Below are 72,089 nucleotides of genomic sequence, written 5' to 3'. Positions count from 1 at the left end.
ACACATTGTCTATCAAACACAAGATCTGGTTGGGTTGACCATTTCTTCCTCCATTTGCTCGATAAAACACATGTTCTCCCTGCTTCCTTGATTGTCAAGTATGAGAGAATATGATCTTGTAGATGATCGGGTAAGCAACTAATCCTATCCGACTCCACATCCGTCATTTTTAGCCTAAATAAAAAAAAACAGCACATTACTTACTCTTACAAATTCAAAATCATTAATGTTGTGATTACTATACAAGAATGGTTTAACATGTCACGACCCAAGAACCAGAATCGTGACCGGCGCACAGACTTATACATTTTAGTCCGGCAAGCCTAACGACCAAACTCGACAAATGACATAAATAATTTACAGATAACTATTTTCATCAAAATAATATTTACAGAAATTTGGACAGAGTAACCCCTGTATTTTTAACATTTCCAAGATATGAATCATGTCCATAAACCTGTTCCATCATCCAGAAGCTCGAAAAAAGACAATTTTTACATAAGTGTACAACTAAAAGCACTAGACATATCAGAGCAGTAGTAACATTCACTACTAGAAATCTTGCGTTTTGCTGGGGAATAATGCCAGGAGCATCAACTCCTGGCAAATTTGCCAGGAGTACTGCCAGGGATGCCCCTGGCAAAATGACTTTAGAAAAAGTGGGACCCGATTCTCATAAAAACAGGGGTTTTAATTCTCATAAAACGTGTTATTGCTCTCCCCTCTCACCGTCAATGCTCTCCCTCTTTCATGAAACCCTAAATACCCAAAATCCCCAAATTTCTTCTCCATTCATCGATCTCTCCCTCTCACAACAAATTATCGAAGTGTGGGCTTTAGAACTTCTCTTTCTTTCTTGTTTGTTCATTCACAATCTCACAACAAGCAAGAACTCTCCAAACTCACTCTTTCATGGCCTCCCAAGCAAGCCTCCTCCTTCAAAAACAACTCAAAGGTAATCAATCTATCTAATCCCTTTTTTTCATTTCATCGCTTATTTCAATTTGTTTCGCGTCAATTTTCCGCTATTTTTTATTAACCTTACTTTTTCTCACAGATCTTTGTAAACACCCCGGCGATGGCTTTTCCGCTGGTTTAGTCGACGAAACCAACATTTTTGAATGGAGTGTAACCATAATTGGGCCACCAGATACACTTTAGTAAGCTCTTTTTTAATTAATACCCTTTTTTTAATTTTTCATTAATTTATATGATTTCAATTTTTATTTTGTTTTTTAGCTTATATAATCATGATTTATTGGATTTTCTGTGATGGGGTTTTAGATTTTTCAATAAAGATCGTTTTTTTAATTATACTTATTGGTGGGTATTTAGAGTTTGGTTCAATTGTTTGGTTTTTGATGATATTGTTTCACGAGGATTGAATTGAATATCAAGTAAAAGAAGTTATAGTGAAGGAGAGTGATATTTGAAGGATTGATAAAATGAATACAGATTATGGCCCTGTTTGGATAAACAACTTATTTTTGCAGCTTATAGCTCAAGTGCGTATCATGGTAAGCGCTTATGTGTAAGCTTACATAAGTTATTTCAATGCTTATAGCACAAAGCACAAGCACATATCATGATAAGCGCTTATGTGTAAGCTTACATAAGTTATTTTGATAGGAAAATATAAAATTAAATTGTTTTTGTATATTTTACGTGCAAAGTTTTGATAAGCTATCCTGGAGAATATAAGCTGAAAAAAGATTATGTGAAATTTCACAAGTTGTTTTTATAAGTTCTCCCGGTTAGTCTCACAAAACTTATATCAGTTTATGAGGTCAGATAAAACAGTTATGTTTATACTTTCCTGGTCCGCCATTGCTCTCAACTCAGTTTCTATCATTGATAGGTGTTAGTTTAATAATGGATATTTTTGTGGTGATTTTTTGGACTTCTGAGTTGAAATGAATCATAATGCTTCTAAGCAAGTATTTCTCAAAATTTGTTGATTTAGTTGGATTGAATAGTTTCATAATTCATTCCATTTGGCGTTTATACCAATGTTCTCTACAGAACATTTTGATTCAGTGTTATGTTACTTATCATTTGATATTGTCATGTTATCAATCTATTGGATTGGATTTGTCTGAGACAACTGAACTTGTTTATGTTGCTCATAAGTTCTGGTTTGATTTTCATCAGTTTTTTCTTCTTTTCTTTCTGTTAAGGTTTGATGAAATATGTAAACTCTAATAACATGCTAAGAAAATGCTCTTGAGAAAAGACATGGTCATCCGAATATGAATTATGTAAAACTTAATCTTTGTTGATGATCAATAATTTATGCCCATAATGACATTTATGTATATATGAATGGAAGGAAGAAAAAGCATATAAATGTGTGATTTCTTACCTAATTAAATTATATTTCTTATTAGATCTACAAAACCAGTTTATATTTTTGTAATAGCTACAAATCAGGAGCATTAAAACCTCAGGATCCCTTTGATATGATTTAGTCTTTTGTTTCTTTAAATCTGGAAATTGCATCATACCAACTTGATTCTGTATTGATTACTGCTGGTTAGATCTTCTGTCTTAATTGGTCTTGTTTGGTTGGTTGAAGTTGCTTCAGAAATTCTCTCATTGACATTTCACTCTCCTTGTCCATAGTAGAGTTGTAGGTTATTGTGCAGAGATGCTAAGGAGGTTCAGTTTCTTATCAAACATGTTCAATTTGAATTTGATGTCGCTTAGAGGAATGAGAATTTGATGTCATATTTGAGTCTTGATGCTGTGTTTTGAAGTTATTAAGTTTCTTATCAATTTTTATCAATGTATAGTATTAATAAAAATGCATACTATCTATCTAATAATCATCCCCTAAAAGAAATATCTATCTAATTAAAAAATAATTTTAAAACTTTTTTTAAAATTATTTTAATTATTAAATTTTAGTATTTTGATTTTTTAAACAATAAAAAAATGTTTTTCTTTTTTTTAAAAAAAAATTTCGTACGCATTTTGCCAGGGGTTAACCCCTGGCAATTTCCCTAGCATGGATTGAAAATGACTGATGTGAACACCTGCAAAAGCCTGCATACAGCTGAAAAGTCTGCATTGAGACTGACACATTTTGCCAGGAGCTAAAGCCCTGGCAGGTTCATTTGCGATGAGCAGATTTGCTGGTGATTCTGCTCCTGGCAAAACTCCTGGCAAATGTCCATTTGCCAAGGCTTTCTGCATTTTGCCAGGGCTTCTGCCCCTGGCAAATTACCAGATTTCTTGTAGTGATTATTGCAAAATCAAAGAAAAGGATGAAATAAAAAGATTGAAGTGAAAATCGAAGAACTAACCAAAGTAAAAAAATGAATTCGGCACTTGAAAGCATGAAGGACAGGGATTGTAAAGATTGTAGAGTCGGATTGAACACTGTCGAAGGGATTGAACACATTATAAAGGGAACATCATTCATTTGGTGGCATTTATTTATGGAAGGCAAGGGGTTTCCCTTGAATACGAGGCACTCGGCACCTTTGGTAATTGTTGTCTACTACTCTTCCACTACTCTCGAAAATTGATTACCACCATAATTTCTTGATTCACCTCACTATATTATTACTACCACTAAATGAATATTTCTGTACCCACACGAGACTAATTAAACTAATTAATACATATTTATGTGTCTTATTTTGACCATACTTTTTAACTAATATATAAATTCAAATTTTTTTTTGAATGAACTAATATATAAATACAAATACTAGCATACAAGTGTGTATTCCCGTACGGGAAAATTGTTTTTTAACTAAACTAAAAACAAAAAAATGTATCAAAGAAATCATTTGCTTCTTATATATTAAAAACCAATTTTAATTATTATAAAAAATATTTAATTGTGAATTTGTTAAGTGCAAAATTGTCAATAGAACTATAGAAGTTGAAAATACAGAATACGTTAAAAAAGGTAGTAACACCAAACCATTTAAATTTTAAATTTAAGGATAATTAAGGCTTGGAAAAAGTTCCGAAGACTAAAAAGATACATCAATTCCCATAGCACAAATAACTTGAATACATCAACAGACCATCTACTTCCCTCAAAAAAAAAAATCAATAGACCATTAGCACACTATTTGGGTGTTTATAATTAATGTTTAATAAGCACCCAATCTCTCCAACCAAGACATCAAAAAATTATTAATTAAGTCTCAATAATAATTCTATATCATTAAATTTTAACAATAATTTATATACTTATTCTTATATAATTTTAAAATATTAAAGTAATTTAATTATAAATCATAAACTACTCCCTCCAATCAACTGTAATATAAACTACTTCCTCCGTCTCTAAATAATTGTAACTTTAGCATATTTTTTTCCTCAAAATAATTGTCACTTTAGAATATCAATGAAGCATTTATTATTTTTTTCCATTATTATACCCTTATATTAAATTTTAGGGGAAATTAGAATGACCTCCCTCGAGGTTTAACTAAACAACACAAACACCCCATCTATTTTTAAAAATAACATCCACCTCCCTTCAAATTAACACCGTTAAAGCACAGTTAATGAGAAAACATATTTACACTCTTAAATGCTTTAATTTACCTTTGAATTTCCCAGTTCACTTTCTTTGTTAAGTTTTGTTTCCTGTTAATCGGTATTTTTTGCTTTTGTATACTGTGTTAACAAGTTTTTTTCTTGTTAATTGGAATTTCTTTGATTACTTTGTGTGAACCTTCTAATTTTTGTCACTTTAATGTCCCTTTTTATTCCTAAAAATTTATTTTCCTCTTTTTTAAACTTTCTAGCTTTAAAAATTGTTTTCAATTGTTTATTTTCACTACTTTCTTTTGATATTTGTTTGTTTGTTATTAATTGTGGTTTGCTTCATATTCAATTTATTTTGTGTCTATTTATGGTTTAATTTTGTTTAGAATTATTGCATGCATATTTAATTCTCAATTGTTATTGGTTTAGTGTGTATAATTAGGGAATTCATGTAATTTATTTTGTGCATTTCATTTTTTGCTATTATATTTTCTTGTGAGACCATAGAATGTATCTAGGAGGGTATCTAATAATGTAGTAATGCACACACCGACACATGCACCGACACTATCACACTTTATTTATCGATTTACGCTTATTTTATTTTTTACGCCGTTACGCTAGTTTACCGTTAGCTTAGAAAAATATTTTTATCACAAAAATCAAGTATGCCAAACTTCAAAGTATTTTCCTAATAAACCTTGGTCCATAACCCAAGTGTTTTCCTTTTTTTTTCTTAACCAAATGTTTAATCAATTTAACATCCACATTAGACATGGATTTTATGCAATTAAAATTAACCAACTTCATCATATTTTTTTCTCATGCCGTGAGGCCTCTTATCTCTTCATAAAATCTTTTTTTTTTTTCAAAAAATGTTAAAATTAATCCAACTCATCAAAATAATTTTTGAAAGTGAACTACAATGATTTTGGTTCCATTTGTGGATATGTAGGCAAAGGATTTTATTCCTTCCAAATCAAATAAAAATAACCAAAAACATACTTCTTCTCCCTCCATTCTCTCACCTAGATTCTTAGACAATAATTTTCAAATAAAAAAAATAATTTAGCACAAGATTAAAGTAGGCAAGAGGTTCCCACGGAATACCGTGGTGGTTAGGGGTGCTTAACACCTTCCTCTACCGAAACCAACCCCCGGATCCAAAGTCTCAATAAGGGTTTCTGACTCATTTTTTCCCTTCCCACGAATAAAAATCGAGAGTCCAAAGATCGAAGGTTCAAAAACCAATTAATGTTTTGACACCCGAAAATCATCGACTACAAGACTGCAACAAACTTGGAAGACCCCCCAGACTCACAAGATTCCGAGGGACCCAAAACTCCACGTCAGATTTATCGTCTTCTGAAGCTGTCTCTATCAAGGATATGAGTATAGTTTTGTCTTCTATCCACTAGTGGAAACAAACAAAGAACTTCAAAGGCAATAAGAATGAATAGATACTTGCAATTTCAGCAAAGGATTTTCGAATGACTATCCAATGGAATTATCCATATCAAGCAATGGTTTAACGACATTGATTTGAATCTTCTCAACGACTCTTAATGTGTTGGCACTCATCTCCAACGTCTCTCAAATCCCTGCTTATATAAGGAGCTGAAGACCTGAAGAAGATTAACAAGACTATGCTATTTTAACTGTGTCATTACTCTGCCAAATCAAATAGCGCAAAAACACTTAAGATTTTTGTTTCAACTTTTGTATCTTAGAAATCCTTAAAGTCTTAAGAGTTTGCTCATAGATTGTTCAGTTTACGCCAACATTTGTATATCTTGTGTAAGAACAAATTTGTTTATATTTGTTGTATACAAATAGAAGTCTCTTGCCTGTGAAGCTTGAGCATTATAACTCTCTTGGTGAAACCTTGAGCACCAGAAGTCTCTTTCAGTTCTGATTGAGCATTTGAAATATCTTGCCTGTGTGCTTGAGCATTACAAGTCTCTTGGAGTTGTCCTTGAGCAATAGAATTCGATTGGTAGTGACCTTGAGCATAGAAGTCTCTTGCAAGAGTGCTTGAGCATTGGGAAGTCTCATGGAAGAGTCTTTGAGCAATTGTAATCTAGTGAGATTATAGTGAAATCCCTTGGAAGTGCAAGGGGTTTGGACTACTCCTGTGTTGTGGGAGGAACCAGTATAAATTGCTTGTGTTTGCTCTTTCTCTCTATCTCTCTTTTATCTTTGTGTTTCAATTTTGTCCACTGCACTCAGACTCTGAATTTCCTGAACTTAAAGGGATTGAGACCATCTTGATCATTCCCCTTTGTATCCAAGGGTCATTCATAAATCGGATGTTTGAACCATCTCCTACTCTACATCTACAACCATGTCAAAGAATGTGGCGAGAAGACCAAATGTTACGCCAAGAATAGCTGAGATTATGATCGAGTTTCGAGTCTAGAAAAGAGGAATTTGGAAAATACATTGCTTTCAAAACTCTAGCCATTAAACTATTCGGAATACATGTGTAAACAATATAAAAAATTTAACAAATTTTTTTAACAGCTGAGTTCGCGGGTACATGTTTGAAATCCTAAACTCGTTATCCAAACTAAAACACTTGGGATTATCCAAATTAAAACATCTTCTATTTTTTTGTCTTATTTATAAAACTTAAATATTTTGTACATTTACCATTTACTCTTCGAATTTTCGGATTCTAAGTTTCAAACGAGGTTTTCCCTCAATTTTTAAAGTGAAAAAAATAGCCATGGATTATTTAGCCATGGTACCGTGTCTAACTTCTTTATTCACCACTTCAGATTCTAAAATTTGAAGGTAAAAAAGTGCAAAACAATAGGCACAATCATTATAGACACAGTTTAACCGTAGCTAACTGTTTGTTTCCACATATTTTAAAATGCAAATAAAAAGAGAGAGAGAGAGAGAGAGAGAGAGAGAGAGAGAGAGACATAAAAAACAAGTACTTTGTATTTTAGAATCCGAATGCACCCTTTTAATTTCTACATTATTTAAGTTTCAATTTTAACTTTTCTAAACTTTCAAAATGTGTTCTCTAATGTTTAAAAAAATGTGTATCTCCAATGGTTTAGATAGTTATATTATTATATCTATTTATTAATTTATTATATCTTTTTGCCAGCAAATAATGACAAGAGTGATATTTGTACAACCATTTGTGACAATTTTGATCATTTTCTCTCTTTTTATTGGTCCAAAACAATAGAGAGAGAAAAAGAAAGAAAGAGAATAAGAATATAATGTGAATATGAGAGGAAAAATAAATTGTCAAAAAATTATCATAAAGTGGTTGTCAAAAAACGTTAGGGTGTGGTACACATGTCATTTTAGCATTGGCTCTAGAAATTTTATTGTCTTTTTTCTCATCTTCTTCATCAGAGTGATAAACATTCATCATCTTCATCAAATAAGCAAAATTGAACAACAACAATCACCTTCATCTCCTTTATCACATAAATCCAAAAATTAAAAATTAAAATTCTAAATCTAAAAATCACCTTCCTTTCCAATTCCAGATCTCATTGTTGTTCCTATTCTTCATAGTGATACTCAAATCCACTTAAATTGAAACCCAGTTGTTAGTAGTGATACTCTATAGGAACAAATACGATGGAAGCATTGAATTGAAACCCACTTGGCAAAACTCACCACTTTGAAGATTTTGGCGCTATTAATATTAACCCTTTGTTCTTGATGAAGATGAAGGAGAGAATGGGTAAGGGGGGAAGACGAGAATTTGGGAGAAGGGTTACAATTAGGGGTTTGTTCTCTTAAATCCCTAAATCCCCTTTGCAAAAATCAAAACTTTCATCTTCTTCTTCATTGAAATATGAATTGGGTTTCATCAATTTTTTCTCCTTTTGATTCTTGTTCTGTTTAGTTTTGAGTAGTAGTTGTGTTGAGCAGGTTTGGATAAGTTTGTTAAAGAGATATGAAGAATAGAATCTCAGTTGTTCCAGATCTCATGATGCTAAATCTCATGTTGTTCCTATTCATTGTTGTTAGAAATGATTTTTTTTGTTTATGGATTTTGTTATAAAATTTGGATTTCTTTTTGTTTATGAATCTGGATTTCTTTTTGTTTATGAATCTGGGTTTGTGTATAAATTTTATGAGTTTATGGGTTTTTTTTCTTGTTGCTGTTGATGGCGTTGTTGCTGAGTTATAAACCCTAACGTTTTTTAATTAAATTTAACGGAAATGACCAAAATGTGTAACAGAGAGAAAGTTAAGGGACCAAAATAATTCAAAAGAGAAAGTTAAAGGACCAAAATAATTCAAAATTTAGTTAGAGGATCAAACCGATACCAATTAAATAGTTAGAGGATCAAAAAGGTAATTTAGCCTAAGTTATTTCATTCAACTAATATCGATTCCGAAATCATATTCTGACTTTTCCAATTAAGTGTCGATTTCCATAAAAACAGTTCGCAAAAACATCATAGCAAACACGTAAAATCAGAATTCAAGATCCTCATAACACACACCAAATGAATAACCCAAAGAGTAGTTAACAAGATTCAAAGGTGACTAATACATTAATCCAAACAACCACCCTTACAATCAATCACCTTTATCCCTATTGCAAATTGATATCAACTTAGGTTAAAAAAAAAAAAAAAAACTCATTACCTTAAAAACAACCAACTCGTGGCTCAAAATTCACAAGCGAACGATTAGATTCCCAGTGCAAAGGTTCATTTACCCAAAAGATACTCCATAGATAATTGGGATTCAATTATACATTTGCAGTCCAAAACCAAAACACACTATATCGATTCACCTTCAAAGAGATTCTACATTTTTTTGAATTGCATTAAAGAGCTATGTAGCACTGATCTATGGAAACTGGTATGTACTATAATTAAGAGAACACAATAGCAAAGCTATATCAGAAAATCAGTTTATTTTTTTTGAATAATGCAATGATATGTGATCACATGTTGTGTATGAACTAGCTACTACCAACACTGTATAAGCCAAGAGAAGCAACAACCATGAACTAGCATAGAAATAAACATTGATTTGAAGCAAAACATTGATTTCTATACTGATTTGAAGCATAGAAATAAATAACGAATTACCTTTAATAAATGGATAAACCAGTAAACCATTTAAAATAAGCAACCCTACCTACAAATTTGAAAATCAATAACAAATATAACTCTATAAAATGTCTGATAGTTCATAATAAGTTGCACTTCTCTTGGAGCATTGGAAAACAGAAAATTAGAAATGGGAAGAAAACTCATAAGGGAAATTGTTTCAAATATTTTGAAATTTTTCCTTCCCTCATTCATTTGATGTGCTCTAGATTATAATTTATAGCTTTTATTTGGCTTGATGCTTCGTGTTGATTATACTTTGCTGTAAATAAAAAATACATATTCAATTTAAATGTACTATTAACATAAAAATTAAAATGTTTGTCGCTCATAAGTTTCGACACCATTAAGAAAAATTTACTTCGGACATTAAAAAATAAAAATGTTTGTCACTCATAAGATGATGTGCGTATAAAAAATACTATGATGAGTCTCTTCCATGGTAAATAACTTCAGCTTGTCTTGACGCTCTCCTGAACCTGATTAGTTCTGTCATCAAGGGTTTGACGTTTTTAACAGGCTTCACAGTCATCTTTTCTAGCACAGGAGAATATTGAAGTAGAAATCTAATGAAATCTAATTCAGATTTCGTACCAGAGATTTCTTCAATCACCACATATTGCATACTGAGGGGCATGGTTCGCCCTGAAAAGATATCTTCCAGACAATTGGAGACAGGTGTTAAAAGGTCAGTCTGCTCCTCAAGACGTGCCTACATGCGATTGTTACAAATTCATGGATGAGAAGGAGAGGAAAGGTTGTATGCATAAGAAGGTAATAATATATTGATTAATAAAATATAAAAGTGAGGTACACAAATCTAAATTAGGGGACTCTAATTATGTAACTAATTCCATAAAAATTGAAAATATTCATAGCTTCTGTTAGGAATCGTAACTCACATGTCGAAGTTTTAGAAATAAATTTCCAAGACTAGACACTAGACAGATACCTAAAGCAAAAATTGTTCGCAAATTCTATAGCTTAATAACTTCACATGAAAACCAAAACAGGATGCAAAAGTGTAATTGCAACCATAAATCAGAAAGAAAATCATAGTCAAGACAAACTAAATGACTACTCACAGTGATTCTTAATTTTTGAAGATTAGGTGAGCTTTTGAGCAAGCAAAGAACAACCGAAATTTCCCTCAAGTCATTGAAATTTATTTCCAAAAGAAGATAACTAAGATCGATACAAGGTGTAGGAAGCTCTAGTGGCACAATACCTGCAGCCAAATACTAAAGCAAAACAGAAGAATGGCTTTAATCAGAATATAATGTTTTTATACTAGCATTACCTGAGTCGCTACTACACTCAAATTCAACATTCATAGGCTTGAGAATTATACCTTCAAAGAATAGTTAACAATCAGTAATTCCTCTATGTGAGGTAGATGATTGAAAAATTTGAACAAATTACTACGATTGCTTTCGGAGTTCAAATACGAACGTAATTCAAGGTATACCACAGCTAATTGCAAAGTGTTGTCAAAACTGATGCCCTCAAATTTACCACTGATATAAAAAACCTTCAGATTTGGTGCGTGAATATTAAACTGAGTGAAACCATCAACTGATGTCAATATTAATTTTTCAAGTTGAGGGCAGCCGGATATCAAGTTTTCAAAGGCATTTTGAGTCATTAAAACATGATATAGAACGAGACTTTGCAAGTTATTGAAGCCTTTAAACATCGTTGGGGGTTTCAGCCAACAATGACTTAACTTTAAACGATGTAAACTTTGATAAGAAAATAAGCACCAAGGTATCTTATAGAGTTCCCCTAACCAAATGTCCAACACAAGCTCTTTAACAGATCTTGCGGTTAGATGAAGAATCCACCGATCAACATCAGACATAGAGTTCACACCAAGGAGATCACAACCGGAGTCAGTGACCTCAAACTTTTTGATTGGCCCTGAATGAAGTAAAAGTACATGATCAATGATTCTCAAAAACTTGCCCTCGATAACTGAAAAGTCTTCGGAAGGTACAGCAGATACACATTGTCTATCAAACACAAGATCTGGTTGGGTGGACCATTTCTTCCTCCATTTTCTTGATAAAACACTTGTTCTCCCTGCTTCCTTGATTGTCAAGTATGAGAGAATATGATCTTGTAGATGATCAGGTAAGCAACTAATCCTATCCGACTCCACGTCCGTCATTTTTAGCCTAAATAAAAAAAAAAAAAAACAGCACATTACTTTCTCTTATGAATTCAAAACTATTAATGTTGTGATTACCATACAAGAATGGTTTAACATATTGTCATAATTTTGCATGAGCACATCATAACGTTTTGTTATAACTGTTGGGCCATGAGTAGGAGTCTCATTGGGTTGGATCATCACATTGGACTAACACCTACTACACAAGTTAGCCGGACACCATATCTTCACCCAAAACGTGAAGGTATCGAGTTTATGGGTAATCTCACTTTCAAACTCAACTCTTTCATTCCATTTCGGAATTTAACTAGCACTTGCCATACCACGGCAATAACATTTTTGCAAAATCAAAGAAAAGGATAAAATAAAAAATTGAAGTGAAAGTGGAAGAACTAACCAAAGTAAAAAATGAATTAGGCACTTGAAAGCATGATAGGTGAAATGGAAGAGCATAGAGATTGTAAAGTAGGATTGAACATATAAACATATGAATTTGGTGGCATTTATTTATGGTAGGCAAAGGGTTTCCGTTATACCAGGAAGTAGGCACCTTAGTAATTGTTGTACGGGTTCTTATTCAATTTTGAAGACAAACCAACTTTAGTAAATGAGATAGTCACATATGTTCACAAACAAACTATGATAGTGTGGAAAACAATCTCATGAGTTGTGTCATGTGGAGTTCAAATTGAATTTTGATTGGTCAATGGCATGTGGGGTGCAATGCAAGAGTGTATGTGGAAAAGAATCCCATGCATTCTCTCGTGTGGACAAAATTAAAAGTTACCAAATCATCATTAACTCATACTCATGTAGTGCTTTTGTGGTGACAAAAATTGATTTTTTAAAACTTAATCTTATTTTATTTTTTGAAGGAAAAATTTTATTTTATTTTAAAGTTAATTGAATGTATAGTGGTTTGTGCTTAAATACATCTACCTAGAAGTGAATCCAGCAATAAATTTTAATGTAAAAATCACGGTTACCCTCAAAACTATAGATTTTAACTTCAAGATAGAAACAATTCTTGAAGCAAAATCAATTATACTCATCTTAAAATAATCAGTTTTACACATTCAAATTTATTTTGCCTCAACCAATCAAACATAGTCTCTCGTTTTTTATCGAAGAAGCCTAATTAGCCCACCGCAATTGACGCTATGTAATATTAAACGTGAGACATCAAAGGATCAATCATAAACTTAGAATGCTAAAGGACCAATTAAACTACTCATGACAATACTCTCTTCAGAAAACCACTTTACGCAATGTGTGAAGTAAACTTATGACTTTAACAAAACTTGTTTCTCTTCCCTTTAATTATCATGGTTGGTGGCTTAGTTCATTCACAATGTTGGGCATTGGTTAGTTGTTATTTCTTTTCTTGTTTTTAGTTCTTTTTTCAGTTTTCCTTCATGTAAATATTGTTTTGACTCTTCTGCTCTTCCTTAGCACACCTTGTGCTAGGAAGGACATTTTGATTTGGTAACATATTCCATATTAGCCTCGTCAATATATATATATATTCTATATCTCCTATATCTCTTCTCTACCACCATTAGTCCCAGGGGCGGACCCAGTGTTAGGCATAGTGTGGCACTTGCCACACCATATTATTACCCTTTTTTTATATAATAAAAATAAACAATTCATTATGTATGATGCATAGTGTGGCACTCGCCACACCAGATTATTACCCTTTTTTATATAAATAAAAATAAACAATTCATTATGTATGATACATGTTGATAGCATATCATGTTTGTTCACACAGCCTAGCGGTAGATTCTCCGTTGCTGTATATGTATAGCGTGTTAGCTGTTCTTCAACTCAACTCCCAACTCCTAGCTCGCCCCTTTTTTAAGGTTTTTTTTTTTTTTTAAATTTTAAATATTAACATAAAATAGTTAATAAAAAAAAATGGTTTGATGGGGAGATCGAACCTTTAACCATTCAGAGAGAATGAACTTGCCTAACAAATTTGCCAAAGGGCTTAACATGTAAATATTCCATCTTGTTAATATATAAAGTAATATAATTTACTTCATAGTAAATATTTGCCACACTAATATCAAATGTCTGGGTCCGCCCCTGATAGTCCAATCAAAATTCAAATCAAATATCCAACAACCACAACTAATAAATGTTTAGTTTTCTAATATTTTCTTCTTTTGCTTATTAACCTCAATATAAATTCTTGCACTTTTTTTTCTTCAAATTATTTGATTAACCAACCAAGATTATGAAATGACTAGGAGGAGAGAGCAAATTATAATATACAGTCTAACCAATGTGTTGGACGAAGTATTTCTTGCAAGAAAGGCAAAGGTGAGGAAAGCAGTTCTTAAAAATGATCATTCAATGGTGGAAACTGATCTTCATCTTAATTTTTCTAGCTATTGAGAAATGTACTCACAACGTGGTACCAATTTGAAACTCCTTTTTACTTTAAGTTGTAATTGTCTGAATTTGCGTTTTACAATTAAGTTAATTGTTTCAATGAAAATTGCCTCTTTGTGCTGCTTGGTTGCATTAGTGTGCATTAATTTGTCTTTCATTTTTTTTTTTAATTTCATTGGAAATTTTTTTCTCTTTTGTTGAAATTATGCAATAATAAGTGAAATCTTAGAAATTTTTTAAGTTGAGGGCTTTGTTGATGGCTTCATGATTCATTAGCCTTTTGTATTTTAACAGTGACTTGCAGAAAGGCACTAGAAGACTTTGCTTGAAGCACAAACGTTGGACACAACACTCACTAAGTCTAACATTCACACTTGATGGTGTGTCAGATGTTCGATACGACAATGACAACACACAAGCACAATGTGCTTACATTCAACCGCTTCTATTTTATTCATCTATGTGTTAGTGTCATGTCTGGTGTTTGTCTCAGTGCTTCATAGTAAAATTATCTCAGTGCTACATAAATATTTGGGTGATTAAAAGTGGAGAAGAATTGCATGTGTAGTCGAAGACTGTATGAGATAATTTCATAGTTATTATTATTAACTCAAGCCAAGATCAAATTATGGTACATACATTATTTTGAATATGGAGAAGCTTGTCATGTACTCCCTCTGGTCCTAAACATGGTTAAAAAATGTGTATCTCCTCCAATGGTTATACTGATAGTTATATTATTATATCTATTATTAATTTATTCTCTCTTTTTTCCAGCTTATGATGACAATTAGAAGGTTCTCCACATTTTGTATCGTCACGTTGCCGCATTCAATGAACTTTTGAAAATAGACAACGATCTTAACTCTCAAGCAAATACATTTGTCTAAGCTCTTTGAACCTTGAGATCGATCCTGACCCAAATAAACTTTCAAAACTCAACTCATCTAAACTTTTTGTCAAAAAAGAAAGAAGAAGAAAAAAGTTAGGTGATACATTTATTTCATTTGCTTTTTTGTTTTGTTTTGAAAAAGATAGTTTTTATATAAATAGTTCATACAAGCCTTTCAAAGTGGTAATGCAATAGAGCAAACAAGTTGTAGATCAAATCAAGCAAAGAAAGAATATTGCAAAGCTGTGCTCCAAAATCCTAACAAAAGCAATCATCTTATATCCAAACTCCCCTTAGCTTATAAAAACAAATTTCAATCCTAAAATCTAACAACAAAAGCAATTTCAAATTCCATGAAACATTCAAGTGTTCACCTAAAATTTATCAGTACATAAAAGCAACCCTAACACTGAATACTAACAGTTACAAGACCAACAACCATATTTAAGCTATTTCATTCAACTAATATGTGATACGGTCTAAGCTCTAACTAAGAGAATCATCGTATGTTCGAAATCATATTCTGAATTTTCCAATTAGAGTACAATATCCATTTCCATAAAAACAGTTCACAAAAACATCATAGCAAACACGTACAATCAGAATTCAAGATCCTCATTAACATACACCATATGAATAACGCAAGGAGTAGTTAACAAGATTCAAAGATCACCAATACAGTAATCCAGACAACCACCCTTACAGTCAATCACCTTTGTCCCTATTGCAAAAGCTCAAATTACCTAAAAAAAAAACAACTCCTCCTGGCTTGAAATTCACAAGCGTACGATTAGATTCCCAGTGCAAAGGTTCATATACCCAAAAGAAACTCCATAGATACTTAGGATTCAATTATAATTCTGCAGTTGAAAACCAAACAACTATATTGTTTAACCTTCAAACACACTGTAAAAAATACTATGATGAGTCTTTCCCATGGTAAATAACTTCAGCTTATCCTGACACTCTCCTGAACCCGATCAGTTCTGTCATCAACTCGGGTTTGACGTTTTTAGCAAGCTTCACAGTCATCTTTTCTAGAACAGGAGAATATTGAAGTAGAAATCTGATGAAATCTAATTCAGATTTGGTACCAGCGATGTTTTTTATCACCACATATTTCACACTGAGGGACATGGTTGGCCCTGAAAAGATATCTTCCATACAATTGGAGACAGGTGTTACAAGGTCAGTCTGCTCCTCAAGACGTGCCTACATGAAATTGTTACAAATTCATAGATTAGATGAGGAGAGGAATGGTCATATGCATATTAAAAGTCTGAAGGTAAAAGTGCTTTGATTAAAATATGAAAATGAGGTACACAAGTCTAATTTATAGGACTCTAATTATGTAACTAATTCCATATAAATTGAAACTATTCATAACTTCTGTTAGGAATCATAAGGAAAAAACTTCCAAGACTCTAAACATGTGCAAGTGTTAAGTGCAACCATAAATCAGAAAGAAAAGCAAAGTCAAGCCAAAGTAAATGCGTACTCACAATCATTCTTAATTTTTTAAGATTAGGTGAGCTTTTGAGCAAGCAAAGAACAACCGAAATTTCCCTCAAGTCATTGAAATTTATATCCAAAAGAAGATAACTAAGATCAATACAAGGTGCAGGAAGCTCTACTGGCACAATACCTGCAGCCAAATACTAAAGCAAAACAGAAGAATGGCTTTAATCACAATATAATGTTTTAATACTAGCAGTCACTACTACACTCAAATTCAACATTCATAGGCTTGAGAATTATACCTTCAAACAATGGTCAACAATCAGTAGTCTCTCTATGTGAGGTAGATGATCGAAAAATTTGAACAAATTACTATGATTGCTTTCGGAGTTCAAATACGAATTTAATTGAAGGCATACCACAGCTAATTGCAAAGTGTTGTCAAAGCTGATGCCCTCAAATTTACCAATGATTTGAAAAACCTTGAGATTTGGTGCGTGAATATTAAACTGAGTGAAACCTCTAACTGATGTCAATACTATTTTTTCAAGCTGAGGGCAGCTGGATATCAAGTTTTCAAAGGCATCTTGAGTCATTAAAACATCCTGTAGAACAAGACTTTCTAACTTACTGAAGCCTTTAAACATCGTTGGCGGGTTCAGCCAACAATGACTTAACGTTAAATGATGTAAACTTTGATAAGAAAATAAGCACCAAGGTATCTTATAGAATTCCCCAAAACAAATGTCCAACACAAGCTCTTTAACAGATCTTCCAGTTAAATGAAGAATCCACCGATCAACATCAGACATAGAGTTCACACCAAGGAGATCACAACCAGAGTCAGTGACCTCAAACTTTTTGATTGGCCCTGAATGAAGTAAAAGTACATGATCAATGATTCTCAAAAACTTGCCCTCGATAACTGAAGGGTCTTGTGAAGCTGCAGCAGATACACATTGTCTATTAAACACGAGATCAGGTTGGGTGGACCACTTCTTCCTCCATTTGCTCGATAAAACACTTGTTCTCCCTGCTTCCTTGATTGTCAAGTATGAGAGAATAAGGTCTTGAAGATGATCCGGTAAGCAACTAATCCTATCCAACTCCACGTCCGTCATTTTTAGCCTAAATAAAAATAAAATAGAAAACAGCACATTACTTACTCTTATGAATTCAAAATTATTAATGTTGTGATTACCATACAAGAGTGGTTTAACATATTGTCATAATTTTGCATAAGCACAGTATAACGTTTTGGTATAACTGTTGGGCCACGAGCGGAAGCGTCATTGGGTTGGATAATCACATTGGACTAAAAGCAACCACACAAGTGAGTTGGAGACCACATCTTCATCCAAAACCCTCACGCATTAGGTTTATGGAACTCTTTCATCCAATTTGGGAATTTAACTCACACTTGACATATCACAAAAATAACATTTTTGCAAAAAATCAAGAATATGAAATGAAATTTAAACCTTTGAAAGCACATTTCATGCGATGGTAATAAACAATTTATTAATGGAAGAGCTAACCAAAGTAAATAATGAATTAGGCAATTGAAAGCATGATCGGCAATATCAAAGCTGTTCTAATTCAACCAAATACAAATCTAATCCATTACTTCGCCTCTCAAAATTGTTAAAGCCACCGCCACAGACAGAAAAGCTAAAAGCACTCCAAATTACAGATCTAATTCACCTAATGTATTGCTACTAAAAAAACAGAGCATATACCCATTGCAATGGGTTTACTCCAATCCTAAAATAAAACCCTAAATTTCCTAAAATCTAATCTTAATGGATTGAAATTAGTTCAAAAGGTTTGTTTTCTTTCCCTAATCAAGTGTAGGTAATCCGTATTTTAATTTTGATTTTGATTTTGGTTTTGGTTTGTTCTCATAGCCATAACCATTACAAAAGATGAAAAAAAAAAAAAAAAAAAAACAAGAAGAAGAAGAAGAAGAAACAAACAAACCTTAGGATGACAGGTTATGAGGTGACGGCGCAGCAAAGGTGGTCATTGGCAACGGATGCGACGAATACTAGTGGCAAGGGAGGAAGAGCGGGAATTGTACCGTGTGTTTGTGTTGGATGGATTGTCTCTTGCTTAAATAGTTATTTCGTCCCTCGATCATTTGAATTTTCGTCCCCGAAGTTACTGATGTTATTAAGACCATTTTTTAAATGATTAATATTTGCAATGGCAAAATGGAATGATTAGTAAAACGAAAATTCAAATGGTCTATATATTTAAGCCTTGTTTCTTTTTTATTTGAGTAAGGCTTAAATATCCAATTGGTCCCTTAACTTAATTTCAAGTATCAGTTTGATCTCATAAGTAATAAAAAGTTCGTTTAGGTCCTTTAACTTTATTTAAAGTACCGGTTTGGTCCTTTCTGTTAATTTAATTCAAAAAAACATTAAGTTTAGGGACCAAATTAGTACCAATTAAATAAGTTAAGAGACCAAACTAATACTAATTAAATAAGTTAAGGGACCAAAATTTAACATTTTTTTGAATTAAATTAACAGAAGGGACCAAGCTGTTACTTTAAATAAAGTTAATGGACTTCAACGGACCTTTTATTACTTATGAGACCAAACCGATACTCGAAATCAAATTAAGAGACTAATTGAGCATTTAAGCCTTTGAGTAAATTACACTCATGTTTGAATTACACTCACTTTAAAATATACACTTTCTTCACTTCAAAAGTAAAATTTATATTCCCCTCCTTTTTAAAATGCTTGAATTACATTGTTCAAAAAAAAAATGCTTGAATTACAACCCTATCCCGTAATAATTAAATATGCACTACACTTTAATATTATTTAACATAAATAAATATTTTTATGATATATTTTAATTTTGAACCATCATTTAAGAATAATTTATTTAATTCTTTATAATTTAAATGTCAATGATAATTAAATTTAAATATTTTGCTATTGATTTTATAATTTAGATTATAAAATCAACTTTTAAATAACCATGTTTTATTGTCTTTAGTAATTTTTCAAGTATTTTAATTTAATTTTGGGTTGTTTCATATTTTATAATAGGGTTTAAAACTACATGTTAATGAAATTTGTGAATAAAAATAGCAAAAAATATGTATTCAATTTATTATTATATTAAAATAGACTCGCAATACTATGTTTTTACGAAGTGTGTTAGATTATGCTAGATTATTAAAAAAAAACAAAAATATTGAGGGAGTAAAGTGTAGATTTTAACATAAGAGGGGATGAGAATGTAATTCAAGCTTCTCTCACTACAAGAAACCATTGAAATTCCGAGGCACAAAACTCCTTGGAAATTGTCGATTTCTCCTCGGAATGTCACTTTTTTCCGAGGAACTCTCTTCCTGAAAAAATAGTTGGTTGCAATCCATTTTCCGAGGAACTTTCCGAGGAAGTTCTGTTTCCGAGAAACAAATGTCCTCGGAATTTTGATTTGACTACTGCGCCACAGGCTGGGCTTCTGCGATGTCTGACATAGCATTTCCGAGGAACTTTGTCCTCGGAATGTAAGTTATTTAAAAAATAATTAAATTTATTATTATTATTTTCCTGTCTTTTAAATTTATAATTAAATTAATAATTATCAGAAAGAGAAAGAAAACTGTTCCCTCAAAAAAAAAATTCATTATGTAACTGTGTTATGCTCTTCAAATCTGATGATAGCTCTTTGGCTTTCTCGCGTGTTGCATTTGCAAAATTGGCATCAACAGTTGGACTGGCATCAAAGACTAAACCATTTTCAACATAATTGGATGTGCTGTGTAAAACCTCAGAACTTGAAGCCATATGCTCTAGTTCCTCTTTGATTTTTATCTGAAACCGAAGAACAGGAAGCTTCCCTTCAAGCATATCTAGTAACAAACCACAATAAAAAAGACATAAATCCAGAAACAGTTTCATTCTTTCTCAATATAAAAAAAAAACCCAAAAACAGATGAAATAAATCAAAAGGAACAAAGATTTAGTAATTTACCAGTTCAAATCTTCAAGAACCGGAATGAAGGGTTTGGGTATGAGAGGGTTTCAATGGATTTGGGCTTTGAGAGGGATTTCGAATTTAGGTTTGTTTGGAGCAGAACCTTCGATGGATTTGGAAGAACCTTTGATAAAGAGATTTGGGTTTCTTTGCCTTAAGTTTTGAGGCTTGATTTGGGTTAAATGGAAGAAAAGGGTTATGTGGAAGAAAAGAGAGTACTGAGATTTGTTTTTGAGAAGAAAGAGCGTATTGATTGTTTAAAAGCAAGAAAAGCAAGTTAAAAAATTAGAATAAAGAAAAAGAAAAATATATAGAGCAGTGTTGATTGACATCCTGCTCTGTAAAGTTGCTGCTGCAAGTTTTAGCGAGGAACATCTTCCTCGGAATGCAGCTTAAAAACACGTGCTTCTACCACATATCACTGCTATTGCATTGTGAGGAAAAAGTTCCTCGGACTTTCCTCGGAAAATGACATAAAAAACCGTGCCTATACAGAGATTCCTGACACCGGTATAACGAGGAAAATGTTTCTCGGAAAAACATTATTTTTGCGAGGAATAACTTCTTCCTCGGAAAGTTTCGTCGGTATACGATTGATTTCTTGTAGTGTCTTAGGGGAGGGGAGTGAAAAGTTTTATGATACATTTTGAATAAGAGGAGAGGGGAGTGTATATTTTAACATAAGAGTGGATGGAAATGTAATTCAAGCATTTTTGAGAGGAGGGGAGTGTAATTTACTCTTTTTATTTAAACCGTTTTTTTTTGTTTTTTTCATTTTAATAAGCAATGCCACGTGGCACTACATGATTGGGCAAATGGCACGTTCTATTACTTCCCCAATGGCACTAAAGTGCTACTCTTATTATTCCCGTGAGCTTAACTCAGTTGGTAAGAATAATGCATATTATATGTAGGGGCAGGGGTTCGAACCCCGGACACTCCAGTTCTCCACTATTAAATTGTGCGAGCTCTAACCACTAGGTTATTTAACCAAAAAAAAAAAAAAAGTGTTACTAGGCAAAGGGTTTCCCTTGAATACTAGACACTAATATGTTACTCCCTTCCTCTCAAATAAGATATTACTTTCTACCTTCTGGTCATTACTTTCTATCTTCTGGTCACTATTATAAACAAAAATTGATATTTTATATTCATTCAATAAATGACGTATGTGGTCTTTGATATAGACCACATACATTATTTATTGAATGAACTTAAAATGTTAAATTTTTGTTTATAATAGTGACCAGAAGGTGTATTTTTTACATGCTTATTAAAAAATTGTAGAGTGGTGATCATTTTAATGGTAAAATAAGTTTAATTTATTATAACACTCTTATTAATTATAGAAAGTTGAGTAGTTAGATGATTGAAATGCAATAAATAAGGGTATGTTAGTGAAAAAGAATAATAAACGATGCATTTGTATTATAAAAATGACAAATAATTTGATACAAATAAGAATGGGGAATTAGTCACTTTAGTCCCTGAATCGGAAGGGATTCGTCACTTTAATCCCTGAATGCAGATAAATTGCAAAATAGTCCCTGAATGTAGACTTTGTTAGTCAATTTAGTCCCTGAATGCAAACTTCGTTAATCAATTTAGTCCCTGAATGTAGACTCCGTTAGTCACTTTAGTCCCTGAAATTGACCATGCAGGGACTGTTTTGCAATTTCTCTTCATTCATGGACTAAAGTGACGAATCATCTCCCATTCAGGGACTAAAGTGACTAATTCCCCAAATAAGAATACAGTTAAAACTCTATAAATTAATAATGTCAGGATCGAAGAAATTTATTAATTTAGAGAGTTATTAATTTATCGATAAATTAATAATTATTAATTTAAAGAGTTTTTAAGTAAGTATACTGTACATACCAAACAAAAGGGAAAATTAGTCTATGCCTCTTAGAATTACGTTGCAGCGAACCTTGGGACTCAACGTAAATTAGCAACTACTGTGTTCATATGCATTGGAAATCAATAATGACTTTTGAAGTACAGTAAATGTAAACAAGAGGAACAAATGTGTTCAATGTATTTTTAATATATTTTTTTCAGTTTCTATGAATTATTAATTTATGATTTTCTTGGGACCGAAAATTATAAAGGGATCTCCCGAAAAATTATTATCTTATTATTTTATCGAGTTTTTCAATTTTTTACATTGGCCCAAGTCGGGACCGGACAAATTTATTATTTTAGAGAGTTTATTAATTTACCTAGTATTAAATTAAAGAGTTTCTACTGTAGTAAAGAGGACACCTATTATGTGACAGAGAGAATAATTATTGTAAGAGTAAATGATTAATCACCCCAAAAATTGTAACCGTAACATCGTACAATTACTCCCTTAAAATTTCGAAACATAAAAAAACGTTTGAATTTTGTCAAACATCGATCAATTTACCCCCTTGGTTAGTTTTCTACTTCGGTCAAAATGATGTTGCAGTTATTGTCTACGTGGCACTGCCATGCATGTAGAAAGAATATGGCACGTCATAGGGGAGATTCATAAATTCATTGCAAAGATTTCTGATGAAAACCCATAAATTCAAACCTGAATTTGGGAGGAAACCCTAGGTTTTACCGAGAATTTCCCAAGTATCTTCAACCCAATATGCAAAAATTACAATATTGAACCTTATCTCTTATTATAAATGTAACACTCAACTATCAAATGATTATGTTTTTGAGAATTGAGAGGTTTCATAAGAATGGAGGGAGTATATGAAGCTGACAAACTTATATGTTTAGGAGTTCTTTTGAATATGAAAAAGATGCATGAATGAGTTATATAAGTTTTTTTTTTTTTTGAGAGTTATATAAGTGTTCTGTTTATTTTTCAGGATAAACTTATATAACTCTCCTTCAAAAAAAAACTCATTCATGCATCTTTTTCATTTTCAAAAGAAAATTCATGCATAAACTTTTGTCTATTTTTCAGGATTTTCAGTTGGAAAAATACAACGTGTATTGATACAAAGGAGGCTTGTATCCATCCATGTTTTGTTCTGGTGCTTAAAGCTTTCAGAATATTATAGCTTGAAATGATCCATACAGGTTCTTTATTGGTTCAAAAAAGTTGATTTAGTCCCTGTTTTAAGAATGTTTTAAACTTTGGTTTCTTCATACCCAGAAAATCAACAAAACCTTCTTTACCCTATGCATATTTTTATTCAATTTTTAATCTAAAGCTTTGTTTTTTAGCTATAAATCTGCATAATTTGTTGAATTTTGATCTAGTGTTTTTCCTTTTTCACACCTTTACTTAATAACTTTGAAGCTTTGATCTTTTATCTTATAAAAATTTCATCTTTTAAAAAAAAAAAAAAAAAGAATGTTCCGTTTTATTCAAAATTCATTCACTATGTTTCGATCTAAGTATGTTTATGTAAAATCTTTTTAAATCCTAAATTTATGCATCAATCCAAACAAAGTTATGAATCTATCCATAGGTTACAATTTTAATAAAAAGTTGAAATTTCTTTAGCTTTCTATTTCATTTTCGTTTTAATCAATACTAAGGGTGTTAATACTTAAAAGAAATTCAGATTAGGTACAATACAAATCAAATATAACTTAATCTATTTGCCCTAGTTTTGACATCATGCAAAACAATATAAAAGAGGAATCCATTCACACTTTATCTTGTAAGTGTACTCTTGTCAGGAAGCAACCACGACACAACGCCACGTAATATTTTTAAGGGTTAAATATATTTTTGGTCCCTATAAATATGTTAACTTTTCGTTTTAGTCCCTTTAAAAAAAATTCAACTTTTAGTCCTCAAAAAATTATTCACCTTCACTTTTGGTCCCTACTTTAAAGTAAACTCATGCGTAAAATTTATATTTTTGAATAAAAATTTTGCAAAAAAAAAATATAATATTATAAGGATCTATCCTAAAAAAATTAAAAAAATTTACCAAAACATGAATTAAATATGAATTTTTATATTTTTTGCGGTAAAAAATTCATATTTAATTTAAGTTTTGTTAAAAAATTCTAAAAAAATTTGGGAGTGATTTTTACAATATTCTATACATTTCTGCAAAATTTCATTAAAAAATACAAAAATTTACTTAATAATAGGGACTAAAAGTAGTGATTGAAAATTTTATAAGGACTAAAAGTTAAAAGAAAATTTTAGAGATACTAAAATGAAAAGTTGATATATTTATAGGGACCAAAAACATATTTAACCCTATTTTTAATTTTGGATCGACCAGGCAACAACCATGCCATATACCCAAACCAATATCTCGGTTTCCTAAGATGGGAGATGTCCACAAGCTCATCAACATAGAGTCGGTAAGCACTCTTAACTTAATAATTACCATGCTTTTTCGTCTTCCAAATCAATTTGTCTTAAGGCACCTGAGCAAGCAAAGGAGTCTTTAGAACTGTGGAAACTATGTCTGCATTGAATACCTGATGCATGATATCCTGATTCCATGTCTTGCTGGTTTTATCCATCAAGCTATGTACCATAATATTTTCTACATAATGTGCACCACGGATGGTGCTATCAATTCGGCCTCCATTCGCCAGCCATGGTTCATCAAGAATGGGGAAATTAATTCCTAGTCCATTACACCACCGAGAGCCCCCTCTCGCAATAAACATTGCACTAAAAATGCTATTCCACACAAAACTCGAGTTGTGACCCAATGATGTTGTTAAATAGCTTCTACGCGGAAATCACTTGGCTTTGAATAAACGGGAAATCAGAGCATCCGCCATGATCTTTGTGCACCGCGAGCTTTTCCTAAGACATCCAATGAATACAATAGTTACTTGAACCGCCATGATCCCACCAAAACGAGTTCATAATCTTTTCAATATTATTAACAAGAGAGGTAGAAAGGAGTATGCTCATAACATATGATGGAAAAACATGCTAAATAGAGTTGATCATAACCTCTCAACCTTCTTTGGAAAGACACTTGTTGTTCCACAAATTAATTCTCTGCCAAACATGAACCTTGATAAAGTTGAAAGTTTTTGTCCTATCGCTTCCAATCATGGACGGTGGTAGTCATAAGTACTTGACAGTACCTAACAAAACTTGAACTCCTATAATATTTGTAATAGAGTTCTGTAAATTTGAGGGAACATTCATGCTGAAATCAATTTATGAATATTTTAGGAGATTTTTAGCCTGACCCGAAGCTGCCTCATATACAAATAAGTATTTTTCTTCATAACTTGCGTCTGATTCTCCTCGGCTTTGAAAAACAAAAAACAATCATATGTGGAAAAATATGTGTGAAATAGTTAGGAGGGGTTCCTTGCATATAGAAAATGTCATGAATATCCCCCTCCTCTGCACGACGAATTAGGGATGAGAATCCCTCAACACAAATAATGATTAGGTATGGGGGTAGGGGGCCGCCTTGCTGTAATCCTATTTCCAATATCACAAGGCCAACCAACTCACCGTTAACAAGTACTGAGTTATCTACCAAATCAACACACATAACCATCCATTGTATCCTTCGAGACGTAAAACTCGCCTTTTAGATAATCCTAGTCGATTATGTCATATGCTTTGCTTATATTGAAGTGCCACACATCCGTCATTGACTTTGGTTTTGATCTTCATAAATTGTACGACTTTTATGGCGACCATTACATTATGAAGTATTGAGACAAATATTATGAGACAAATATTATGAAGTACTTATCAATCTGGAACAGAGGCAAATTGGTTAAATAACATTCAACCTTAATAAAACTAAAAATTGTGAATATAATATATTATTTTGTTGTCTCTAATATGAACGTCTCAAAAATAGTTTAACGATTAATCTTTATCATTTTTAGTATGCTTTTTTTTATTTATTCTATAATCTATACTATATATAAAGAAAAGGGTTAATTATGTTTTTGGTCCCTACAAAATGGCGACCTTGTAAGTTTAGTCCTTACTTAATTTTAATAGCATTTTTAATCCCTATAAAAAATTTCTGCACTCAATATTAGTCCTTACTCAATCCAAATTTGTTTAATTTATGCTTAAACTCTTAAGTTTTTCAACAATTTTTTACAGGCGTGTTAAAAACGTTATTAAAAGGTCCTCCAAAAAAAATATCGCAAAAATTTGATTTCTACGTCCATATTTTTGTTACTTATATCTTAAAATTTTGTCGTTTTAAAAAATTCATATTTAATTTATTTCATGTTAAAAAATTATAGTTTTTAGTAAATGAACCGTTCATAGTGTTCTAAACTTGTATAAAAAGAATCGTTAAAAAATTTAAGAGTTTAAGGATAATTAAACAAAATTTATTTTAGCAGGGACTAAAATTATAAGTAAATTTTTTTTTGTAGGGATTAAAAATGCTATTAAAATTAAGTAAGGACTAAACTTACAAGGTTGCAATTTTGTAAGGACCAAAAACATAATTAACCCTAAAGAAAATAACCCTTTTCAGCTCTTTTGGGTTAGCTTTTCTCTTTCCAAAAATGGCCTTAATTTTCAATATAAATGACACATGTAATAAATAGATAAGAATGAATTTAAATAGTAAAAAAATGTAACAAACACGATTGGAATATATATATATATATATATATATATGTTTGATTTTTTTTCTTTTATCATTTAAAAAGTGTAACAAATTAGATGAGTATATTTATACTTACTTTTTCATTATCTCAATTATACCCTTAAACAACTTTTTCTATAAGTAAGATTGTTGTTGGTGTCATTAAAAAAATGAATTTAGATTATATTTTTTTTTTTTGTATTGTTGGTGTCGTTGAAATAGATAATCATGGTTAGTTAAGTTTGTTATAACTTGAAAGCAACAAACATTTATATTTTTAGTTTTAATCAAAATTTCATAAAAAAACATCGTTCATAATTTTCAAACGTTAGCGCCATAAAAAGAGCGGAAAGACGAGCACATGAGTGCCCGTCTTTTCGCTAGTAATATATAATGGGAATATGAGACTATTTTGAGCTGAATTTTTCATCATTTTAATTATACCTTTAAAATAATTTTTTCTTTGAAGAATATAAGAAAATTGATTATATTAGTTTTTTTTTAGGGAAATTATATTAGTTATTATTAGTAAAAAAAAATCATTGTTTTCATCACAAATATGTAAGGTTTTGCAATTCGAGAGTTTACCTCAACTTTGTAACACCCTATTTCTAATAAGCGGTAAAATGCGCGAATACATCAGACATATTCTAGAAATAGATGCTACGTCTTCGAATAAACCACAATTATACATGCATAAAGATCATGTTACACAACATAGCAGCGGAACAGACATATAATTCATAAAACATCTCCAAATATCAACATGATACAATTGTATCCTCCAAATCTCGAATAACAAAATATCTCAACAACTCCGAAATACATAGTCAAAATAAAACAACATGCAAGAACTATCCTAGATCAGAGCCCTAATCTAGACACTTGCATGAAAAAGAGGAACTCCACTCCTCGGCATCATCAAGCAAACAACTAAGCATCCTGCACTCCATCTACCCGTCCATACAGAAAGGTAGGTGGTAAACCACTGAGGGTTAGCATTACATCATCATAATCCACGAAAAACATTTATCATGAACATTGGAAATGAAAGAATATATTCAAGAATAACAATCCATACATATATTCACAAGTATCCACATCACATGCATATTATTCTTTACCATCATTCCAAGTTCATCTCAACAAGTGTATCATACACATATCTCAAATTCACCTTGTCAATCAACAATTAACCCTCAATAATTCAATCCACAAATTACAGTTAGCAAATCAATCATAAAACACATTGCAATGCAATTCAATCCACCAACAGTTTAAGCAATGATTCTAGACTCATCTAGATGCATGTGGTACCAATCACCTCCAGGTCGTCACCTTCGATGCAACAAAAACATCGTACTCACCTCAATTGGATATAAAATCTGCCACCATCAGTCTTGGATATAAAATCCACCACCATCAGTCATGAATGCATGAACATATGACTCAACTACAAATGCATATGTTCACACAAACAATAATCACCTCACCATCACCAATACTTGTATATATGCAATCATCAACAATTCACCACCAATTTAACATATATACAATCACCAACAACATCAAAAATCACACAACATGAAGTTGTCACATAAATACACCACCAATCATCTTCACATAACATATAACAATACTCCATAAAGGATTCACAATCAATTGGTTCTCAAAAGTCATCTTTAGTCAAGTTCGTCTCTCAAAATCACAACAATTAAATTAATTGAACATTTAAGTCAAAGCCAAGTAAACAAGATCAATTGCCTCTGCCATGTGTTCTCACAATTTACATATACGTGTAGTAGAGGTTACATAAGCATTTCATCGGCCAAATACGATGAATTCATAGAAATCACAAAGTTCGTCTCAATTATCATTTTTCAAAGAATTTCCCAATTTCTAAGTAAAAACAAGTAGGTTCACTACATCACAGTTTAGCCACCTTAGTTGCACTCTTAAAAATCAAGTTTCAAAGATTAAAAACATTCCACAAGGATTGGGTCGACTTAGAACTCGTTATGCGGGATTTTTGACAAAACGTTTCAAGAGTATTCTCCCCATAACTTGCAAACCAAAAATCGTATTCAAGTCAAACCAACGCCCTTAGAAAGATAAAAATATTATCTACAATTTTCATGTTTGCACCAAAAACCAGTTCACGACTGAAATGAGCGAAAAAGATGCGAGAGTGCAAAACAGGAACCCTGTCCTGTGACAACTCGCCACTGCAAGTAGAGCTACTCGCCACTGCGAGTTAGCAGTTACTCGCTGTTGCGAGTAAGCTTGCTCGCAGCTGCGAGTTATGGCAGTTCAGTCTCGGGAAAAAGAGCCATTTCCACCCCAAAATCCCAATTTTGACTCCCCAATGCCCAAATTTGATCCCAAGGTTCATCCAAACATTTCTAAACATGAAAAGACACACAAATGCATATTAAATTTGTCCGAAAACATTCCCTAAACAAAAATCATCATTTGACCCATTTTCCATCAAACTTCAAAAACAACACAAGTTCATAACAAACTTCATCATTATGATTACCCAATGTTTTAATCATCAACAACAACATCTCTCAACCACAACAGCAACTAATCATCATGAACTTATCAACAATTCATCACAACAACACATCATATCATCATTTTTGGACAAAAATGCAAAGCATACATATAACCACAACTTAAGCATGTAATTTCATCATCAACAACTCAATTAACATTTAATTTACACACCCAAACATTGCATCAAAACATGCACACGAATTTACAATCAATTAAGCTCAATTCAACAATTTCACAAAATGGGTAAAAATAATAAGATGTGAATTATGGTTGAAATCTAACCCTCTTACCTCTAACACCAAGATTTTCTAACTCAAGCTTCATTTTAGCTCCTAGATGATGAATCCCCTCTTTGCCTTCTAACCCTTGTTGTTGTTCTCCTCTCTAGCCTCTATCTCTTCTCTTCTCAAATGAAATGAAATGAATAATGTTGTAAAACCTAATTTCACCAACAACTAGAGTTTATATACATGCTCTACTCAATTGGCTTATCTCTCAAACCTTAATGGGTCTAACCCATTTCTATTCTAACACCCAAAATGTCACTACTCACTTAATGGTAAATTATAACACTAACGGTCACTTAATGGTAATTAAAATAATTACTACACCTTTTTGTAACTTGGTAAAATAATACTCTTACTAAGCACTAAAAATAACCTCTAACAAAATTACAAAATTACCACTGCTCTCAAAATGACCAAAATGCCCCTAAGTCCAAACTGACTAAAATACCCTTCTACACCGAATTCTACAATTCCCAACCAAAAATACACACAGAGGCAAATAATCACATAAGAGCACATATAACACACATAAATAAATAATAAAATAAAACTAGCGAAAATCGGGCTGTTACACGTTTTGCCTAGGTAAACTCGACTCGAGAACTCGTATGAGTTTACCTAAAATTAAAATTATATAAAATTTAGGCTTAATTGCAGTTTTAGTCCCCTAACTTTCCCAAAGTTGCGATTTTGGCCCCCTAAGAAAAAAAACTACAAAACCGCCCCCTAAGTTTAGCAACTGTGGCAGTTTTGGCCCCCAAGGCCAATTTTGACTCGATCTACGCTGATGTGGCACCCTAAGTGAGGTGCCACGTGTCTTTTTTTTATTTTTTTTGCCTTGGGGGCCAAAATTGCTACAGCTGCAAAACTTAGGGGGCGGTTTTGTAGTTTTTTTCTATAGGGGGCCAAAATCGCAACATTGGGAAAGTTAAGGGGCTAAAACTGCAATTAAGCCTAAAATTTATTTTATGCAAGACATATGTAAGATAATATAATATTGTAAATAGGTCAATAGTGCAAAATATGACTTAATTACAAAGGGAAATTATACCAAACTACCATAATAAAACATTATGCTCAACTTAGCATCCAAATACAAAAATTAACGCACAAAATCATAAGTTTCATAAGTCTCTAAGTTTAAGCCATCCATAAACCATCCAAAAAAAGGAAGTTTCACAATTTCCTAAAGTTGTTAATAACTATCTAAAAAATAAACTAGTTAATTTCTTCAAAAGGTCAACAAACACCACCACTACAACCCTAACCGGCGTCGAAATCTGAATTTCTACCATCGAAATTCGCAACCATAACTGGTATGTGCTCCCATGTTTATGGTTTGAGAACTCAGAGAAGAAAGAAAAAGAAACGTTTTATTTCAGGAACAACGTGTTTAAAGGTAACTATTCAGTAAACGTTTCGATCTTTGGGCTTGTAGAAAAGGAATTGGGTTTTGAAAAAAATGGGCACAAAAAAATGGCCAATTTTTTTATTTTTTTTAAATGTATACTCATAAAACTCAGTAGAGTGTTAATTCGGTCAAACTCGTCAAACGTTCCAATTTTACCAGAAATCGAGTTTACCCCAGAGTTAACACAATTTTGGTACCTAAACACGTAAACTCGATAAACTCGGAGAGTTATCACTCAATTTGCGGAACATTGCAAATGAAATATGTATATATACGAGAGAGAAGGACATTCCTACCTACCCGTATAAAGAGAAGGACATTCCTTAAAGCATGCCCCCCACTTTTCTTTTTTGATTCCTCGGAGTCTCCGTTTTTTTTTTTTTTTTTTGGTTACCTCGGAGTCTCCGTTTAGGATTATTGTATTTTTATTTTTTTTTAAATATTCATTTATTTATTTACATCGTCCCGACTAAGTTTCTTTGTCTCTCTGTCTCATTACTTTACTCCATTATCCTAACCTCAACAAGACAAAAAAGGAACACAACAACAACAACAACAAATAAGCACTTTTAATTTATGGTAAGTGTTTCTCTTTAAGTCATTGCATGTTCTAGATTTTTCTGTCAAATGATAAGCTCTTACTTTTTTCCAAAAAAAAAAAAAGTTTGCTATTTTATTTTAATGGTTTTTGGTCCCCACATGAATCTTTTCACTGTTTTGTATAACTCTGCCATTTTTTTTTTCACCTGAGTGATGTTGAAAGCTCTTAATGATGTTGAAGGAACTTCATAATTTTATTTCTGTTTAATGCTTGCAACCCATTTTTTCAAATACCCTTAAACTGTTCTTTTTCTTTGGATTCAGCCTTACCCTTTTAGGAACAAACCATGTTATGTAGAAATGTTCTTTTGTGAATACATGCATGTCAATTTCCTTTGGTTTAATCCAATGTGATCCATCTCAAGAAAGAAAGAGAAAAATAAAATCAGAATTTGTTTATTCACACACTATAATGTACACACAAGGCACATGATAGCAACACTGACACATAGACACTAGTAATTTTTTTTTAAATAAAAGTGATTGAATGTAACTATATGTCACGCTGTCGTGTTTTAGTGTCTCATAGATACACATATCAGACATTGAGCACGCATTCAATTTGAATTGTTGGTGCTACATAACATGCTTACAGTGCGGGTGAGCACAGGTGGCAGGGGAGAGAGTAAAAAGTAAGAAGAGCTCAAGAGCCGTGGAATGATAAGGTTTCAATGTGTTTGAAAAGTGATGTTCCGTGATTTAGCTACGAGTCCATCCTGGTTTAATTTATAGGCTGCTATTGGCACGTTTGAATTTTGTTATTGTAGTTTGCTTTATTAGATTATGATGGAATATTAAAGTAAAAGTCAAGGTTTCCGATGTTCCTTGGGTTCGTGTAGATCCTCGAGTTTGACAATCTTCGGTAAAACTAATATTGACCGTTCATATAAAAACATATATAGTTGCTCGATTATGATTAACTTCTTTTAAAGTTACATTTGTATTTAAATTTACCAAGCCTTTTTGTTTGGTGTAGAAATATAATCACCGAGAGATGTAACAAATATTATATTCATTACTTTGAGTCTCATTATCACTAAAATTGTTGACAGACCATTATGAATAGTGAGCAGCTTAAGAACGGTCAACAAGAAAAGAGGTGTAGGAATTTTCATGAATACTTTGATCTGAATGTAACTGCTCAAGAGCTGGAGGATGAGCCCGATTTGCAATGTGAATTAGCAGAAAACCACAATATCCAATATACCGAGTTATCTGAAACGACAGAGAAGCATGTAGATAGCCGCAGTATGGAATTCAACAAACATGAAGAACAGGTGCCTCAGGCAAATACTTTTGAGGGATGTGTTGATGACTTGTTCATTCTAGCACAATCTGCTAAAATATTAGCAGCACTGACTGAAGATAGTGTGGCTAAGACATATATAAACACCCAAAATCAAGGTTTGCATTGAATTTGACTTATAATTGACTATTCTTATTTTCTTTTTCGTCGGTTCAGACTTATCTAGTAACTTAGTTGATCATACATCTGAAGAATATAGTAGCAGTGCAACCAGTGTTGTCAAATAGTGCCTATAGCGTAGCGGAATTTGAGCAAATCGTTATTGTTCCACGATACGCTATTTAGTATGAAGTGTTGTCAAACCGTTATAGGCTATAGTGACGCTACAGCTTTATAGCATAAGGGAATTTGAACAAATTGCTATTTTCCATGATCTACAATTGAGAATACTGAGCATAACTGGTAATGGTTGATGAGACTACCTTTGTTTAATTTCCAAATGCCATCTACGCACTGCAGAATCTCAATGTGAGAAGAATTTGATAACTGTAACTTCTATTCTTTTGTTTATAGATCAGGAGTGCTCACAAGAACTACTTGATGGATCGGTTTCTCGTGTGAGTACTGAAAGGTGTGGACTTTGTTATGAAGTTACAGGAACGCGCTTAACTCAAATCCGAAAGCAAGCTAGATGTAAATATCGTAAATTGGATCATGATAGGGCAGATGATAACCAATTCAAACATTTACAAAGAAAAACAACCCGCCTGAGCCAGATGAAGCAACAAGCTAGATGTAAAAGTAAGAATGATTTGTCCTCATTGCAAATAATTAATGGACCCGAAAATAAGCAGCGGCAAGGAAGGATACTTCGACTGAGTCAGATGAAACACCAAGCTCGTTCCAAAAATAATGCAACAGTGAAAGAGGGGACAGAGGAACATGTTTGTGTAAACCAACATTGCAACAGATGTAGAGGTGAATAACACTTATTGTGCTAGTCATTATCTCATGTATTTATATGTTTTGAATCCCAGTCCTATTTGGTTGTGCGACTACTCGTACAGCAAGTAAGATTGCATATTATAGGGTATTTTTTTAATACTCAATTTTAAGTGGACTACAATCAATAAAGTAATCATTCATCATTTTTATGCAGTGAAGCGGGATAATGAAAATTATAATAAGGAATGTCAACATGTTGCAAGGCGATTAAGGTCATTAAAGACTAAAAAACATAGGCAACAATTGACGACAGAGTGCGTAAGAAATTCTGCTGATACAAGATTGCAAGCTAGTGGAACTATGCTAAAAGATAAGAATCTAATAACATGTCAACAAGAGCTACCTCAAACCTTTGGATGTACCGAAAATTTAGAAGCAAATTTTGGCACAAATAAACTTCAAGGGAATTATGGATCAAATGAATCGTCAGAGCTCAGATATAAATCTCTTCAGCATATTCCAAGTGGACTTCCGGTGCAAAAGAATGTACTTTTGTTCACTGGGTTACCAAATTACACATTCCATCAATATGATCCAAATATGGGATGGATGTTGTACATGCATCATGTGCAGCTCATGGAATATCACAGGGTGGTTGCACGCCAGCATAGAGCAGAGCGAACCGAAGAGAAAAGGGCATTGAAGTATAAGCAACAAAAATCAAAGAATCCTTTACTAGGTAAAAAGAAAAGTCCAAATTATGCATTCATTTTTCAGTATCTAATACACATGTGTCTGACAACTTAATGTCTATCAGCAGCAAATTCTGAAGCACATAAGGAAAAGTTACCTGTAAAAAGATTACGCTTAACTCAATTGAGACGTGAAGCTCGTATAGGGAATCAATGTTCTGCCATGCAAGAACCTGATGAAAATTAGAGGTATATTTTTCTCCCTTTTCTGTTGTTGTTAGTGTTAACCCTCCGGTTGCCAGGGGAAGGAGCCCCTGGTAATCCGGAGTTCAGCCGTGAGGTAAGTATTGCGTAATGTTAACATCTCTCTCCCGAACGTTCGTCCTTTGATGGAGCTCCGTAACAACTTGAGTCCAAGTGTTTGGTTTATATTTTACTCCCTTTTGATTGAATGATAAATTACTACTTGAATCTCATGATTGGAAAGTTGTAGAAAAATATTATTGACGTTAATTTTTTTTCAAAGAAATAAGGCCAATATTCTCGATTAATTATTCTTGCTTGCACTTTGTCTCTCCGTATGTTTATAAAATAACTAAGACGTGGGAAAATAGCATTCCTAGTTAATGCAGTACATTTGTTTGTGCATCACTTTGTTGGTATCATGAATCAACTCTGATTACAGTAACCTAACACTTTGAATGAACTCCAAAAACTTATGTAATTATGTAAAGGAGTAGGAATGATTTAATATGATTATATCTAGCAATTCAAATTTATTTTGAGGTTTTATAAATTATCTATGGTAGATCTACGAGTATATAAAATGTTATGCTAAGGTATTCATTGCGAGAGATGCTAGAATTGTCTAAGTGATAAATGTGTGATGTTTGAATAAACTATGGTTGGTATCATGATATAGATATAATTTCAATTTTGTTTCTCTTTTGAAGACATTATAAGAAGTCTAGCTAGTAGATAAACAAGTCTCTAACCGAGCATGGCATATATCTCTTTCGTCTTGTTTCTGGTGAATGGTTATGGTGTATGTAATTCAATGTTATCAATAGCAGCTATAGCATAGCGGAACTTGAACTGATTGCTATTGTTTCGCAATTCAGCTACGCTATTAAGTACAAAGTGTTGTCAAATAGTGGCTATAGCAACGCTATGGGCTATCGCACAATAGCATAGTTGAATTTGACCAAATACTATTTCGTGCGATCCACGGTTGACAACATTCGCATGTATATGTGTCCAACAAGATGTTGAATATGTGTTGCATAATACAACTGTATTTCATCTACAGTACACAACCTGTATTTTGACCCTAAATATCCAGGCACTTCAATATTCAAACACAACAATCATTTATTCTAAAGTTTTTCATGTTAGGTGGTTCATTGAAAATAAAATATGCTGTGAACTCTGTACATTGCTATATAACTCTACTTTACAAAAATCTACTTTTTCTTTTGATCGATATTAAATTTAAGACGAGATTGTGTAAAAGTTCAAGGTTCCATCAATGGAGTTTGTTACAGGAAACGGTTAGAGGAGAGAGAAAGGTAAAGGTAACAGAGAGAGATAAAGGAGAAAGAGAGATGAGAGAAAGATGAGTTTATTATTATTGAATGAACTCTGAGAATTACAGATATTTATAGAAGCCTATAGAGTACAATATAATAAGTGACAGGTGTCACAATCTAAAGACACAGGTGTCACAATCTAATAGGCTAAACTAATATGCTTAAACTATTCTCTTAACATTCCCCCCTCAAACTGAGGGTGTTGTCAAACACTCTTGAGTTTGTTTCTGAGATGAGTAAATCTAGATGTGGATAAAGGATTTGTCAGAATGTCTGCCCATTGATCTTGAGCAAGGACATGAGAGACCATAAGAGTTTTGCTAAGAACTCTTTCTCTGACAAAAAAAATGTCTAATTCCATGTGCTTTGTCCTGGAATGAAGAACAGGGTTGTGAGCAAGAGAGACAGCACTCAAATTATCACAATAAATTTGAGGAGTCTTGCTTGGGATCTGAAGCTCTTGAAGAAGAGACTGTATCCAAAGAATCTCTGCAGATGCTTGAGCTAAACTTCTGTACTCTGCCTCGGCACTGGATCTGGCAACAAGAGTTTGCTTCTTTGCCCACCATGAAACAAGATTAGGTCCCAAGTAAATGCAAGCACCTGAAGTGCTTCTTCTATCATCTGGATCAGATGCCCAATCTGCATCACAAAATCCAGTGATAGGTATAGGTTCTGTAGGAACAGCAGCAGTGATAACTAAGCCATGATTGATGGTTCCCTTTAGATAACGTAGGATCCTCTTTACTGCCTTCCAATGCTCCTCTAAAGGATCTGATAGGAACTGACACACCTTATTAACACTGTAGGAAATTTCTGGCCTGGTTATAGTGGCATACTGAAGTGCTCCAACAATAGACCTGAAGTGTGTAGCATCCTGCACTTGACTGGAACCATATTTGGATAGCTTTGTGCTGGAAGCCATTGGGGAAGCCATGCTATTTGCATTTTCCATATTTGCCTTTGCCAGCAGATCTTTGATGTATTTAGTTTGAGAGAGATGAAGAGAGCCATTGGGAGAGTGGTGGACTTCTATCCCAAGAAAGTAATCAAGTGTTCCTAAGTCTTTGAGTGAGAATTCTGCATTAAGTTGAGACACCAGATTCTGAATCACACCTTTAGAATTTCCAGTGATGATGATGTCATCAACGTAGACTAACAAGTAGATGCAGTGATTTTTGGTGTGAAGTGTGAATAATGAAGGATCACATCTGCTAGCTTTAAACCCAAACTTAAGAACTAATATGCTTAAACTATTCTCTTAACAGATTGTTGTTACGGAAATTTCATATCCAGTTTCGCGCTGCAAGTAAACATTTATATCTCAAACACAAACACACATTCATGCAATGATACTATACTACGCATTTACATATTACACAACTATTTTTCCTTATTCAAATAACTATATGCAATCATTATTGTGAGATCATCATTACATTTCTTGTGTTTTTGTGCCGATGTAGCAACCATTTTAGAGGGCAAGCATGCATTAAAAAACATGTTCTTCAATCTGCTATGGAAAATTTGTGCTACCAGAATATTTTTTGATGAACACCCCCCCAACCTCCCATGAATTCTAATTAGTTTTATTTGGTAATTTATCTTGAGATGTATATAAATTATAAATACAAAACTAGATTAGTTCATATGATATGGAAAAACAAAAATGTCATGCTTCTAAGGGTTATCTTACATTATCTTCAATACTCAGTTTTCTAGTTAGCTCCATGAACATGGAATCAAATGAACTGAAATATATGAAACCAAGCATTGGTTATTTGTTTGGTTCATGATAATATTGAGGATATACTTTAAACTCTTTTTGATCTTTATTATAATGGACAAATTATTGATATTGGGGTAGGCCAAAAGAACTTGTTTGTATAATTTTTTTGGTGGTGCGGGGTTCGAACCCCGAATCTTGCATATATTATGCACTGTCCTTACCAACTGAGCTAAGCTCACGGGGACAAACTCGTTTGTATAATTTACATAAACTAAAATAGTTTTCTTTCCAACCAAAATAAACATTAGATAAAGTAACAGCATATTTTAACTTAAAATTAAATACTCTCTCACACTCTATATATATATATATATATATATGGGGTTTGCTAGGATACACCCACTAGTTTTTATTAAGGTGTGTTTTAGCAAAGATATAACTAAAAAGTTGTTAAATACACCTTAAGGTGAATGTTGCTAAAACACACCTTCTACAAAATAAGTGGGTGTATGTTAGCAACTCCTATAGGCATTTGCTAGGATACACCCACTTATTTTTTAGAAGGTGTGTTTTAGCAAGTTATAACTAAAATGTAGTTAAATACACCTTAAGGTGTAGCTTGCTAAAACACTCCCACATATAAACTAGTGGGTGTGTCCTAGCAAATCCTTATATATATATATATATATATATATATATATATATATATATAAGGATTCCAAATAACAGATGTGGAAACTTCAACAACTTTGAGCAACATTCCAAATACATTATTATTTATTTATTAGTAGTGGGTGCCGTCTCTTATTGACTTCAGAATCTAAAGTCGATGCAAAACCATTCCTGAAAGAAAAAAAAAAACTTTGCATTTTCATTCTGAGTTAGGACTTGGAATATGGCTGAGGCTGTGGTTGAATTTGTGCTTAAGAATTTGACTTCACTCATTGCAAGCAAGCTTGGCCTATTTCTTGGTTTCGATAAGGACTTTAAAAGTCTTGCTAGCTTGCTCACTACAATACAGGCTACACTTGAAGACGCTGAGGAGAAACAATTCTCAAACATAGCTATAAAGGATTGGTTGCAAAAGCTGAAAGATGCTGCTCACGTTCTAAATGATATTTTGGACGAGTGTGCCGCTGAAGCATCAAAGTTGAAGTATGAAAGACACAAGGGTGGACCATCCGAGAAGGTACAAAGCTCTTTCTTGTCCTCTTATCACCCTAAGCAGGTTGCTTTCCGTTACAAAATTGCTAAGAAAATGAAAAAGATAAGGGAAAGATTAAATGAAATTAGCGAAGAAAAGAGCAAGTTTCATTTGGCAGAGACCGATAGGAAGAGACAAAATGGAGTCATTGACTGGCGTGAAACCACCTCAATCATCACTCAACCTCAAGTATATGGAAGAAATGAAGATAGGGATAAAATTGTAGACTTTTTTGTTAGTGATGCATGTGAATCGGAGGATTTATCGGTCTATCCATTAATAGGTATAGGTGGACTTGGTAAAACGACACTCGCCCAACTCATCTTCAATCATGAGAGGATAGTTAACCACTTTGAGCTAAGAATTTGGGTGTGTGTTTCAGAAGATTTCAGTCTGAAGAGAATGACAAAAGCTATCATAGGATCAACATCTGGAAATTCCTATGACTGTGAGGATTTAGATCTAGAGCCCCTACAAAGAAGACTGCAAGAGCTACTTCGAAGAAAAAGATATTTGCTTGTTTTGGATGATTTGTGGGATGAGGAACAAGAGAATTGGCAGAAGTTGAAGGCTGTATTGGCTTGTGGAGGAAAAGGTGCTTCCATTTTGGTCACTACACGGCTTCCAAAGGTAGCAGAAATCATGGGAACGGTGCCTGCTCATGAACTTTCAATGTTGTCTGACAAAGACTGCTGGGAATTGTTTAAACAACGAGCATTTGGACCAAATGAGGTAGAACGGACAAAGCTTGTGGAAATTGGGAAAGAGATCCTAAAGAAGTGTAGGGGAGTGCCTCTAGCAGCAATAACATTAGGAAGTCTGTTGCGCTTCAAAAGAGAAGAAAAAGAATGGATCTATGTCAAGGACAGCAAGTTGTGGAGCTTACAAGGTGAGAACTCTGTCATGCAGGCCTTGCGATTAAGTTACTTGTACTTGCCAGTTAAGTTGAGACAATGCTTTGCCTTCTGTGCTATATTTCCAAAAGATGAATTAATAAGTAAGCAACTTCTAATTGAGCTTTGGGTGGCCAATGGATTCATTTCGTCTAATGAAAGTTTGGAAGTGGAAGATATTGGTGATGAGGTGTGGAATGAATTATATTGGAGTTCACTTTTTCAAGATGTTCAAACGGATAAATTAGGCAAGGTTACATATTTCAAAATGCATGATCTTGTTCATGATCTTGCTCAATCTTTTGCAGAGGAAATTTGTTGCAGTGCATATAATAATGGTATAATTAATATGCATGCAAGAATCCGTCACTTCTCAGTTTACGGACAACACAGATCTGAAGATTTCAGTTCAATCCAGTTTCACCATATCAACTCCTTGAAGACCTACATAGAGTGGAATTTCAATCATGCTGGCCAACTTTCGCCTCAAATATTGAAATGTTATTCTTTAAGGGTGCTTCGGAGCAACTCACTAAACATTTTGTCAGCTTCGATTGGTCGTTTAAAATATCTAAGATACTTAGATATTTCTCATGGAAGGTTCAAAACTCTTCCACAATCTCTTTGTTGGCTTTGCAATTTGCAGGTTTTGAAATTAGACCATTGTTATGATCTACAAAGTTTGCCGGCTAGTTTGACACACTTAAAATCTCTACAACAACTATCTTTGAGAGCTTGCTACTCACTATCAAGTTCGCCCCCTAAGATAGGAACGTTGACTTCCCTAAGGACTTTAAGCATATATGTTGTTGGTAAGAAAAGAGGGTACCTTTTGGAAGAATTAGGACAACTAAACCTTAAAGGAGAGCTTCACATCAAGCACCTAGAGAGAGTAAAAAGTGTAACACATGCCAAAGAAGCCAACATGTCCAGTAAACACTTGAACCAATTGAGGTTGTCATGGGGGAGAAATGAAGAGTCCTAATTACAAGGAAATGTTGAGCAAATTCTCGAAGTGCTTCAACCGCATACCCAACAACTTGATTCTTTGGGTTTGGGAGGGTATGCAGGTACATATTTCCCACAGTCTAGTCCTTCTCTAAAAGGTTTAACTTCTTTAGAGCTCACGGATTGCAAAAATTGTTTACACCTTCCGAAGCTGGGGAAACTATCTTCTTTGAAGAATCTAAAAATATCTAACATGAGTCATGTAATATACCTATGGGAGGAGTCCTATAATGGCGGAGTTGGAGGTTTAATGGCTTTGGAAGCTCTTATTCTAGATAAGCTGCCAAACCTGATAAGGCTATCAAGGGAGGATGGAGAAAATATGTTCATGACCCTGAGTGTACTTCAAATAACTGAATGTCCTAATTTGTTTGGTTTGCCTTGTCTTCCATCTCTCAAGAATTTGCATTTGTATATAGAAGGGAAATACAATCAAGATTTACTAAGATCAGTTAAAAAATTTGATAGTCTTGAAACGCTGCATTTTTTGAAGAATGATGAGTTAACTTACTTTCCAGATGAGGTCTTAGTAAACCTTGCATCTGTAAGGACAATAGGCTTTCATCATCACTCCAAACTCGAGGTGCTCCCAAATGAAATCATTAACCTTCATGCTCTCCAAAACCTGTTTATCACCAACTGTGTCAGCATTGAGTCATTGGCGGATGAAGTATTGAAAGGACTATGCTCTCTCAAGATTCTAGAGATAGTGAAGTGCCACGAGTTGAATCTGTCAGAAGGTTTTAAATACCTAACTTGTCTAGAGATATTGGTGATTGCTAGTTGTCCGGAAGTAAAAAGTTTGCACGAGGCTTTGCAACATATGACTTCTCTGGAATGCATAATATTGTCTGAACTTCCAAAACTAGAATATTTGCCTGATTGGTTGGGAAACCTTTCCTTACTTCAGGAATTAATTATTGCTCTGTGTCCTAATTTGATCTGTCTTCCAGCGAGCATCAAATGTCTTAGCAGTTTGAAAAGATTGTGCATTCAAAGCTGCCCTCATATAGAGAAGCGATGCAAAAAGGAAATAGGCGAGGACTGGTCAAAAATAGCTCATGTTCAGCGTATTGAAATAGGAAGTGATAAACAAGGATATGGTGGAAGTGGTGGTCGATATTATGGGGCCAATGCAGGTTTCCTAGGGTACTCCATATAGGGTTCACCATTGTTCGGCGGATGACTACCTTTATCAGGTAGACACTACCCTGCACTGATAAAGATGTGTCTCTAAACTTGTTTCTGATTAGGGTGCATGTGCATGTGTCTCATAGGATGTTGAATATGTGTTGCATAAGACAACTGTTATTCATTTCAGCAACCTGTGTTTTGTATTTTGATCCTGAAAATCCCTGCAGTTCAATATGAAAACACACAACAAGCATTTATTCTAAACTTTCTCATGTTAGGTGGTTCATTAAAATAAAATCTGTTGTGAAATCTGTTTATATATGAATTGATAAATCTTTACTTTGCACAAATATTCATTTTTCGAATGTTAGTCTTGTTGATTTGGTACATGAGCTTTGCCAGTGCTTTTAAATTCCATACCAATACAATAAACTTCACAGCAAGCTCTCTCTGAATTAGTTTGAAGACGTCATTTTCTTTTGATCAATATTCAATATAAGAGGATATTGTTGTAACCGAGGTATTCAATTTCGCGTTGCTAGTGAACATATATATATTTGTTTAACACACAAACAAACACACCTCTATGCAATGTTACTGCACTATGCATTTACATCATTACATGTCTGTTTTTATTTATTCAAAAAACTAAATGCAATCATTAATAGGAGATCAACATTATGTTTCTTGTGCAGATGCAGTTTGGTTGGTAGCCAGCATATTAGAGGGCTAGAATGCATTACAAGAACAACTCCAGCATATTTTTTTAATGAACCGTTTTACGATAATGTTTTGTATAGACACCTCATGACAAAATTCTTATTAGTTTTATTTGGTATAATTATATTTCGAGATATATAATACATAAGGAGTAAAAAATCATTTGAGTCTTTGAATATGTCAAGCAGTGTTACTGTAGTCTCTAAATGTATCAAAATTACAAAACCATCCCCATATGCGTGTTTTGTTAGTCACAATTTGGTCCTCAAATGTGTGTTTTGTTTGTCGGTTTGGTCATGAATGTTTCTTATGTTGGTCATCTTGGTCCATAAAATCAGTAGATTCAATTACTTAATTAGGTCCAAGAACATATATGAGTTGAACATGGAGCCTAACATTGATCTACTTGTTTGGTTCATAATAATCTTGGTTTCGGCTTAGACCAAATCCTTCAATAGCAAGAAAAAAGAGAAACAATCTTATGTAGTATAGATGCCAGAGAAGTTATAAATATTTATAGATTTATGTGGTTGTATACTCTTATTTGCTTGAAGCGTGTACGCAGGGAACAAATTTGGGTTTTTGAATTGTAATTAAATTAATTTAACTATATTTGTTAGATTCTAGCTTGGAATTTATTATGCATATTGTAAAAAATAAAATAGTCTTTTTTTTTAAGAAAGAAATAGATGTAATGTTTTGGATCAAAATCCGGAATGTTACATAGGGACTTGTTCCTATCCTATTTTATTGGAATTTACCTCTTTTATTAAGTAATAAGTAAATAATATTACAAAAAGAATAAAGTAGTAAATAAAATAGTTTAAATGAAGGGTAAAAATGGAAGTAAAAATCAAACCCAAAGTGATGTATCCTTTTTATATATTGGTATGGATATATATCAAAAGAGGAATAACTACCAAATAAAACCAATAAGAATTATGTCTATACAAAACATTATCTCAAAATAGTTCATTATAAAAAATATATATATGGTAGGAGAAATTTTCCATAACAGATTTGCAGGACCTGTTCTTGTATGCATTCTAGCCCTCTAAAACGCTTGTAACCTACCGGATATGTAATATCCCGCCTGGCAGTATCGGTATATTACCAGTTGATCGTGTCAGAGGAATTAAATTCATGGAAAGTAAGTTGTTGGAAATATTTTATGATATGTCAGCTAATTACGGGAAAAGTATCAGAGACGTTTTAAACACGCTAGAGGCAAGGGCATAATAGTAATTTCACGCGGAAAGGATATTTAAATGGTTTTTGGGAGAAATATCTCATTATCTCAATCTCTTTCTCTCTCTAAGTTGGAAGGAATATTTTCTCTCCCTTCTCTCTCTCCTTCTCACGCCACTTTTCCCTTCTTCTTCTCCATCAATTTTCTAAATCTTCTTCCTCTCCATAGCAAGTGAATGATATTACTCCCTCATGATCCCTTGTACAAGTAGAAGCTTGATTAAGGTTGGATTTCTCTTTTTCCACCTCTCATGAAGTTCATTCCATCTTTTCTCCTCTTCACCAAATCTTAATGAAACTTCATCCTCTTTTGGTAAGTTTCCAAACTTGTTCTCTTATGATCATTTAAGATTAAGGAAGTATGGATTATGTTTGATTTTCTTCTATTTCTCCACTTGAAGAAGTGATTGGAAATCTAGGGTTTGGTGTATGGTGAAGGTGAATCCTAATTGGTGCAAAGTATGGTTTTGAGCTTGAAATGGTGTCTTGGTTTGCAAGAAAAGGATGATAGGTTTGAATGGTATGAGTAAGGAATCAAAGGGAGCAAAACTAAGGTTTTGGGCATGTTTGAGCTTGGAGCTTGGAGTTGCTTCAAGATTATGATTAGGTGAGTTCCATAGATAGACTTCCCACCCTTTGGGATTATGAATATGCCATGTATGTCTATTATGAATAATATGAAATTCTAGGGTACAAGTATTAGTCTAGTTGCCCCTTTTTATGCCATGAATGCTATACATGATAATTCTTGCCGTATACATGTTTTACAAGTTTTATATGACCAATTATGTTCCAATATGCTTAGAGACACTTGGTTTGAGGTTTTTGGGTCAAAAATACCAATTTTAAGTGTTCTGGACTGTCCTAACTCGCCACGGCGAGCAATTACTCGCCATGGCGAGCTAGAACTGCGAATGGGGGGTTTTGGTCGCCCCCAACTCGCAGCTGCGAGCTGCTGCTCGCCTCCCCAGCAAATCTACTCGCCTAGGCGAGTAAGACAGGGAGAATTCCCATTGTTTTGCTCGCTTCAGGCAGGCGTGGGGATTCGCGACGCAGTTTTCTCTGTGGTGTCTTTTAACGAATGTAAACCCCTCAAACCAAGGTCCTAAATGATTATCAATGAAAGCATGATTTTTATGATATGAGGCAAGTATTAAGCATGTTAGTAAGGCATGGCATACGAGAGAAATCATGTCATGAAACGGGTAGCAAACTATCCATTAAGCAAGAGGAAGACTAGAGCCTCGACATAGTCGTCGAGAACTAGCTAGTTAGCAAGATTCCTAGAATGCTAAGACGCGAAGTATAAACTCTTCGCATATGTTAAGAGTGTTTAGCAAGCATGATAATATGTGGTTTGATTAGTTAATCACTCAACCACGATTAAGTATGTACATGAACAAGTATAAGTTTACCGCTAATCGGATCGACTTAAGGGTCCGAGGTAATAAGCAAGTAAGTATGTATATGTTTAACTTATGCACGACAAGACTATGATTAATAAGTGTAGGTGACATGTCTCTTGATATCCACATCAGGGGGATACAAGGGGTTCTCATTATGAGAACGATTTAAGCCGTAAGGGACCCGCATGTCACTGAGTAACAAGACGTAGGTGCTCGTGTCTCTCGTTATCCACGCCAGGGGGATACGGGAGGTTCTCGACCTAAGGGGAACGGTTTAAGCCGCAAGGGACCCGCACGACACCGAGGGAGTCCGATGTACGTACATCGGTCATGTATGGGATTGTACTCGGTGTTACTTCACCCGGGACTATCCGTAAAATGAACCAAGATAATTGTTTGTTCAACGCTAACATAATAATTAATGAACTTAGATACGTTTATGTATGATATGATTATGATTATGTTATGCCCATGATTATGCAAGAGTGAATCCATGCAAGTTTATGTTTAAGAATAAGAGCATTAGATGCTACATGATAAGTACAAGGCATGGAATAGAACAAGTAAAGAACATGATACCGATGACGATCTTAGGATTCCCCTAATCGTCCGGTTTAGAATCGTGCCATGATTATGTTATGTTTAGGCCTTGATACATAGAGTGTATTCTTGGCAATGCGGTTTTAGACTGCCCCTTGACCGCCATGACACGTATAGGAAGTGAAGCCTATAACAAGATAAGATAAAACTATGACGGCTCTAGTATGCACTACCGTCTAAGTATGCAAGTCCCCACACACGTATAATCAACCGTCAGGTTGTAATGTAGACACGTGGTAACCGTAGGTTTTCCCTTGAGGTTGCCTATAGCCTAGGATTTAGGGGAACTCACTGAGACATTATGTCTCATCCCAATCCTTATTTGTTTCAGATTATCAGGATGGATGGCAAGCTAGTAGCCGAATGGATTTTCAGCTAGAGCTCGTTCGTACCCGAAGCGTGAAGAATATGGATCTCAAGGATGTATTTATTTTAGATAAGATAATATGTGATGTATTGTTATTGTACGAACGTGTTTTGTTGTATATAAATTCATTCGAAGTTTTTTTTTATGTTGTATATTTTAATGTATCCAATACTAAATTCAACGCGCGTGCTAGACTTTCTAGATACGTCTAGTATGGGTGTTACAGGATATCATCTGCACAAAAAGATAATGTGGAATGAACTAGAAAAGTGGAATGAACTCATATTTATCAATGTGTGTCTTTGGTATTGTCGTTCACTTATCCCTTCGCATTTGTTGACTTCATCTTTTAGATATATGCATGATTAATGTTGTAAATCTATGAAATACCGAAATAAGAGAAACAATACATACCCATACATATACCTTTCTTCTTCAATCTTCTTCTTGCACCGCCGACAAGCTTGTAGGAATCCCCCAAAAAACATTAATGATGTCGTTTTGGTTACAGCATCTAAGGCATACAATTCCAACAAGAATTGTTTCTTACCTTGTGGAGCCTTAACAATGTCTGAGATTGGATTTTGAACGATTCTTTGATCATAAGAAATATGATTACAAGCATTTGCACCTGCAGATATACCCTCTAGGAAAGTCTGTGATTGTGACTGATAAAAGAGCCGTCATCTGGAATTGGTTTTAATTGGAGTTGAATATTGAATAATTCTTCAATTTTTAACTCCAGTAGATACCAATCCCAAACGGCGCTTCTTTTATAAGTCACAGTCATTAATTTTTCTATAGGGCTTCTCTGCTCGTGCAAATGCTTGTAATCGTATTGTTTGTTATCAAAGAATTGGTCAAAATCTAACCTAAGACATCATTTTGGCGCCATAAGGTACACAATTATTCTCGTTGGGTTTTTCCACCTCAGATGCTGCAACCAGAAGGACAACATCAACGTTTCTTTGGGATTCCTACAAGCTTGTCGCTGGTGTAAGAAGATGATTGAAAAAGATAGGTATATGTACGGGTACGTACTGTTTCTCTTCTCTTCTCGTCTCTTCTCTTCTCTTCTCTTCTCTTCTCTCTCTCTCTCTCTCTCTCTCTCTCTCTCTCTCTCCCCCCCTCCCTCTCCCTCCCATATTTCACAGATTTACAACATTAGTCATGCATATATATCTAAAAGACAAAGTGAACGAAGGTGAAGTGAAAAGTGAACACTAATCTCAAAGACATGTTCACTAGCTTACTCCACTTTTCTAGTTCACTCCTCTAATTGTTTGTCTATTTAAATCACAACATGTTAGGATCTAACAATGAAGATCTTAGTCCATGTTTCTCTAACAACAAGTTCACCCAAAACATATATGTAAAAACAATTTGTGTTTACATGTTTTGAGATCATAAAAACAAAATCATCTAACACCACCACGTCAAAGTATCTCTTCACACGCTCCTCTGGATCACTCTCTCTTTTCACCTACTCATCACAATTTCTATCTTGTATATCAAAGGGTATATGCATAGCAAAGAACACCTCACTGCACAAGTTAAATTAAATCATGTAAGTATCATTTAAATTTAATACGGAGATATTTTGACATATTTAGTTTAAGAGTGAAGATTAGTTTTGGTTCTTGAGAAAAATAAAATTTAGAACTAGGCACGATAAAACTTTTCACAATATTGGTATGATATGAAAGGGAATTTAGTATCACTTTCAAAGAAGAGAAAATTTAAGAAAAATAATCTACATTATTAATAGATGAAAGAATTAAATGAACGAATAACAAAACGATTCTTACCTGTAGACTCGAAATGAAAATGATGTGATTGAATGATTAAGATCGTAGGTGCAAATGACGGTGGAGGTGTGTGAAATATTGTAGTAGCTAGGTGTTGTATGATATAGGCGGACATAAAAAACTTGAGAGGGAGGGAGGGAGGGAGGGGGGACATATGTGGAGTTTTTAAGTGAAGTGAGCATGTTCCCAAGTGCACTTAAATAGATGGCCATGTGTGAAAAAAGAGATTAGTGTGACCAATGAGAAATAAGAATGAGTTGTCATAACCAATGAGAAGAGAGGTGAATTGTCATGACCAATAAAAGTGAAAGGTGAGTTGTCATGACCAATAACAATAAGACATGTAGTGTGAAAACAGGAGAAGAGAAGAAACCGTGCGAAAATATTATCATCTTAAAATTGCACAAATAGATAAAATATTTGGGACATTAATAAATTTATTATGTGAAAAAATAAAAGGAAAAAAATATAAGCACGAATTGCGCTTCAATGCAGTTTACGTGTCAAAATTCAATTGTTTGTTTGTCGCAATTAGATTAAAATAAATTAATAAAAAAGAAGACATATAAATAAGAACATTGCAACAATTTTTTGATAATATTACCGACCAAATGACTAACATTAAAAATAAAATGAAGGTGAGAAAAACACAAGGGGGGGGGGGGGGGGGGGGTTGAACTGTGTTGGAATTTTATGGTTACTTTTTCTGAGTGTTAAAACTTGCTTAGAATCTGAGGTATGCAAATTTTGACATAGAGTTTAGATGCAGCGGATTAAATACAGAACACACAGATAAAGCAGACACAAAGCAATTTTATACTGGTTCCTCCCACAACACAGGAGTAGTCCAGTCCCCTTGCACTTCCAAGGGATTTCACTATAATCACTCTGGATTACAAATTGCTCAAGGACTCTTCCAAGAGACGTCTCAATGCCCAAGCACACTTGCAAGAGAATTCCTTGCTCTAGGACACTACCTAAAGACTTCTTGCTCAAGGACAACACCAAGAGACTTCTTTGCTCTAGGACAACTCCTAAAGACTTCCTTACTCAATCACAACTGATTGAGTCGTTCCTTCGCTCAATCACAACTGACTAAGACTTCATAGGTGATCATGGTTTCACCAAGAGACTTATCTGCTAAAGCACGCAAGTGAGACACTTTTTAAATGTTTACAGCTGTAAACAAGTTAATTTATTCTTACACTCGATTTAACAATGGTAGTGTAAACTGAAAAAATGAACAGGCTATTTAGGAATTTTTAAGATATAAACTTGAATGATAAATTCTTAAGTGTTTTGCGCTATTTGATTTAACAGAGTAATGACCCAGTAAAATAGAAGAGTCTTGTTAATTCTTCTTCAAGTCTTCAGCTACTTATATAGGCAATCATTTGACAGACGTTGGATAAGAGTGCCAGCGCAAATTGAGTCGTTGAGAGACTTAAATCAAGAACGTTGGCCCTTTGTTTGATATGGATAATTCCTTTGAATTTCCTTTGCTGAAAGTAGAATTATCCATTGCATTCTCTTTGTTCTTGAGGTCCTTTGTTTGTTTGCACACGTAGACAGAAGAAGACGAAAGATCTGCTCTGTCAGATACTATGATAAGGACAGTTCATAGAATAAGACAAAGCCTACGTGGATTTTGGGTCCCTCATGATTTTTTGAAATCTGATGGTCATCCAAGTATGACAGTCAGCTTCTGAGTCTGATGACCTTCACATAATCTGTTGAGGTAACTCTTCAGCTTCTGTAAGGCATGCTTCTTTTAAGGATGTTGACTTTTGGTTGACCTTCCTTTAGATCTTCTACCATAGTCTTCTAAACTTCTCCTGATCCATCTGATCCTTTTCATATGTTCTTTCTTCCTGATAGACTCATTCTTTGATTATGCATACTTGAACATATGTTAGTATTCCAATTGTCCTTCAATACTTTGGTATCATCAAAATTTAGAGGAGTTGTATGAACCATTTTTGTTCTATCATAAAATTCATGTGAAATTACGAAATTAAAACATTGAATAGAAATACAACTTCGGTAAAGTCAAAATTGGGTTTATGACCAATTTGAAAACCATTATTCGAAACAAAATCCTTTAACTATTTTTTAAACATTGTAGTTGAGTTCTTCCCATTACTTTATATATTGTCACATTTTGCTCATGTTTGTTATTAAATTTATCTATTAGAAATATTTATCCTATCTGTTAGAAAGGATAAATCATCATCCTGATTAGATATCTCAGCATGTGTTTCTGTGTTGATTATTTGAGGAGGGGGAAGAGGGGATATCAAAGGTTTGATTAGAAGGAATATCATTATTGTCTATTACAGTGTCAGGACACATACCTTGCAGAGTCTGAGTGACTTCTGCCGTGTTTCCTGAGACAGCTCCCTAAGTAGCTTCAGATTCTGGCTATGTTGTTTTCTCTAATCTAGCTTCTTCCTCATCCAGCTTTCCTAGTTATTCAGCTTCCTTTTCTACATCTACCAGAAGTTCTTTAGCGATAGTCACAAAAATTTATCCTTCTTTCTGACCATCAGAAGCTTCAGGAATGGTCTTCTTTATGTTCTTGTACTTTACAGCCAGAACTTTGTTGTTACCAGACTCAATCTCAGAGTCTGATGGAGAATTTACCATCTTTCTGACCTTCCTTTCTTCTGCTAGATCTTCTGGAGCCTTCTTTTTTGCCTGAGATACTGAAGGAGCCTTTTCTTGGACCTGAGTGGTAGCCATAATGGCTCCATTCCTTGTTTTAGTTTTCTTAATCACTGTTTCTTTAGTGATCTCCTTCAGCTCCTTCAGAACTTTTGCTTTGGATTCTTTGGGAGCCTTGACATCAACTTTTCTCTTCCTTTTCTTTCTAGCAGCATCCTTTGATGTATCGGGAATGTCATCTAGATTTACTTATGTACCATAGTCTGTTTTGACCTAGGTTACCGATTCTGCCAGCACCTCTGGACTAAGTTGTTTGGTTATGGTGGGAAAGTCTTGAAGGAATTGTCTTTTGCTGCCTTCTGATGGCAAATCCATCAGATTTTATCACATCCTTGGGCATTATTATCTTCATATTTTCCAAAAGTTTAATGGATAGAACGTGACCAAATTCTATCCCTAGGTCAAAAGCTTGACCCAGACTTTCCAGAGTCTGAACTTCCTTGCTTTGGTGAAATGGTTCAGATAACAATCTTGGGTAGGTATCAACTTCCCTTGGCTCTGATGAGTATTTGAGAGAGTTGTGCACATATATGGTGAAATACATTTGCAACCAAGTTAAGTTTCTCTTCAGATGGATGTGAAGAAGCATTACTTTATGTATCCAGTTGGGTTGACCGGTACTTCCTACCTGAGGAAGAAAACATAAAATCAAAAACTTGAATAAGATTATGTATTCTTCGTGCATGTTCTTAGCTTTGTCTAGATTCTTTGTTTTCCAAAAAAGCTTGCTTTTGATTTTCTCTCCAAACTGAGTATGAATAGTCTTGTAGTTATATTCAACACTCTAGTATTATCAACTCTGATCAGCTTAGCTATGGTTGATTGAGTGATGGTTATCTCAAGCCCATGATAGAGGACTGAATCTCTGTTGCATGTACTCCTTCAACTGCTTGAACAATTTCTGCCCTAACCCATAAATCTTTCACTAAGGTAGTGTAGCAAGGTCCATCCAAGACGTTGAAGAAATCCATCCACCCTTGCTTAGATTTGAATGTTGAAGATAACAAAAAATAAATTTTATTTTTAAAAAAAAAACTTTAGTTTATCAAATACACGTTTTAAAAAAAAAACTTTGTTTAAAAGAAACAAACTTTAGTTTTTCAAATATGTAGCATTAATTAGTTTTTATTGAAAAGATAACAGTAATTGAAAAGGGTATAATTGACAAACTATACCCTTAAAATATCAAATGACAGTTAAATAGGAACGCTAAATCCGTAGTTAAACGACAATTAAAAAGGAACAGATGTAGTAGTTTAATAAGTGATATCCACGTATTTTTGGTCTTCTTTCTTTTGTTTTTGTGATTTCCTGTCTTAGTGCAGTGTGGTTTAGTTTTTCCATCTTAGTGCGGTGTTTATTTGATTCAGATTGAAAGATTAACTTTGAGCAATTGTAGATTCAATCAATGATTTTGGCGTCCTCAACGTTGCAGATCCGGAAACATACGTATTCTGAAGATTTGAATATAGTCATATGTGTAGGCATACTCTTCTGTTTTATACTATTAACGTGGATGATTTGAGTTTGTCCAGAGATTCATCATTTTTGTTTTTAGCAACTTTGAATTTGTATTGTATCGATTTACTATATCAATTTTAATGTATATTTTTTTATTTGTGTCAAAAAAATTAAAGACTTTTTTTATAGTTTTAAATTGTCTATTGTAGTAGAGTAGTTCTTATTATAATGTGATTTAATATTTTTTTAACTAATATTATAAAATGAATAAAACATAAATAAAATGGTTGAAATGTAAGGTAAATTTAAAATAGTAGAAAATTCAACTCAAAAAATTATACTATTGTTATAAATAATTTTATTTTACCGTTCAAAGAAAAACCACCCCACACCCCTACATTTATACCTTGACCCCAACATTTGACACAAAGTTCCATATCTACCCTTTTATATAAAAATAAACTCATTCACCCTTGCATTTGTTCACCCCAACCCTCATTTTTCTGGAAAACGTTTCCAACATTCGGCAAGTAGAATCCTTCTGATCCAGAAACAATTCAATTAGATTTTTCTTTTACCGGCATCAAATCTGGCAACCGGAAGGTTATTGTTATCGGAATCGTTTCTTCATATGGTTGTGTTTGTTCTCTTAATTGTTTACTGGAATCATTGATTCAAGTTTTATGGGTTTGTCAATGTTTTCTATGTTATTGTTACTGGAATCACCATTTCTCTACTTTTTTTTATTGAAATTAGCAATCGACAAAAAACAACAAACAAAATAAAACTAGAAAATTCCAGAATATAAGAATAAGAAAAATTTCCAAAGGATTTGAAAAATAAAAAAAAACCCTAATCTTAACTTTAAAATTAAAATATAAAATTGAGAAATAGAAGTGAATGAAAAGTAGGCACTAATAATAAATCCAAGATTCAACCAGAAGAATTTTAGAAGGAGAATGAAAAGAAATTTCAAGACCGCAAGCAAGAATACGGCAACGGTGACGACGACAGACAAGAACGCGACGTTATAAAAGTTGTACAATTTTATCACACCTTTTCTTGTTTCGGAAAGCTTAACAAAGATTCAGAGAAACGTCAAAACAGATGGGGTGGTTTTTAGTTTGTATATGAGGACAAAATTGGAATTATAAAACAAATGTATGGGTAAAGGTATAAATGCAGGGGTGTGGGGTAAAACTTCCGAAAAACCGAATACAAAACAAGATTAGCGCATATCCTTCAAAAAAAAAAGATTAGCGCATATCATATGGAAAAATCGAAAATGTATGGATTCTAAAGGGTGGTCTTAAATGATCTTCTGTATATCTATATATATATATATATATATACTGTGTACAAAGAAAATAACTCTTTTCAGTTTTATTGGGCTGACTTTTTCTCTTTTCAAAAATACCTTTAATTTTTAATACAAATAACACATGTAACAAATAGATAATATTTTTTTTTGAAGGAAACAAATAGATAATGATAAATTTAAATATTAAAAAAATGTAAGTTTTGTTTCCTTTATCATTTAAAAAGTGTAACAAACTAAACGAGTATATTTATACTTACTTTTTAATTATCTCATTTATACCCTTAAATCACTTTTTTCTATAATAAAGATTGTTGTTAGTGTCATTAAAAAAAATTAGATTATATTTTTTTGTTATATTGTTGATGTCAATCAAATAGATAATCAATGTTTTTTTCGTAGAAAGATAATTATGGTTTGTTTGGTTTGTTATAACTTGAAAGCAACAAACATTTAAATTTTTAGTTTTAATCAAAATAAAAAATTTCATTAAAAAAAAAACATCTTTCACATTTTTTAAATGCTAACGCAATAAAAAGAGAGGAAAAACCAGCACTTCTCTGATTCGAAATAATAGTAATGTAGCGAAGCAGTTTGAGAAGTTAGACTCAATTATTTAATCAAGTTCAAACGTAAATGAGCCTAACATTGGTCCTACTTGTTTGGTTCATAATAATCTTAGTTTTTTGGTTACAAACTAAAGAAAAAACAAGAAAAAGAAAAATAAGCCAAAAAAAAAAAAGTATGTACAAAATGCTTGCTGGAGGGAAGGTATGGACCTTGAGATCAATGCTAGAAGAAGCTTTTAGCTTAACAAGAAAGTATGTACACCTATTTTCTTCTCATAACAATCTTCATTGATTACTATGCTAGAGACCTACACTATCTAAACAATATTTGCATAGATTTATGTTTTGTTGCAGTGATTATCATATGGTTTCAGTTAGCCTACTGCAATCGTTTTTGCTCTCACAAAAATTTGCAATAAATGGACTAGAAAAGTGAAAATTATATTTGACATTGATAAAACAGATATATTCAGTAACAACAGAAAAGTTTATTGTTACCGCTTTTTCTGCAGTAATGACATTAACATCTCAGCTACACAAGACTATTTTCATTGCATCCTCTACGGCCATCCTCCCCCTTGATATCTGAATCGTGTAAATCAATTCCAACAGGACGTATGATCTGACCAAATAACATAATTGAACCAGGACTAAGTTTTTTGGTGTTGCAGTTGGAAGAAGTTGATGCGGAAAAAAGATTGTGCCTGGCTCCCTGCATGTCATCGAGCAAAGCATTGCTATTCAACGATGTTTCATTGAAGGAACTTGCCGCTGAAGAAAGAAACTCTATCTTTGGGATGGAAGAGTCTCCCTCTATATCATTGCGTAAGGCAGAATCTTTAGCAGTCCTAAGCTTTTTTGTTCGAGGGAACTGTGGATGCAGTGCATGTATGTTGGAAATAAGCTCAACCTCCCAAGGACTGACTCGCTCTGGAACCAGCTGCGAGACTTTAGGTTCATCCCAATTAACCTATGATATTGAGATGAAAACTGATAAGTATCCAGAATCAATCATTTAAAATATATGATAAGGTATAGTATGGATCTAAAAGTCAAAGGTTTTTTATGAAATAAATGAATGAGAGTCAAAATCAAGATCCTACTAAGCATTAAGTATTTACAATCGAAAGTGCTTAGAAGTTTCTTAAACTTAAAAACTTCTTAAGAATCGTTGTGTGATATAAACAACTTAATCTAATGTAACATTAAAATGTAATCTGCTTATATAAAGTATATTGTACATACATATGTAAACACGCAGTGAGACAACTTATTTGACCTATTTCAAGTATAAAGTTTCTAAAGTCATTGAAGTTAATTCATGATGTTATACGAATACGATATGACTTATTTGCACAAGATTAATGTTTAAGATGATCACATTGGAACATATCCTATACTTTTCACATTGGAACATATCCTATACTTTTCACATTGGAACATATAGTTCACATGAATTGATCAAAAAAATATAATTCCTAACATGAACCATAACTTTGACCGATAACATTTGAAATATAACAAGACTAAAAGAAGAGAGCATATATAAATATATACCTCAAGCATGCGCCAAGGACGATTAGGAGAAGATAGAGCAGATATTGTTCCCTCAAAATTTGAGCATCTCTTTGAAGAATTGTCTTTCTTCAAAGAAAGTTTAATTCTCAATCCAGGATTCCATTTAATCTTAATGGCTTCCTCCACAACCTTAGCATTAACTACAAAATCACACCAACCTTCAGCAGTAGGATAATATACAACTTCAAAAGCCATTTTCTTATCGGCCAATTCCACGGCCTCAGTAACAGATTTTTCTGTTATTTTAGTAGCAGCACCAAACTTCTGCCGACGGATTCCAACGGAGATTATTGCAGTTCCAGTTCCAGTTGATTTTTTCATGAAAACTAAGGAATCACCACCAATCAGTTTCTTCTCGTCAACAAACTCACTCCAGTTGGTGGTGATCAGGTGTCGCAAGGGAGTCCCACGGTAGACGTGGCGAAGCTTCCATTCTTTGCCGTGAATATCCTTTACGGAGAGTTTTTGAGACGGCTTTTCAGCTTGGAGGTCAAGTGGCGGGAAGATTAATTTTGCGCATTCGCTAGGTACGGAGAATGCACCACCGTTATTAGCATCAGACGGAGTTAGAGTTTTGCCAGAGGAAACAACCTCAACCCCGTCATCTTCGTCTTCACGAACCTCAGGAGGTTCGTGGACACGGTCGTTAGTGACGGGAGTTAGGAGTAGTTTGACGAAGACTTCGTCAGTACGAGAGTCAGCGAGTAGATCAACCGCGGAGATGGTGCAGGGAATGAATGGACGAGAACCATGGAGAAGGGAGAGTGTGCTAGGGTTTGGGGATGGACATATGTGTTCTAAGTGCCCTAATGGGAAGTAGTAAACATGAGAATGTAGTTTTGGAATTTTAAAGGCAGCCCCGGCGCAGCACTGCCAGATTTTTGGATCAATACGGTTAGGTTGCTGAGGAGACTTGGCGGAGGGATTAACTAGGCGAAGGGAGTGAGAATTTGTTATGAAGAGAGTAAGAGAGAAGCGCGAATAAGGATGAAGGTTTACGAAGTTTGATATAAATAGGCAATAGGTTTGTTTTTCTTGTTTCTTTTCGCTCCCATATCTCCTAGTTTTTTTATCTTTTTAGTTTGTAACAACTTTTTTTATCATATTAAACTATTTTTTTACATGATATGAATTTCTTTTTTAGGAGTATAATTTATTTTTGGATAAGATCTATTTTTTTACAAAAATAAACAATATTCATTTATTCAAGGTGATAAGTATATTTTGAACAACATATGTCAAAAACAAAATCTTTACTTCAACAAGCCGAGACATTGCTGGTCGGGTGACTTTACTTCTTTGGCAAATTTGGATTGCACATAATGATGTCATTTGGAATGACACTCATCATACTTCAACAAGCATTGGAAGGACAACACTAGATGCATGGTAGCAATGACAACAGGTTCATAAACAGCCCTCACCACTGATTATGCAACACGGGCATAATAGAGTGCAATGTAACAACTCAGTTTGGGAGAAACCGCACGAGACGTGATTGAAGTGCAATGTGGATGCCGCGTTCCATGACCGTAACTATATTATATCTTTTGTGTGTTGTGTTAGAGACTCTCGTGGGCATTTTATTCGGGCTTAAACGAAATGGCAGCGATCAAATATGACAGTTTTGGAGGGGGAGGCAGTAGCTTTACTCGATGTCATTCACTTTCCTGATGTGAACAGATGGGACCAGGTTGTTTTCCAGTCCGACTCAGCTACTCTAGTGCAAGCTCTATCGTCTCCGGACCATGGTGATTCGGAATTCTATTCTATTGTTTTTTGTATTATTTATCAGTTATCTTTACATTCCAACTTCGTTGGTGAAGTTTGTTAGGAGACAAGCGAACATGGTTGTTCATACTTTAGCTAGGGCGGTCTGTTCTTGGGTTAGTCACCGTATTTTTTATTATTATTCTTCTTGTATTGAACATTGGTTGATTAATGATAATATTTATTTTGCTTTGGTCAAAAAAAAGTTAAGTATATTTATACAATATAAATTTAAAGTCTTTAGGCACAAAAATAATGAATATGTGAAAAAACTTGCAGCCTCCATGTCAATAGAATAAAACAACAATGTACATATAATTACAAATATGATTATATTCAAGTTTCCATAATACTTATGTCTCCAGATATACAATATTGACGACACCAAAATCATTGATAAATACTGCACTAAGAAATATAAAACACCACACAAAGACAGAAAATCAATACAAACAAAGTTGATATCACAAAAACGTACGAAAGAAGCCTTAAAACATGTGAAAATCATTTACTTAATAAAAAGACAAAGAAAAAACAATTTGGAGGGGGTGATTTTGGATCAAAATTAACCATAAATCACCTCTCTTTGGTAGATCAAAAAGAAGAAGATAAGTGGTGACGATTAGGGTTTTACAAGAGATATATATATATATATATATATATATATATATATATATATATATATATATATATATATATATATATTATACTTCTGTCATCGCCATCCTAGGCTAACAAGCAATTGAGTCATCCTCAGCAGTGATATACTCCCTCCGTTTCTATTTATAAGAAAAAGTTGACTTTTTAGATTTATTGTGTAATTAATGTATCTTGTCTAGAATATAGAGCAAATACATTATTTATGCAATGAATCAAAAAAGTTAAATGTTTATTATAAATAGGACCGGAGGGAGTAGAACTTAAGTGGTTTTCCTGACACATAAGGCATGAGTACTAGAGTAGCAGAGACTTGTTTAATTTGGTGAAATAATTCATGTTGTTTAGCTCCTCATGTCATGTCTTCCAAGTCCTTCGTCCGTAATAATGGTGAAAATGATTTCTTCTTGCCAACCGAATTGGCTATAAACCTTCACATGAAGTTGATTTTGAATAAGAGCTAGCAATTCTTTCGTAGTGTGCGTAGGACTTGCTTCTAAGATAGCTTTGTCTTTTATTTTTTTATCTACCTTACCTCCTTTGTTATGCACTAGAAAGCCCAAAATGTTCCATGTCGATATCCCGAATGCGCACTTGACAGGATTTCTCTTCTAGTCGTGCAGTCTTATCCTCTTAGGCTTTGTTTGAGTTTGGAGGGGAAGGGAGGGGAAGACTTAGGAAAAAAGGAATGAGCAAGTGGAAGAAATAGAGGAAAATGAGAGATGAGGGCTTTGGGGGTTAACTTTTCTTCATAATACAAAATTCTCCTCATTTGGAGGAACTAAAAAATTGTATTGGGGGAGGGTTTTGGATGGTTAATGAGAATTATTCAAATTTAATCTATGTTGTTATAACATTTTTAAAATTAAAAATCAAATAATCATATGCATTAATTTATCATTCTCTAAAAAACTACTCTTTTAAAAAAATTGAAAGATTTCTCTATTTTTTCACATATTTTGCACCCGTCAAAGTTTTTCCTTTCCTTCCCCTCCAAACTCCCAAACAAAACTTTAATAGCTTATTCCAGTTCTACCATATGATATATTCTGAAAGTTTTTAGATTTAACCATTACGTCATCATTATAGATTTCCATGATGTTTCATATTAGGTCATGGAACATAATGTTCACAACCCTCTGGTATTTTTTATTGGCATTTTTAATCCAAATGGCATAACAATTCTATTCTTATATTGCAAGCGCTCCAGGACATTTGAAAGTTGTTTTGTGAGTATCTTCTTTACCCATAAATATTTTAGGCTTAAATATGCCTTTAGTCCATGCACTTTCATCAGATTTTGACATTGGTCCTTGCATTTTTTTTTGTTTGGAATTGGTCCTTGCACTTTGTAAAAATATTGGTATTGGTCCCTTTGTTAATTTTCTGTTAAAAAAAAAACACAAAACTATTGGTATTGGTCCCTACACTTTGTAAAAATATTGGTATTGGTCCCTGCACTTTGTAAAAATATTGGTATTGGTGCCACGTGGCGTGAAATGATTGGGTCACGTGGCACTCCGTTAGTTTTGTGGTTTTTTTTTTTAACAGAAAGTTAACAGAGGGACCAATACCAATATTTTTACAAAGTGCAGGGACCAATGCCAAACAAAAAAAAGTGCAGGGACCAATGCCAAAATCTGATGAAAGCGCAAGGACCAATGACACATTTAAACCAATATTTTATTATAGCCAGAATGTCAATCCATGAAAGTGAGGATTGTGTGGCTTACAGATAAATTCTGATTTCTGTAATAAATACATACTCTAATCTACCCATTCTTCTTCATTACTAACACAATGTTAGATAGACATTTTACGTACCTAGTTGTTCTGATGAACCTAACCTTGAGTAGTCTTTCTATTTCAGCCTTAATATGAGGCATCAGTTGAGCGTTGAACTCTTTTGCGGGGTTATTTTTGTGGTTTATACCCCTCTTTGATTGGGAGTCTATGATTCACCAACTCCCTTGCCAAACCAAGAATTTCATGGTAATCCCGTTTGAAGCAATCTTTATGGAGCCTGATGTATTCTACCAATTTATGCTTTTTTTATTTTGGGTTCCTTAGGATGACCCGAATTAACGTCTTCTAGAGGGTCGTGTGCTTCACATGTTGGTAATTTTCTTGGGATTGGTGAATCAGCTAACTACTCTTGGATATCATCAGTCGAATGTTAGTGTGTATCCAAAGATTGTTTGCAGAGTGCTCGTCGACGAAAGCATTAAGAACATATTTAAATCAAAGATTATATTGAATGGGTAAATCATATAAAATCCAGACTAAGAGTATTACATCAGAATCTTAGTTATTTACATATAATTTCAACACAAAAGAGTTTAGTTACCCATGGAGAGCATATCTAACAAAGAAAGGTTGATTGATGTCGGAGAAGCATAAACAAACTTGATTCCAAGCTTCCTAGCCTCAAATGGTGAACTCACGCCTTCCTCTCTCTGTTCTCTCTCTAACAGTGTTGTATTACAAGTGATTACCTAAAATTTATGACTACACTCCCTAATTATAGATTGCCTTCAAGTGTAGATTTCCTAGGCAAAATTTGTGCTCACCTAAGGAATCGAGCTTTCTTCTTTAGAGGGAAAAGCCACATGTCATTTATCCTTTTATGAAACTGCCTTAGTTTGCCTAGCGAATGATCTTTAGCATTTCTCCTTGGCTCTCTCCATTTTGGCTCGATTTCACTTCGTTGCAGCTAGCCTAGTGAATCAGGTTTTGCTCAATGCCTTTGAGTTGCCCTGGCTTGGCTTTCAACGAGGGTACTTGCATCGCATTGTTCTGTTCCAGTGTAATCATATCAAAAACCTACAAAAAAAGGTGTGGGAAGTAAAACGTAATATCTTTCTAGCCTATTGTGCCATAAAAACTATATTTACATATAATTAGGGGTTTTATACTTGATTACCTGAAAAAAAAAAAAAAAAAAAAAAGTTGATAAGTGCAAGAGAAAATAACTGTAATTTGCCACTTATCACTAGTCCCACCATGTTTTAACTTTGTTCTGAGCCTCTAAAGGACCCACATTATGAGTTAGTGGCCATAAGAAAGAATTGATTTCCTTATTCGGCTGCTCTAGCATCACCTATCATTCGCTCAGTTGGAAGGCTTCCTCCTCTAATAGTATAACCACCTATTTGTCGAGACCGACTAGCATGACGATTATTTTTAGTTTTAAATAGGTTGTCATGGTGCTTTTGCGGTGGTGTACTTGCAAATACACTTCGAAGCTCAAGTCAGCGAAGTCCCAAGGTGTTTGAGTAATATTTTGGAATGAGAATTGTGTACATATTTTTGCGGTGGGGTGCTCTATTTATAGATTCCATGGACGCGCATCTTGACGATAATACCCTTACTGCGCAAAGGTCAAGTGATGGTTTGATGGCACAGAAGGCTCATATGGGCTATGAAGGCCTTGTTCAGTGCTTTGAGGCCTTTTGTTGGCACACATGATCTTTAGATGCTTTGGGACGCCTTATTGAGCTTTATCTTCTCGTGTGGACATTGGGTCGTATGATTGGGCCTCGACAATAATACAAAAGTAAGAAGAAATAAGGAAATATAGTCGATTTCTTTTTTTTTTAGTTCCATTTTTATCGGTTCCTCCATTATTTAATGATGAGTTTTTCGTCACTTTATTTTTTTTTCTTTCAATTTTTTGTCGGCTCTTCCACCATTGGATTGCATTTCATATTCCATATTTTCCTAGTCTAAGTCATTTGCGGTCCCTTAATATTTTGGGCAAGATCTGTCATTGCTACGTGATAAATGCCAAGAAGTGTTAATTTCATGTTATATTTTAAGCACTTTTTGTTACTTGTTTTGCAAGTTATTGAAGGAAAAGCCGAGAAATTAGCGTTAAATGCCTTATTACGCTTTATATATCTTACTCTATCCTTTTATGCAGGAATTTACCCCAAGACACTGAGCAAGGACCAAAAATCATGAAAAAGTGCAAATTAGCAGAAGCTGGTTTTGAAGAACGTCGCTATTAGCGACAAATACGCTATTAGCGAAAATTCTCCAGAGAGATACGCTAATAGCGTATCTGGGGCGAAGCCAAGAAGAAGTTTTGAAGAAAGTCGCTATTAGCGACAGTTACGCTATTAGCGTAATTGCTCCAGAGGACTGCGCTATTAGCGTAATTTGGGCAAAGCAGGGCACAAGGACCAACGTGGCAGAATCTCATTGGTCACCATTTAGGCCGACCTACTTCGCTAATAGCGTATATTTCGCTATTAGCGCAAGTTGTTAAACTCAGCCCATTTAAATAGAACTTTTACCTCTCTTTTAAGATATAGACTATTTTATAGATATTTTCTGCATTCTTAGAGGGAGAAATAGGGCTAGAGAGCATATAGAGTGAGAGTGATTTTGGAAGTTGGATTCTTCTTCCTTTGTTGAGACATCACAAGGTGTAATGAATCCTTCCTTTTCAATCCATCCTTGCAAGGCTTCCATGATGATGTGTAGCTAAATATCCTTTGTTGGGATGAGAGGTACTTGATCCTTGCTACCATGTAATCCTTTGATTTAAGCTTACATATGGTTCTAGCAATTTATATTCAATATTATTGTTATTCTTGTATTAATGCTTTCAATGAGATTCAAGATGCTTTGGACACGAACTCTTGAATCTAGAGCTAGAGTAGCAATTTATCTTAGGTTAAACTTACTTGACATCTTTGTTAATCTTTGATAATCACCATAATCAAGAGTTTAATGCTTTAGGACATTTAGTCAGGATGGACACGGTCGATTAAGTGATCCTATCGTCTTTGTGATCGTTTAAGGGATTTGGACACGAATGTTTAAACGATACCTTAGAGTTAATTATATCGCTTTGGACACGAAGGATAGTGTAGAATTGATTGTGATAATATTGGTTATAAAGCTAGAATTCGTATGGATCATTAGGTTATTTGTGACGCTTGGTTAAGGAACTCTACTCCTAACAAGTTTCAATCCTTATTTATCTCAACTTTTACTTTTTGCAATTTAGTTTAGCTTTTTACAATTCAAACAAACAATCACTCTTAATACTTGGAATGATATTTGATGTTAAACTATCCATGATGTCGCACAAATCCCTGTGGAGACGATACAAATACTTATCTTGTTTGATGCAAAACTACATTCATCACTACGACTAGAATTATATCTAATGTCTCTATCACATAAAATTATATCGAGGCTATTCCTACCTCATCTGTTCATGAATTTCAATTTTTAAAAGCTTTGTTGTAAATATTTGATGACAGGTGTCATCTTACGTTATTTCAACATATTTTTTAGTCATTTTATTTAGGTTTTGATCCAATTTAGAGGAGGTTTTGAACAATTGTCTATGATTTTTGGGACATTTTGTATTGTTTTCATTTCGAGTTATGCAATTCTAGTTTTCTTCAACCCGAGCAGTTCTTAGGTGTTTTTGATGTAATTCAATACAAAATCATGCAAATCGGCAAAGAAAAGAATCTCAAGAGGATTTGGTAATGGATGATGATTTAAGAGGCCTCTAAAGACATTACAAAGAGGGGAAATTTTATTACAAGTCTCAATGCAAGTTTCATGGAAGAAAACACTCGAAACGCATTGCCCAGTTGTGATGACGCGCCCCGAGTGTGCTGTTGCGTGCCCCGGGTGTGCAAAATTTGCATAGGCGTGTGAGGCGCACCTTCCCATGCGCGAGGGTGTGCGCCTCCTGGTGAAAAACAACTTTTGTTGTTTTTCTTCTGTGGGTTTGAGGAAAAAAGTCCAGTTTTTTGCCCAAACCCACTTGGAAATCAATCTATAAATACAACTTCTCTCATTCACTAATCAGCATTCAGAACGAAGTAATTTAAGGAGAAAGACAAGCACTGGGAGCTTCAAGGAAGGAATCTCTCCCCTCATTCTTAGTCTCTACGATATGTTTTATTCTTTTGTAATTTTGTCTTTAGTTACCATGAGTAACTAAACCCAAATTGGGTAGGATTCTGAGATGAACATCTATTTAATTGTTAGATCTTTTTAATTCAATTATTTATTTCGGTTATGTTTTTTTGACAAAAATAAATTATATTCATTCATTCAAATTGATAGAGTGCATAGATACAATACAAATCCAAATTTCGCTGAAAACAAAAAGGATGAATCTGTGAACAAACTCACAACATCCAAGTTATTAGCATAAAACGGCAAAGTACATATGCCTACAAATATGACTAATATGACTATATTCATGTCTCCGGAATACTCATGTCTCCGGATCTACAACGTTGATGACGTCAAAGTCATTGTCATTGATCAGATTTGCACTTGCTCAAAGCTAATCTTTCAACCTGAATCAAATAAACACCGCACTAAGACGCGAAATAAAAAACGCACCGCACAAAGACGGGAAATCAAAACAAACAGAGTCGTTCAAAGACGAAGAAATCATAAAAACAAACGAAAGGAAACAAAAAATATGTGAAATCACTTATTCAATTAGGATAGAAGGAAAAACAATTCGGAGTGGTGATTTTTGGGTCAAAATTGACCCTAAATCACCGTGACGGCTAGGGTTTCAGAAAGAGAGAAGAGTTATTTCGGTTATGTTATGATCTCTATTTAATTTTATTATGCAAAAGTCTTAATGTTTTCACTAGGACTAGGGAGTGTAACATTCCTAGAACCTAAGATTAAACATAGAAACAGAGCAAACACTCTCTTCTAAACGTTGTTTATTAATCTTATTCTTTCCCCCTTGGTAAGATAGACAAGATATGACTGCCCATTTGTAGAACTGCTAAGGTAATATCTAATATGTTATGAACTTCTAAGATTCATAGACGTAGATGGAGTTTTTATATGACAATTTAGGAATACCAATTATCATATGTTTTAATTACCTTTGAGAGAGTAAGACTCCCCTCTAATATTTTGTACGTGCACCTACTGACCCCTGTAGGATTGACGACCCTACACCCTTTAGCATTGCATATAACCTTAGAGTGATCAACAAATGAAATTTGACAATTGGAGGGACATACTACCCCCACGAACTCATAACTTACATAGAACCATTGTCTATAATTGAATGAAGAGTTGTCTGTTAAATCCAACAAGAGAATATAGGAGATTCAAAGAATCAAAACCGCTGCTTAATATTCTGCGATCAAACCAGGTTACTAACTCACTACTCCTTTGCACAATCAAATCAAACTTGCAAAACCCCCATTAATTTACTTGCTTTCTTTTATTTAATTGTTTATATTTTCTACATCTAATAGCAACGCTAGTTGCCGAGTTAAAATGACAATCCATGTGGAGACGATCTTACTTACTCTTTATTACTTGTAAACGGTTTAATACACTTATCAAATTTCTCCATCAATATTCATCCTTCAAAGGCCCATTTTATAAAACAAGTGATTTAACACTTCCAAAATATGCTTGTGTTAAATGCAATACATGTTGATATACTCATAGTTTTAAAAATCGGCTCGGACCGGCCGGTCGAACCGGTCCGACTGGGATCCGGTGCCTATGCCGGTTTGAGCCATACATTAGATTGGTTATGTAAATAAACCGGTAAGACTCGCTGAAAACCAGTTTAAACTGGCGACTCGGCCGGTTTTCGGAGCCAATCTGGTTAAATAGTTTTTATTTCTTTTCCACTCTAATTTTGACTCTAAAATTTTACATATTAGTTAGCCGATGTTTTTTATAATTACTCGGAAATAACTTAATTATTGTATTATCTTTGTGAATTTTTTTAATCTCCAAAAATAATATCGTACGTATATAGGAAAAATCGTTTTTAAGTTGTAAACCAAACTGACAAATAAGTTTCTTTTTCTACTAAATTTTCAACCATATTTTAATATCCTGCCTATCTTAAAAGAAATAATTTTCTAATTTTTCTTGGAGAAGAAGAGATAAATATCATCTACGGATACACTATTTTGAATCAGAAAAAAATAGCAATTAGTGGTGTCATTTTATTTTTTAGCAATTACACTCTTTGGACTCTAATTTTTTTTTTTGTAACCAAAAAATGTTTTTTTGTTTTTATCATATTTTTATTTTTATTTCCGTTTTTTGTACACCATCATGGTATTGCGGTAATCAAGTCATAATTAATTTGGTCAACAAATGATCAATATAGTAACTTATTTTTTATTTTATTTCCGTTATTTTGTACACCATCATGGTATTGCCGCACTCAAGGCATAATTAAGTTGGTCAAATGAGTGGAAATAGTAACTTTTTTTTTTTTTGTAGTATGAGGTTGTAGTACCATTTTTTTTAGAGAGGTTTTAGTACCATGTATAAAAGGAATATGTATTCTTGATTGGAAATAGTTAATTAATACGAGGTTGTAGTAGTAGTACAATGTATAAAAGGAAATAGTTAATTAATAGTTAATTTGCAATCAAATGCTACATTAACGTATTAACGTATACAGGTCCATCTGTTTTTTTATATAATTGACGTATTATTTTGTTGGCCGATCCAATTGTTCTATGACAAGTGTCCATTTTACTTTGGCGGCCAATCGAATTGCAACAGACTTTTTATTTTTTGTTTATTCTTTTAGTTTCTTCACATAATAATTAATTTAGTAGTTACCGCCTATAAAAAGTCCATGTTTCATTTGATCATTTTATATGCCATTTTCTTTCTTTTTCACATATTGTTGTTGGTATTAACAAAAGGAAGTGTTGCAATGGCTCCGAGATTGTCTGATAACATCTTTGAGATCAACCCGGTGAAGGAATCATGAACCATAAAAGGCGCTAATTAATTTCATATTATTTCACTACTACAAAATACCCCCTTTAATAGCGTTCATTTTAGCGTTTAATAGCGCTTGTAAAGCGCTAAGAAAGCCCCCGCTATTATAGGTCAGAGCCCTATATTAGCGCTTTTAAAACGCTATTAAATAGCAATGTTTCAATAGCGCTTTCAAAAAAGCGCTAATAAAGCCTTATTTTTGTGTTACTTTTAAACAGATGTTTCTTAGCGTTTTCCGAAAAGCGCTATCTTAATTATCCCCCTTTAATAGCACTTTCAGAAAAGCGCTAATAAAAGTCATGTTTTATTTTTTTTAAAAATTGCATCCACAACTAAAAGCATCATAATAAGATACTCACCAGACAAAAAATCTATACTTATCAGAAACACTAGTCATCCATTAATAGAAATAAACAATAATGTGTTAATAAGAAACTTAATTACATATGACATCTAATGTACACTTACATAAAAATGCAAAGTCCATGCACAATACGTATACATGAACGATGACAAACCTTAAGTAACTAACAAAACCTTGGCTTTTTTCTCCAATTTTCCATACAAATTGGAACCTCCCAACGAACGATGACACCAACGTAATTAGCAAAACCTTGTCTTTCTTCCCCAACTGGTTGACCTCGAGCATTCTAATGAACCTGAAGTCACTACTACAATTTCATATTGCAGGAACAATTACTCGAGAAAACTGTTAAACAACCTCGATAACTTGACAAACTACTGCAGCTTAGTTAAAGGTGTGTTTTGAACTAGCTCAAGTAATAATCATTTATATTGTCAAAATAAACTTTTCATTTCTCTCACATCTCAAGATCTTAAATAATATGTCTAAATTATGCGTGTAAACACACATTATTTGAGTTCTTGAACAGATATGGGAGAAATTGAAAGAATAGTGCATTATTTTCCAATATATAGCTCTTCATTTATTGGTTTATCAAAATAAACTTACTAAAAGGTTACGCACTTCATGAAAGGTAACTGCCATTTGCATGTTTTCATATACCTGCAGCAAACCACAAAGGCATATATCAGACATTTTTTCCTTATCTAAATGCTCTTTGAGAACACAAATTTGATATCACTTACCATGGTGAATGTCCTTCCTGACTTCGCGTAACTAGCCCCATAACAACCATATTCGATCGTAGTAAATTCTTTAATCTAAAAAGTAAATAACAGATTGAGATCAGGGAAGAAGCAACGAATTTAGTGAGGAAAGGGTGTTAGAGAGATCATATAATTACAAAGATTAAAAACTAAGATTGATATTAAAAAAAATATGTGCAATTATGAGATACTCCAAACATTACCGGAGTAAACACTCTAGGATTCTGACACCACTCGTAAAATAAACTAACGCTATTTTGAGTCTATTGATACTCCAATGCCAAGAGATCACTTTGATTTTTTCCACCAATTCATCTCCCCCACAAACCTTACTATTGAATTCAATCTAACTTACACTAAATGCATTTAAACTAACCTATTAAGTCAAAGAGGATATACAATCCAATCTAGGCAACAAAAAGATTTTGTATCTGTTTGGTGGGAATTTATGAACCGTGACAGTGACAACAACTTTAGATGGAGGCCACTGCCAAAACATGGACCTGCCAAAGAAAGATGTAGTTAAAGTTAGGTATCACTGTGGTGTGCACATAACTTCTAAAATTTGAGAGCATGTTTACATACCTAGGAGTTTTGAGAACAACATCAACAAAATAGAGGCCAAAATAAAATTAGTCTTCCACCAAAAGCAATATATTCTCCACTCTCCGTTGAATCCAAAGCTGAAAATTAATGAGAATCTTCTATAATGCACGAAGGGAAAGGCCAATTGATTACTGGCCATACTAAAAGAATATTTTGTCAAATACCTAGCTAGATGGGTTGGTATGCAATCAAACCACTGTTGTCGGCCACAACTTATCACGCATAAATAGCATATCCTAGATAGATATCAACGTTTGTTTCCAGAACATAAACAATAAAGCAAATATAAGTGAACAAATCAATCTTGTGCATGCCAATATGTAAACAAGATATGTGACAAAACTATGTATCATACAACATCGTTGTCAACATTGAAATTTAATGCTTTTTCAGAGACAAGCATAACAATTTATGACAAATATATTAAAATGAGCGCAATTGCATCGAAGAAACGCATACAATAGTTTCAACCATCACCGTAATGATCTGTTGAAAGAGTAAGTTCTTAGCATACCTCCTATTATGCCAGACAAAGTAATTGCTAAAATTATCCTCTATCACTTTCTCTGTGTATACTCATCCTCATCTGATCTTTTCATTAATGCAGTAACAAATTTGAAAGTAATACCAAAACAAAAAGTGTCATCATCAGCCTCTCAAATTGCAATTTCCTTTTCTTTTTATCAAAAGGGATAAATATTTAACCTTTGGTAATTCCAAGCGAGAAAATTCCATGCATCAGCCTTCTGAAAACCATTCAGAAGGTGCAATTCGTTATGTATGGATAAATGTCCCTTGCTAAGCACCCATTTTCTATGATGCCATGCACCCTAGGACTTGAAATTCTTCTTCAACGCACTCTCCACCCAAACAATACAAAATGACCAATCACAATTCCATATTTTGCAATCACAAAGAACATTGTTCAAATTTTACATTAAATCTACATATATACTATTCAATTCAATTCAATTACTTAAGAAAGTAAATAAAATAAAAATCTCACCACTTTGAGCTACAGATCAAGAGAGATGCAACGAAATTGGAATCGGATTGATAGAGATTGTGTTGAACGGTGAGTTTTCTGTAATTCCAAGCTGTGTAGCATTCTGGATTAATTTCTAGAAGCTTTGCACTAAAATCTAAAGCTTATTTGCTATATTTGTAAACAGATTTATTGAATTATAATCAAAACAAAACAAAAATCTAAGCGAAAGAGAAGAGTTAAAGGAAGAACGTACATGCGATTTTGGTGATTATCGAGGAATTGAGACTGAAGTGAACGAAGCTTTTCAGCTTTGGCTAATAAAGCTGATTCATCTTCTTCCTTCAACGGTTTACGAGGTCGATCGTGCATTTTGTTCGAGCGAGGGTTTTTGTGTGGTTCAGTTGGAAATTGCGGTGGAAAAGTTGTGAGGCGAAGTAGCTGAGGGAGGAGGTGGTGTAGAGAACCAGGGGCGGAGGTGGTGGCGGAGTAGAGATAGGTGTTTGGCGGCCAATCAATTCGACGGCGAGTTCGATGACGATAAAAGGGAACGAGGGTGAGATGAAGGGCGAGTCCAAAGATGATGATGGGTTTGATGGTGGTGAGTGAGACGGTGGAGACGATGGTGGTGGGTGGTTGCAGAGACAGTGAAGATGATGATGGGTTTGGTGGTTCGATGTGGTTTTGGTGAGATCGAGAGTGAGATGGTGGTGGTGGGTTTTTGGGTACACGTACGGTGGAGATGAGGGTTAGATGATGGTGGTGGCCGGTTTCTGGGTTCTGACTGCTAGATCGACGATGAGGTCCGGTGAGGATTCGGTGGTGAGAAGGAAGTTTTGAGATTATGGTTGTGGGTTTGAGATGAACGTGTTCTGGATTTTGGTTATCTAAAGTGTTTTTCTGTGTGTTTATTTATTTAATTTAATTTTTTTTTTAATGTGTGGTAATGGTTTTGGTGTGTTCAGTGCCAGAATAACCTTTCACAGAAGCGCTATCTAAGGTGTGTTGGTTAATAGCGTTTCCACGTAAGCGCTATCTAAGTAGTTCATAATAATAGCGTTTTGGCCAAAACGCTAAGTAAGGATATGCAGAAGCAGTGTATAATAGCGCCCGATGTATAAGCGCTATTACTGGTCCGTGTGTTGGCTTTTTAATAGCGTTTATCAGAAAGTGCTATTAAACAGACGCTATTAAAACTCAAAATTGTGGTAGTGTTTAGTGCTTCAATTTGTTAAAAAAAATGTTTAGTGCTTAAAAAAAAGTCACATATTATTCATCGAAAAAAAAAGTTAAAACAATTGTGATAAAAATAATTTTTTTTTCCAAAGGAAGTGATAAGAATGAACTTTTTTTGAAGGATATTAAAATGAACTTAATTAATTTTAATTTACTCATATACTTTCTTAAAATGTTGCATTACTTACGCATTTTTATATGAGCAATGCTATATCTCTAGAAAAAAAACATCAAGAATTCTTCAAGAATAAAAAGCAACCAATCACAATGCACTATTTGCCACAATTCAAGGAGGTGTGGCTGAAAAATAGGAAGTGGACAAATAAATCATGCAATTAAAACTTGCAACATGTGTCTTGAAAAATTCTTGATACTATTTTATATTTATATTTATTTTGCACAAGAAGTAATAAATTAAAAATTATACTTAATTTTTTCATCTTTACATTAATAGTGGTGATTTGCTTGAATTGTTTTTCTATAAATATACCATACCTCACACCACTTCTTTGACATTCAGTCAAAGAATTCAAAGTTCTTTCAAAATTTTCTATTTTTTTTGTGTTTCAACAATTTTCATTTTTTTTCTCATTTTTTTCAAAGGCTCCAAAACCAAAAATTGGTTTAATTTACGAGATTAATTCGTTGACAGAATCATAGAGTGTGGTTTGTATTGTTCACCTTTGGTTTGTTCTTGATGTATCAAACTTCAAGCTTCCATTCTCACT

At 33.7% G+C, this 72,089-nt stretch overlaps 5 protein-coding genes, 1 long non-coding RNA gene and 1 pseudogene across 8 annotated transcripts in view; 2 read left to right on the top strand and 5 right to left on the bottom strand.

Annotated features, from left to right (window-relative positions):
• Nucleotides 1-3,538, bottom strand: part of LOC146921511 (F-box/FBD/LRR-repeat protein At1g13570-like) — a 5,425-nt gene extending 1,887 nt beyond the window's left edge. Inside the window, exons 1-2 of the mRNA XM_085714903.1 lie at nt 3,306-3,538; nt 1-174 (exon numbers count right to left, since the gene is read on the bottom strand). The exon at nt 1-174 is cut by the window's left edge and continues 652 nt beyond it. Coding sequence (XP_085571029.1) covers nt 1-174; nt 3,306-3,424 — 293 coding nt within the window. The 5' untranslated portion in view covers nt 3,425-3,538. The remainder of the gene's footprint in view (nt 175-3,305) is intronic.
• A 6,386-nt stretch (nt 3,539-9,924) lies between these two features.
• Nucleotides 9,925-11,949, bottom strand: LOC146921510 (F-box/FBD/LRR-repeat protein At1g13570-like). The gene is made up of 3 exons (XM_085714902.1): nt 10,969-11,949; nt 10,703-10,858; nt 9,925-10,329 (listed from the first exon to the last, which is right to left on the bottom strand). The coding sequence occupies exons 1-3, from the start codon at nt 11,821-11,823 to the stop codon at nt 10,039-10,041; spliced, it is 1,302 nt and encodes a 433-aa protein (XP_085571028.1). The 5' UTR covers nt 11,824-11,949; the 3' UTR covers nt 9,925-10,038.
• Nucleotides 11,950-15,603: 3,654 nt separating this feature from the next.
• Nucleotides 15,604-18,628, bottom strand: LOC146921509 (F-box/FBD/LRR-repeat protein At1g13570-like). Its single transcript, XM_085714901.1, has 4 exons — nt 18,521-18,628; nt 16,843-17,668; nt 16,585-16,740; nt 15,604-16,294 (listed from the first exon to the last, which is right to left on the bottom strand). The coding sequence occupies exons 2-4, from the start codon at nt 17,659-17,661 to the stop codon at nt 16,037-16,039; spliced, it is 1,233 nt and encodes a 410-aa protein (XP_085571027.1). The 5' UTR covers nt 17,662-17,668; nt 18,521-18,628; the 3' UTR covers nt 15,604-16,036.
• Nucleotides 18,629-20,086: 1,458 nt separating this feature from the next.
• Nucleotides 20,087-21,154, bottom strand: LOC146921508 (uncharacterized). The gene is made up of 2 exons (XR_015010775.1): nt 20,543-21,154; nt 20,087-20,420 (listed from the first exon to the last, which is right to left on the bottom strand). It is a non-coding gene; the product is annotated as an uncharacterized LOC146921508 (long non-coding RNA).
• A 10,653-nt stretch (nt 21,155-31,807) lies between these two features.
• Nucleotides 31,808-35,271, top strand: LOC146921507 (uncharacterized). Of its 2 annotated transcripts, none has more exons than XM_085714900.1 (5): nt 31,808-31,938; nt 33,012-33,363; nt 33,779-34,183; nt 34,365-34,889; nt 34,971-35,271. In XM_085714900.1, the coding sequence occupies exons 1-5, from the start codon at nt 31,936-31,938 to the stop codon at nt 35,087-35,089; spliced, it is 1,404 nt and encodes a 467-aa protein (XP_085571026.1). In that variant the 5' UTR covers nt 31,808-31,935; the 3' UTR covers nt 35,090-35,271. The 2 variants fall into 2 exon arrangements, with proteins under 2 accessions (XP_085571026.1, XP_085571025.1); XM_085714899.1 differs by having other exon boundaries at nt 34,968-35,271.
• Nucleotides 35,272-38,907: 3,636 nt separating this feature from the next.
• LOC146921506 (putative disease resistance protein RGA3 pseudogene) lies at nt 38,908-43,660 on the top strand (annotated as a pseudogene). Its single transcript, XR_015012156.1, has 2 exons — nt 38,908-42,464; nt 43,095-43,660. The product of XR_015012156.1 is annotated as a putative disease resistance protein RGA3 pseudogene (transcript).
• Nucleotides 43,661-55,152: 11,492 nt separating this feature from the next.
• On the bottom strand, nt 55,153-70,497 carry LOC146921505 (auxin response factor 17-like). Its single transcript, XM_085711320.1, has 7 exons — nt 70,382-70,497; nt 68,989-69,037; nt 68,514-68,588; nt 68,377-68,430; nt 61,370-61,448; nt 56,178-57,271; nt 55,153-55,590 (listed from the first exon to the last, which is right to left on the bottom strand). The coding sequence occupies exons 1-7, from the start codon at nt 70,495-70,497 to the stop codon at nt 55,153-55,155; spliced, it is 1,905 nt and encodes a 634-aa protein (XP_085567446.1).
• Between the last annotated feature and the right edge of the window lie 1,592 nt (nt 70,498-72,089).

This window comes from Medicago sativa, chromosome 5, assembly GCF_051527215.1.
Source record: "Medicago sativa cultivar Bolivia chromosome 5, Bolivia_mono, whole genome shotgun sequence".
Taxonomy (NCBI): Eukaryota; Viridiplantae; Streptophyta; class Magnoliopsida; order Fabales; family Fabaceae; genus Medicago; species Medicago sativa.
This window is presented reverse-complemented; position numbering and strand designations above follow the sequence as displayed.

Excerpts from the sequence above, each read along its gene's own strand:
- LOC146921509 (XM_085714901.1), bottom strand. The coding sequence starts at position 17,661 with ATGACGGACGTGGAGTTGGATAGGATTAGTTGCTTACCGGATCATCTT. Across the intron at positions 16,741-16,842 it reads TTGTTGACCATTGTTTGAAG|TATTTGGCTGCAGGTATTGT; the intron begins GTATAATTCTCA and ends GTTTTGCTTTAG. Across the intron at positions 16,295-16,584 it reads TTAAAAAATTAAGAATGATT|GCACGTCTTGAGGAGCAGAC; the intron begins GTGAGTACGCAT and ends AATTTCATGTAG.
- LOC146921507 (XM_085714899.1), top strand. Across the intron at positions 33,364-33,778 it reads TATAAACACCCAAAATCAAG|ATCAGGAGTGCTCACAAGAA; the intron begins GTTTGCATTGAA and ends TTTTGTTTATAG. Across the intron at positions 34,184-34,364 it reads ACATTGCAACAGATGTAGAG|TGAAGCGGGATAATGAAAAT; the intron begins GTGAATAACACT and ends ATTTTTATGCAG.
- LOC146921510 (XM_085714902.1), bottom strand. The coding sequence starts at position 11,823 with ATGTGCTGTTTTTTTTTTTTTTTATTTAGGCTAAAAATGACGGACGTG. Across the intron at positions 10,859-10,968 it reads TTGTTAACTATTCTTTGAAG|TATTTGGCTGCAGGTATTGT; the intron begins GTATAATTCTCA and ends GTTTTGCTTTAG. Across the intron at positions 10,330-10,702 it reads TTCAAAAATTAAGAATCACT|GCACGTCTTGAGGAGCAGAC; the intron begins GTGAGTAGTCAT and ends AATCGCATGTAG.
- LOC146921505 (XM_085711320.1), bottom strand. The coding sequence starts at position 70,497 with ATGCACGATCGACCTCGTAAACCGTTGAAGGAAGAAGATGAATCAGCT. Across the intron at positions 68,589-68,988 it reads AAGTTGTTGTCACTGTCACG|ATTAAAGAATTTACTACGAT; the intron begins GTTCATAAATTC and ends TTTACTTTTTAG. Across the intron at positions 68,431-68,513 it reads CAGGAAGGACATTCACCATG|GTATATGAAAACATGCAAAT; the intron begins GTAAGTGATATC and ends GGTTTGCTGCAG.